The following is a 62926-nucleotide window of genomic DNA, read 5'->3' as shown; positions in this document are numbered from 1 at the left end:
AACTTGAGACAAGATGGGCCATAGGCATAGAGGAAAAGCTACTATTACTAGACTACTAAAGGAACATAGCAGCAAGATGATGCCTAATGACATATTGCTGTACCCACAGATCAGATCATCACTCAACCCTCCCCTGAGAAGCTGTTTCTTGCAGTAAAGCAGAGACTCACTACTGAACAACGTCCAAAGAGTGAGAGACTTCGGATCACTCAGCCCTACGTTGGATGTCTTCATCATATCTCTCCCTTCAGATCTCAAGAATCTGTTCAGAAGAGAAGGCTGAAAAAATTTAAGAGCCATAGATAATGAACGACTCCAGGAAACAGCATCTTCCAGACACAACAGGGCTGACGCACACTGGAATGCACAGAGACTGCTGACAGCGTGCACAAGCCCTACGCAGGTTCAAACCAGACAGAATCCCAGCACTGGGAAGCGGAGGTGGACAGGAAGCTCCACCTTAACCAAGAAGATATTTGAAATTGATATTTGCTGGGAAAGGGAAAATCAATTTTCTTCAATGGAGTGTCACCGGGTATATCAACCACAATCCAGAGCAGGCCTCGGGCCCAGGAGAAAGTGGCCTCCATAAAATGAACTACATGTATTTGGGGTGCCTTTTATTTAGTTTGGGTGTTGTTTGTTTGTTTTGGTTATTTGTTCGTTTGTTTTGATTTTTTTGAGAGAGAGAACAAGAAGTTGATAGGTTAGGGAGATGGGGAGGGATTTGAGGAAGGAGAAAGATTATGATGAAAATACATTGAACAAACATTTTTATAGCCAACAAGTACAAAAATTGTGTTTGAAAACAAATAAGAAATAAGTTAAGAAATTGCATAGATTAAATTTTTCATTGCTTATATTTAGATAAGAAATAAAATACACACAATTGAAGAAGTGGTTATATTTTAAGAAAAAAATTGATTGTATATAAAAGTCTAAACATATAGAGAAAAAATATACAGAGTGGTCCAAATGTAAAGAAAATTAGATTTCTTCAGTCTTTCTACAAAATATTAAAAATTATATGTATTTATAGATAATTATATATTTAATAAAACTTGGATCAGGCAATGGAAAGCATTTTTAAAATTAGAAAGACTCTTGTAATATTATTAGCATTTTAGATCTTAAACATAATCGTAGTAGCTTAGTAAATATTAAAATCTGAGAGTTGTTAAGGTAGGTGGGACAACTATCCATCTACAGAAGTTCATAGCTTTTACATACATCAACCAGTTCATTAAAATTAAATTTTATTAATTAAAATTAATTTATAACATAACAAAATCAATTTTTTTGAGGAAAAAAAAGACCTCAGGAGTCAACAGTGATTCATGGTAAGCAAAGGGTTACTTCTTTCACCATAAAAATTCCTACAGACTGACTAACAACAGAAGGGATCAAAAACACAAAATAAATCACTAAAACCACATAGTATACAGAAATGAAGACAAATGGTCAACCTGACTGCTTTCATTTGATTGACAGCACACTTCAAATGGTTTCGGGATGTGGGTCAGTGATCATGCTACCTTTCTGTTATTGAACTGTGTGCTCCCTACAGACTAAATTTCCCCCTGTAATCCCTCACATCATCACTTTCTCATTTTCATTTCCCATTCCTGTTATCTAGATCTAGATCCAATCCACCTTCTTTCTCAGCTGGTTATTTTAATAGCTCCTAATTCATAGCTACAGCTAGTCAATCCCAACTGACAGATAGAATAAAAACACTTGTCAAAAAGACAAAAAAAAAAGCAAGTGTTTAACTGAGTAACTATCACAAACCAAACTCTGTTGAAAGGCAGGATATAGCAAAAAAGGAAACATATTCCTGGTACTCACAGTTTCTGCTCTGGAGGAATGTGTTGGAAATCCTATAAACTTATAGAAGCAGGTGATGAGTGGCATAGGAATAATCAATGAACAGATGAACAGAGGCCTGCAAGCCTGAGGGAGCCATAGGTATCAAGTGCAGAACATAACTCCATCACTGAAGAAAGTAAATTCTAGGCATATTGATCACGAGATGACAGTGCTTAAGATTTTAAAAAGTTAACAGGCTTGTGCTTGCTAGTTTTCTCTCACAGGCTTGAGTCTTTTGGGAGAAGGAACCTCAATTGAGAATATAACCTTACCAGATTGGCCTGTGGGCAAGCCTGTAGTGTATTTTCTTGATGATTGATGTGGGAGGGCCCAGCTTACTGTGGCACTCCATCCCTTAACGGGGGTCTAGGAAGCAATGAACAAACCATGGGGTACAAGCCAGCAAGCAGCATTCCTCCATGGCTTTCGCTTCAGTTCTTGGCTCAAGGTTCTTGCCTTGACTTCTCTGGATGATGGTCTGCAAGCTGTAAGATGAAATACACCACACCCCAACCCCAACTTGTTTGGCCATGGTATTTTATCACAGCAATAGAAACCCCAAGACAGGACTTGATTACCTTTCCTTTATTATAGGTGGCATCTATGAAAAAATAAAAACAAACAAAAATATCAGCTGTACCCCCTTTACCTCACTCACACTTTGGAGGTGACCTAAGTTGGTTGTTTGCTAGCATGTGTGAGGACTGTGAACTTCTGTTCATAACAGAGGGAGCTAAATTCGCTGTGGAATATTCATACCATGTTTGGTTTAAAAATAAACACAAATAACCCGCATCCCTTCATTGACCCTCTAAGTTTTGGCTGTCTTCACTGAAAAACATCCTTTTAATTTTATTCTGAAAACAACATGGAGAATGACTTTCTTTCAAAACAAGTTTACTCATGAAGAGAAACACATGTTCCAAGGACAAACAACATTCCAGTGTCCAGCTTAAGGCTACTTGATTTCTGCAGGATGACATCATACTTCAGCTACTGAACGTGTCTTCGCTTCACTCATATTGTTTCTTCTCCAATTCTATATTTTTTCAAAGAAGACTTAGTTTTCATGCAATTAATTAGAGAACATATTTAAAATTCAGTTACTCCCCAGATCATTAATAATGTGTAAGAATAACTAAGAGTTATATACCAGTATAATTTTTAAAATAAAACTTGACTAGTAGATTTTAAAATTTACTCCTAAAGCATAACTACATAAAATGTGCATGTACAAAGACTTGTAGGTATGGCAGTTTAATTTTCTTTGCAAACTTGAATGGATTTAGAATCCCTATGAGAGCACATATGACTGTGTCCAGGATGGTATTTCCAGAGAGGTGTAAATGGGAAGGGAAGACCCACCCTGAATGTGGGCAGCTCTGCCCGTGGATGCAGCTGTGGATGAAATAAAAAGAGCAAAGTCAACGGAGGGCTGTGGACCACCTCTCTCCTGTCTGCAGACTGCAGAGCCACCAGCACCTCAGTTCCTGCTTCCATGGCTCCCCCTCCATGATGTTCCTGCAGTCCATGTACCACAATAAAACCTTTTTGAAGGTGCCTTTCTCAGACATTGCATCACAGCAACGAGTAACTAATGTGATGGCTAAGTCTGGATACAGGCTTTCTAAATAAAACATAAAACTGTGATTACCTCAGTGTCATATTTCATGGGATAAAGAGATGAGATCATGCGTGTGCACATGCACACACACACACATGCTCTCTCTCTCTCTCTCTCTCTCTCTCTCTCTCTCTCACACACACACACACACACACACACACACACACACAGACCAACTAGGAATATTACCACATATGTGATGACACTTCAAATTAGTAATGAAAGAATGACCCAGTTACTGAACAATAGCCTTAAAACAACAACATTCACATTTGAAAAAAGTCCTAACTCACAATGAACATGTATGTAACTACAGTGACAGATATTCCCAGTGACTTACCACCCACTTCTTTCTTGCTTATGTGAATCAAGTTCTGCAGGCAGCTGGATATGGCTAGATATAGTGGTGGTGGGGGAAGCTTTTCTATGTCACCATTGAGAGACCCTGATAAATACAATTTCACCACCTTTAAACTCTAGTTTGCAAGATTGCCCATGATAGCAGTATCTAATGGATACAGGGAAGATTTCCTCTAATGTTCTGTGAGACAGGTAAAAGAGACATAATCCTTTTTACCCATATGCCATTGGAATTCCATATTCTTTCAAGGAAGCTGGGCGGGGAAATGCAATTTAACCAGGTGCCAAAATGGGGTGAAAAGTCAATGAACATTTAATCAATGGACATTCATATTCTACTATATTATCTCTTGCTATTAAATACCCTACCATATCTTGAATATAATGAATCCTTCCTCATGAGAGCCAATTCCAAATCCCACCCTGTTACTGCACTTGCTCTAAGTGGGAGCTCTGTGAGTCATGAGTGATTCTACCAGCCCTAGAGATGGTTCCTTGAGGTACAGTGACCCTTGCCCAAAGAACACAACTTACAGAAACCTCTCTACTGCTACTAGCCCTAACATACTACAGTGACCACAGAGAGGTGTTTTAAAAAGCAAGAACTGCCGTCTAGTAGAGATAATAAGGGAGATGGAGAAGGCTCACATCTGAGGTAATCGTACCCCTTGAATGGGCATTTTGAAGTTCTCTGCTCTGAAAAGGGCATTTCTTTGACTTCAGTTTGCTTTTAGAAAAGAACTACCTCTCTGTTGCTCTTCTTGGGCTACTTTCTGCTATGCCATTCATGCTCTTGGGGGTTCTTCTTTGTTCACTACCATCATAGGTCACACATGAAATCTATGATGAGGACTGTACCCTTCCTTGGAGACTACACAATCTTTGGTCACATACTTCTTCATTCTTACAATTACAGTGGCACAGACATATTTATAATAGGCAATTCAAAAGCTGCTAAGGTTGACTCTTACAATGTTTCTGGAATTACAAACAATTCAGTACAAAGATAGGTGTTTGATTACCTATGCAAGTAGTATCCTCCCAAGGTTCTTTCCTAATTCCAGATCTCAAGTCTGCTATTTCCCCACTTTGTCTCCATATTTCAAGGCTGACCTATTTAGGAGGTAATACTATACCTTTCCTTGTATCTATACTGGAGCACAAAGTTTCAACTTAACTTAATGTTTGGAACTAAAAATATTGAGTTTTCCTTCCTTTTTGTGCCTGTTTTATCTGCAAACTAGCAAATCATTAATATAGCTCAGTTCTGTCTCTTTTAAAATACATTTCTTTGATAAAAAACAAAAACAACATTCACTGAACATCCTAAGTTCCTACCTTCACCCTGAGACAACTGGTTAGTAGCCATGCGGTCCAATGTCCCAGTAATCAAATATGACCTCTTTAATAATTGTCATATAACACGAATCTCCCATTCTTCATGCTTGAATAGTAAGTCTAATCTTGACTGTGCTATGTATTTGGAAGTCTCCTCATCCTCCTCACATGAATACCCTACTTCCAGCACCATATTCTGCATCAGAATAGGCTACATGCACTATCTTTTAATTGAATTTCTCTTTAGCTTAACACAATAGTATTTTAACACTCAAGTCTGGGCGACTTACTTAGAGAAAAGCCCCTCACAGTTCTTTCAAAGGACAGTTGTTCCTTAGAGATGGGGGGGCGGGGAATCCAACCATGGGATCAAAGAAAATAAAAAAGTTTTGTGGGCAAGAACTGAAGGTATTGACATGATTTTCCTCCTCAGTCCGTTTATGACATGTAATTAAGTTACATGACTCAAACCTAATAGGAGGCTGAGTTGCTATGCTTTTGAGGATAGTTTGGACTTCAGAGAAAGACCCAGTCTCAAACAAAACAAAACAAACACAACCCAATATACACAAATGAAATTCATTCTCTCTCTCTCTCTCTCTCTCTCTCTCTCTCTCTCTCTCTCTCTCTCTCTCTCTCTCTCCTCTCTCTCTCTCATCTATCTATCTTTTCCCACCACACACATACACACACATGCCCAACAAAGGCATGCACACACAGAGAATGAACTAAGAAATGTAGATTAGTTGAGTACTATTATAATTAGTTTGATTAAGTAGCTTGCTAACCTTCCAGAATGCAGAGGGATAAATTCCAGATGGATTAGGAATACACATTTCAACATGAGGCTATTAAAGTACTAGAGGAATAGCAGGGTTATTTGGGGATATCATAAACTTTACATGGCATGAGAATTTTCATGGCTGAGTGGAGGAATGAGATGCTGGAACAGAACCAAGTAATTCTTATTACTCACAGTAAAAACAAGACACTCAGCATGAATATGATGCCTATGCCAGCTCCCCAGAGGATTTCAGTCCTCAAGAGTACCCCGAGTCTCAATGTTTCACTAGAAAGACTCGAAGGACTCAGGAAAAGCTGTTGTAACTGTTGAATGTTTTGTGATTTATCACCACAACCACCACCACCATCATCATCATCATCACAATGATAGGATATGGATTAAAATTAGAACAGAGAAGAGGGGCATGGCTTGCCATTCAAAAGACAGGTGCAGGCTTCTAGGCATCCTTTCTCAGTGGAGCCATGGCCACACATTCCGTGTAATGACATCACAAGTATGAAATGTTAGTCTGAGAAGTTCATCTGATCCCACAGACTAGGGCTTTCTTTTTGCTTCCTTCCTTCCTTCCTTCCTCCCTCCCTCCTTTCCTTCCTCTTTCCATCCTCCCTCCTTCCCTGCTTCCTTTCTAAATTGGGACTCTGTCACATAGGTGCACACTGCCAGCCTGACTAACCTCAGCAATTCATGCTTCAGCCTTCTAGAGAAAAACATAAATCCTTTTTCTATCAGTAACTCATTGATCACATTATTAACTTGTAATACAAATTAATCTCCTAGGAAGCAGACAAGAGGTCCTAAATAGAGGTTGTTCTCAGGTTGTGCTTACTTCTCCTTACAATGATAGATTAAAATGAAAGCATGCTCACCTGACCCTTGGTGTCTTAGGTTTTTATTGGGTTAATTTTCCAACCCCCCCCCCCCCATACATTTTCATGTACCTTTGCTACTTAGCCTGTTTCTCCAAGGTACACAGATACTCATAAATCACTTTGCTAAACACACTATCTGATCAAGCAAGTATTAGATGGCCCAAGTTCTTACACATACAAACAATTCTTTTCAGGCAGGAATGTTAGTTCAGAACTTGCTTCCCAAAAGGACCAGTCTGGAAGATAGTCGAATCTTGGGAATGTGCAAAGTTTGGGTAACCCAAGCCTAATGGTGACCTTTCCTATACGCCTATATTGTCCAGTCCCACAGAGGAAACACAATGAACCATTGTAGACTCTTGGACATGCAGTGGATTGTACTAGAGGATGGGAACATTTTGTGCTAGGAAAATATTATCCACCCCTCAGGACTGGTCAGCATAAATACAGCTTGAGAAATGAACATGGTAAAAAGTTAACTGGTCCAGGCATTCTTAGAATGCTGAACAAGCTGGTAGGGATGCTCAAGGCTTATGACAGATTTCTTTTTTTTTTCCCACACTGGGTGGGTTCTCTTAAGCAGACAGGAAGGTTGTAGAGACTTAGTAACTTGTTTATATATAAAACAAGTTATGTCTATAACATAAATGAGGTGGTACCAATGAAACTGGGACATAGAACATAGGAAGCTGAGATTAGAAAAATATGAATGGATAAATTAAAAAATGAACTTTGCTTGACTTCATCAGAGAAGTGAGGTAGGTGGTGGGAGAAACAGATCTAGTGAAGTACAGCCATCTTCTAGGAGTCACAGGCTATGGTCTGGCTTGCTTCTAACAGTGTAGAAGATAAGGTTGCTCTAGAGCAGCGATAACCTGTGGGTCACGACCCCTTGGCAAACCTCTATCTCCAAAAATATTTACATTATGATTCATACCACTAGCAAAATTAGTTATTAAGAAATATTAGAGATAAGAGACAATCTCCAGACTGACTTTCAATTGAACAAATTTGTTCATGGATACTTACTTTACCTGGTGTTTGGACTAAGTAGGCCAAGAGGTGACACAAAATGGAAACTGGAGTATTTTGTGGCTAACCCAAGCATGTTGAAAACCAAGGAGGCTGGATGAACTATGCATCGCAAAACTGGTACCAAATGGTGGGTAGACTAGCTGCCCATCATTTCCAAAAAGCCAAGACTGGTTGGTGGTTATTATCTACTACACCAATGCACGGAATGTGACATACAGGGACAGATAACTGATCCAAGAGGAGGTTTCATTCAGTTAGCATGTACTCATGGTTCACCCAAGCTATGGTAAGAATACCTCATCTTTCTTTATGGCTGATTAATATCTCACTGCATGTGAGGATCATCTTTTATTTGTTTAGAAATTTTGGTTGTGTAGCTATTATTTGCACTATGAATGTTCACGTTGAAGTTTTGATGTGGATGTTTTCCTAGTCTTTGGGAAATATAGCTGTGAACTCCAGTTACATAAAAATCCCATTTTTTGTTTGTTTTTTTAATGTGTATACAAAGCATGAATGGGTGAAAAAGACTTGTATGTCCAGTGAGATCAGAAATGGGTGTCAAAGCCCTTGGAGCTGGAGTTACAGGTCTTTGGCAGGATGCCAAACTTCTCTTGGGTGCTGGGATTTCTGGTCCCCATAATCACATAGCAAGTGCTCTTAACCTTTGAGCCATCTCTCAAGCTCAAGTTTTATTTCCTATTCTCCAAACTGCATAATCTCAACTGACATAGGAGCCCTTCTCAATTTAACTTGGTAATTGCACTTTCTAACTTCAGAATTTTCTCTTGAGTTAGCCCAACCTCATTTTCAATCTTCCTACTTCAGTGTTGAGTGCCACAACACAGGCAGGTACATAATACCTTTCTTCATAATTCCTAATTCATTATCTGTGGTTTTAGGCTAGACTATGTTTTCTCGTCTTTTTAATGTCCTGTAGGTAGGAATATATTTAATTTAGCTTACTCAGGGTCTTTGTTAAGTTTAACATCTGCCCTTCAATTTCTACTTATTGCCACTTTCTGCCTCCTTGTGCATTGGGCCACACTTTGTATATATCTCATTTTATTGAAAACTTGACACAATAAAATACTTGTAAAATCAGTCCCCAATGCCTGTTTAAGGCTGGTGATAGTTTCTGAATTATTCTTGTGAAGTTGAGTTCTTTAGCTGTATAAGGCCATTGCAGTCTGCTTCATGTAGCTTAGTGTTGTGCTAACTTGATATATTCCCTTAAACGCCTGAAGCAGTATTTGTTGAGCATCTGCCCAGACATGCTTTCATCACTTACCCACTGGGGTGTGATCTCCCCTGGTGAGAGTTGAGTGTTGCAGCTTGGTCCTGCGTCCCAATGTGCAGACATTACCTTCTTCAGATTTCCCTCTAGGCTTTGGTTAGTGTACTATTTACCTCAATAGATGTCTACTCTCTATGGCAGCCTTAATGTCAAATTGCCTGTTTCTGAAGAGCTAGCTTAGGGGAAAATGTTATCAAGCTAAGCAAGCTCTCACTTCCACCAAACAAAGGCAAGTGGGCGATTTCCAGTGAATAACCATCCAGTTAGGCAATTCTTAGGAATGTCCCTGTAGATGTGCAAGCTCATTTCCAGTGGCTGCCAGGCTGGTCTTCACTGTGATAATGGGTTTTGTCAAGGCTACCATGGGTCTATAGTAGGGGATAGGCAAATTAAGTTGTGACAACCATCACTGTTTTATCAAGAATTGGTATTTCTGACACAAACAATCCCCAGATTACTGCAAGCCTGATTAACTCCAGAGTTCAGAGAAAGTTGGTTGCAGGAACTTGGACAGGGGCTTTAAGTTTAAAGACCACATGCCTGCATGTTAGAGAAAAAGAGCCACACCAGCACTAAGTGGCTGACTTTGCTGTCTGCAGAGGGGTCAGCTAACACTGAGACCACTCTTGGGCCAAGATATTACAGAATATAGGTATGTCTCCCCCCAGAACAGTCCGAGGTATGATAATGTCAAGAGAACTTGTGAGGCTAATATTGACGAGGAAGGATCTAGAAAGATCTGCAGATGGGTTCCCTCAAAAACCTGGTAGGCGAGTCTATGCAATGTGAAGGAGCTCACACAGGCCCAGGCAGTTTGTGATCCTAACAACAGGAAGACTTGAAATCAGGTTGTGGTACTAGAACAATATTATAGTAAGGTGATAAGAGCCATAAACCACGGTTTTTCAACTTTTGAATCATAACATTTCAGGCTCAAAAAACAGAAATTTTACCGCTAGACAAGAGTTCAGTATAATGTCTAGACTATACCTGATAGCTGTAGTACCTTTCATGTAATAACCTCAACATCTCCAGACAGTAAGAGCAGTCATCAGTAACTGAGAAGTCCTACCCTATACCAGCAGCTGGTCTATCTGGAGTCACCGCAGCAAAGCAGGAGGAAACCAGGGTCTAACATAAGTTCACTGCTGTAAAGTCTGCATGTAACAAACTAGCAGTAGCTGTAAAAGTTGGCTTCTAACTCTTCGGTGGACCATCTCTCACTCCTAGCTGAAGACACACACTCTTAGGCAGACTTGCAAATCTGTTAAGAGCACTCTCAACTTTAGTTTGGGTAAGTCTGAGGTACAAACATTTTTCTTTGTGTGTGTGTGTGCGCGCGCGCGCGCACGCGTGTATGGAATGATGTACAGACTGAAGAAAAAAAACCCCACAGCTACAACACAATTTGAATTCCATTGTTCTAGCTACTCATATTCCTAAGCTTGTAAAATAGAACCTGGACTTGGACTTGGTAGCTCATGCTTGCAGGCTAAGTGCAAGGCCTTACCTTCTTCTCATAGCTCTAACATGAAGGCAACATGGAATTCAGTAAGCCTTCTTTAACCAATGACCTTCCATGTCTTCCACAGCAGTAATAGGGCAAATGATTAAAGACCTTACAAAATGTCCTCTTCCTTTAGAGGACTGTATGAAGTAGACAGACAGTTCTTTAGAAGTCACAGCTCCTCTACTCAGCCAGTTCAATCCCTCCTCCTTCTAGAATTTGTCCTTCCAGTTAACCACTGAGGACTCTTTACAAACATTTCAATGCAAGGTGTGGTAGAACACCTGCCTTCCCAGCACTGGGGAAAGTAAAATCCAAAGCTAGCCTGAGCCACACAACAAGCTCCTCAGTGATAGCACATGCAGAGGACCTAGGATGCATAGGTTCAATTCTCAGTACTGTGCCCCCCAAAAGCAGTATGTGGCTAAAAGAACTAGGTATCATGCATTTCTTTCCTGTAGCACCAACATTTTGTATCCAGTACCTGCTCCATTAACACAAAGTGGACAGAAGAAACTAGGATTCTAGATAACCAATGATTATTCTTCATTTAACGGAAATACTTACTGCAGAGGTATACAGAACTCAATTTTTGGTTACTATACATATACAACTTGCTTAAATGCTACACAGATAAGATCATAAGTAACTACAAGTATGAAAAATTAGTATTTAATTTATATTATCACTATATCTACAATGAAAATTACCATGTTTTGCTTATAAAAATAACTTCTAACAAATATATTTTTGAGTAGTCATGATTCATTTTTCCACTATTATTTTAAGTATCTTTACATTTTTTGACATTATTGTGTGTGAGTATGTGTATACACACGCATGTGCCACACTGTGCACGTGCAAAGAACAAGTTTTGTGAGCTGGTTCTGTCTTTCCACCATGGGAATCTCAGGGGTCAAACTCAGGTCATGAGGCAGGAAGTGAACCATCTCTTCAGCCCTGTTTTCGCCTTATTTTCAAGGCAAAAGGCAAAGTTGAACTAGTGAAATATATTTCATAATCATGGATGATAAATACCTAAGATTCTGTAATTGCTAAATTATCTTATATAAGAAATAATTTGGGGCAAACACTCTTATGAAACAAATTCAGAGATCTGTAAATTATGTAAACATATCCCAAACTCACACAAAAAAGGAAAAACAAGCAATATATTTTATAACTCTTTTAAAGAGACTTATTTAAATAATAGGTTAAAAAATAAAAATAACAAAACTTTTGACAGAAAGCTCAGAAAGGCAGTAAGCAATCAATCATCAAATGTGATTTTCTTCCCCTGAAAGACAGTGATTTTGGACTGCTGCTCTTTCCGCCTCCTGCTAGCTTCCCATGAAGGATGCAGAGGAGCAGGCTCATGCTGCTTCCCACTCTCAAACCGTCTTCCTGCACTCTTTGTAAACTGACTCCTGATTGGAGGTTCATCTTCTGGAAAATCTGGGAAGAGAAAGCAAAAATTACAACTACATATTCCCGAACAGGACAGATCTCATCTCTTTACACTAATTACTAAAGAAGAATCTCATTTTACTTAGACAAAACATGCCATAATTTAAAGCTGATACTCAACAGAAAACAGCTTCATGGTAAAAACTTCCACAAGGAGTTATTTTGGAGCTAATCCTGAAAGCAGATTCTTACTGAGTGAGTCTATCTTTCTTACAGTAACATCAAGAGAGTAAGCAGTTCTGCTAACAGGAGACAAAACAAGCCAAAAGGAACCCATTAAGAAAATGGATTACTATAATTTAACCACTTAAAAAAAAAAAAAAAGTAAAGAAAGAAATGATCTTGATAATGATATGGCACTGCATTTCCACGGTGTGGGTACACTTCAGTAATATTATTAGGAGATGACAATTTCCATCCTCTCATTGTGGCAAAGGATTGCTTGTTAGTCTGAGCAGTCATTAGTACACACCTGGAGCTTTATTCTTCAGGGCCTGTTCTCTGGAATCCCTAAAAAGAAAAACAGAAAAAGACAATAGCATTAGGAGCTACAAGACAAACAAAACATTCTGATGACAGAGTGGATGATAAAGCTCACCTTTAGGATGCATTGCATCCACTTGCTCACTCCACCAACAGCCAAAAACACCCCCCCCCCCACACACACATACTCCCCCCCCCCCACATATACACACCTCCCTTTCCACTCACACAGAGACTTCTGCTAAAATAGAAATCAATCCATTTTCACTGTCTTGTACTTGGACACCGTCTACATAAAAAACTTCAAACATTTTCTCAAGGGGAGAATGATTTACACATAATGAAAATTAATGCTGGGGGTTGTTTATTTAGCTCAGTGGTAGATCGCTTGCCTTGCAAACGCAAGGCCCTGGGTTTGGTCCTCAGCTCTGGGGGAAAAAAAAAAATTAATGCCTACATTTTTGGTGCAGAAACACGAAAAAAATCTAGAAACCTTTTGGGTACACTAAGTTAGATAGGTAAATATTTTAATTACTCTCAAGGTTTTAAAGTTGTTTGAAGTTCTTTTCTATGCCAGGTTTAGAAAAAATATTTACATTGTATTATTTTATTAAAGAGTATCTTTAACCAATAAATTCACAGAAAAAAAAGGGTCATTATTGATGGTCACAGCCTCTACATAAAAATGCATCAGTATTCTCAATCAGCTAAAAATGATAAATGAAATGAAACTTTATAGCAGACCAGCTGTGAAAAGTGGCTATCAGCAGAGACAAAGAGCAGTATTCCAATAAATCAGTCTGGAGAAAGGCAGCCTCGTGCACTGAAACATGGAAGGAAGCATGTTTGGAATGGTAGTAGGTTATCACACATGTATCAGAAAATTCTGTTTATCAAGACAGACATGAAACTTTTTAAAGCTTTTCATAAAAACGATCTCTATTTTAGAACCCTGATAATGGAAAGAACAAAACCTAAATTACCCCAATGTATCACTTGGCTGGAATGGATTTCTCGTGAAGCTGGGCAGTGTGTCACTACTGTGTGTATATTCCACTTGCTACCCATTATGAAGACGGAGAGAGAGCACCAGGCCAAAACCCAGTGTGGCTGACACAAAGCAGGTTTATGAGGAGTTTCTCTCATACTGTGAAGATAGGCAACCACTTCATACAGTAAACAAATGAACTCAATCACTTCAGAATAAAACACGCCCTTACCTTCTGGAGCTTTTAAGTCCAGACAAAGAGTGAAAAAACACAGATTCTAACTTCCTGGCCTCTGGAGTCAGCTTGTGTTTATCATTTCTTACACCCCAACTGTTTTCAAGTGTATTTGTTTTAGGTGACATCTTTGGGAGGGGCTTCTGGTCCTTGGCCGAGGACCGGAAACTAGGATCCTTCTTTCGTGTCCGTTTCACTTTCCCAATGAAGAAGTCGTCAGCACTGTCGCTGTCCTGCTCGGACACGGACGACTGTTTGTAGAACCTCTCCTCGGTGCTATCGTCGAAGTACTCCTTTTCCTCCTCACTTAACTCCTCCTCACTGCCACTGTCCCCGCCAAGTGTGCTCTCACGCTCTCCTCTCTTTGTGCTTTTGGCTGAGGCTTTCTGGTTTGAGCCAGCAGGTGCCTTCTGGTGTTCAGAGGTAACCACAGCATCCTCTCCTGAAGGCCTCCCAGGAGAACATGGAGTGGCCACTGCTTTGGGTCCATCTTCTACCTTGGCCACTTTTTCTTTTGAATCACTGACTGCTTTCTTTGCTGCTGTTTTGGCATCTTTTTCTCTTTGCTCACTGACAACAGTTCTCTCATGATGCTGTAACTGCCTTGCATCATCTTTTGAACCCAGAGTATCCTTACACTGGCTTTCTTCTGAAGTATCCTTTGATGACTCAGCCTCAGGAGCATTCTGCCTTGCATCTTTGAAGGCTTGCACAGCAGCTGCAAGGAAGATAGCACAAGACTTGTTTCAGCATTGGTACATACAAAGTGTCATTGTCCCCACACAGTACTGCTTCAGCTATGTGGAAACATTTAAGAGGACAACTGGAATCTACAGTATGTTTGTAACAGGAGTCTGAGGTCACAAAGAAAGCTTTTCATTACTTAAACACCAAATTCATAAGGCCCATTAGGAGACAGCCATCTTAAACTGCAAGATGAAAAGAAAATTATTTTTTTCATATCTTTGAATTACGAAGAATAATAAAAATGTCATTGAAAACAATAAAATGACAACATTAATTTTTGTGTTAATGCCACTCAATTAGTTTTTAGGCATAAAAGTAAGTGGCATTTAGTCTTTGACAAAGTACTTAATTTCATAAATATTATTTTATAAAAGATATATAAAATTATGTGACATAGTATGAGCTGTATTAATATTTAAAACATCAAATATTCAACATAATTATGTATATATTTTATATAATTTTTACATATAATACACATTAAAATTTATAAAAAAATACCAATTTAATCTTTTTATATCAAACATCTTTCATACTTGCAGACACAAGCCCACAGTTATATAAAGATATTTAAAATAAATGAAACCATTCTCCAAAATCATATACCTAAATGCATTTAGTTAGCATACTGACTACTTGTCATTTAACTCATACCTTTTAGCACATCTATTTTTTTCTTCAGAAGAGGGTGACCTGCTAACCTGGCAATTGCTCTTTCAGTTGCGGTTGAATTTGGCTGCAATTTGAAAGCAATAAATATAGAGCATCAGTATTAACCTGGCACTATTAGAAACGATTAAATTGAAATCTATCAATCTTTCGTATTTATTAGTTAGGTCACAGAATTTGCAAATATTCTCCCTTGATAGGTCACTTATGTAATCTAAAGACAAAGATCACACTGATAAAAACATAACTGATCTTGAGTAATTAAAATAATGTTACCATTTAAGTCTATAAAAACTCAGAACTGTGCTAGATATCAGAGGTTATAAATTTAAAAAAAGAACCATAGCTTCTACTATCAAAGAGCTTAAGTGTCTAAGAAAATGAAGTTAATAAAAAAGACTCAATTATTGTATTAGTGTTAAGCTAAGTTATGATGACAGTAATGTTTAAAGTCTCATTTAATGAAGATATGGAATAATGTTCTCTCTTCTTATTTTGAATGTCTTCTATCTTTGGTGTATGCTCAGAATGTAAGAAGTACCTAGCTCATTCCCAACACTTCACAAATACTTGATGACTAGACAGGAACATAGAATTCTGCAGCACTTACTGTGTTTACAAATGAAGACATGCACAACACAAGCTACTTTTTTGCACACCCATGGGGCCAACCTCCTTCATACAGGGCTCTAGCTCCACCCGGGATCGGACTGATCTGCACCGGCACATTTAACAGAGACTTTATAGTGCCTCTCAAGCCCGTTTTCTCCTACAGCCATTTCCATGTCCTCATGTCTAGTTCCCTTCTAGGTGCTCAAAGACTCTGCAGCTTTTTTTTTCTGTCACACACTTCAGGACACCTTACAGTTTAATTTGAATAAAAATAGTGCCAGGACAGATTATTCCTAAGAAGGTAAAATTTAACAATTCAAACATTAATTTTATTCCCAAGAAAGCAAACTTAACATCTCAAACTTCTAAAACATTTATTAAGATTTTCCTTAGACAATGCTTCACTTAAATTTTAAAATTCAAATTCAAATATTAACAAAAGGCTATAGGCCAAGAGCTTTTTTCTACAATCTACACTCAATTTCAAGATCATTTAATTTAGCTATGTAGGAACAAACTGGAACTCAAACTGAATTTGGTCTACTATGTCCCCACAAGTTTTTCTCTAATTCACACATCATTTGTGACTTAACCGCAAATTATTTCTGCACTAAATTGTTTGAAGTCTACTTTAAATCTTTTTAGAAGGAAAAGAAATAAAAACGTTAGTAAAACAATCAAATCCGGGGCAAAGACTTGTGAGCAGTGGCAGGCACAGGCTCATTCTCGCGGCTGCTCTGCCTTTGTACCGGCGGCATGTGTTCAGTGCAGGAACTCAAAGAACGAACACCCCTGCAGGCCTGCCCTCCTCTCTACTGCCTGTCTACATTTACTGACTGACTGTTGTGACTCTAGTTTACAAATAACTAGTCCAAAGCTGAAGTGATAAACTTCATCTGAGAGACAATGTCACAGGACACACAAAAGGAGCAGACCCCGGGATGCATCTACTGAGCAGAGACTCAGGGTTCTACCATCTCGGCAGTGTGGAGAGCTGCATGCAAAGCCTTCCCAGGGCTGGGCTGGATGAAGGAAACCACAGCTTTCCTCACTGAAAACGGACACAATGTTTGCCAGGGAAAATGCTCAGGAAACTGTGGTTTTTCACACACCTCCAGTTTCTTCCATTTCAAATAAATTAAACAAAAAGTGGAAAACACCCTGATCTTTTAATGGAACAATTTTATTTTGGCATTTAGGTATTTATTATCAACACAAAGGCATTTGTTATTCAATTTTCAAAAGAATTCTTTAAATATACTCTGGATGAAAATAAATGTCTAAAAGAGAAAGCTTCCTTATGCACAGAACAACTTCTTTGAAATGTTAGTTAAACAAGTCATAAACCCACTGAGAGAGCAAGAATCTGAGTATTAATACTTGTAATAATAAATTGGGCTTAAGTTCAACTCTATATTTTATCTAAAGAAATAAACCAACAAGTTACTATTGTCAATGCTCAGCTCTCACCTAAAGAGAGTAAGAGAGTTTATTCTAGATTTAACTGACCATGGCCCAAGAACACAGATTTAGGTTACTCCAAATTCCATATTCCAATATGGAAGCAGTTTCATGACATTTTATAGTTTTACAGAACAAAGAAAGTCATAAATCAAGGCAGGTTTAAAATACAACGGTGGGAACATCAGAAATGTGGTTACAGCACGAGAGGGGAAGCTTTCCTATAGGCCTAAGAAGCTATCCAATCACAGTCTCAGCTTTTGGTTTGTGGAAATTAGCGGTGAGCTAAGTTAATGGGTTCCAAAGTTTTGTATCTATTAGTCCCAGGATGTTAGTTCTGACACAGAGAAGGGAAAGCAATTATTCATTCAGGGGGCTATGGAGCTTGCGAGATAAGGTAATTAGTCTCTGGGTCTGTGACATTCCAAGCTCTCCAAACCACTCTAGTTTTATTCCATCACTTTCTGAAGACACAGCTTATTTCCTGGAATTCTCCTTTAAATTAATGTAAAACTTTATAGAAGATTAAGCAAAATAGTTCATTTGGCTGATCAAATGACCTGTGGTAAAAGCCTATATAACTGGGAGATAACAAAACATTTTAAAGTATCTGAAATAGTTTTTTTGGCTGATGAAATGAACTGTGGTAGAACCCTGCACAATACTTTGGATATAAGAAAACATTTTAAATATCAATTACATTACATCTGAACACAACTATGATTGCTAATTTAAATCCTGAAAATAGACAAATGAAGTGTTTCCACTGGAGAGAAAAATAGCAGAATTAATTTTACACACTTTGGGTGTATATAGAGTTGTGTAGAAATAAGGGCTGGCGGTTGTGGCGCACGCCTTTAATCCCAGCACTTGGGAGGCAGAGCCAGGAGGATCTCTTTGAGTTCGAGGCCAGCTTGACCTACAGAGTGAGACCCAGGACAGGCACCAAAACTACACAGAGAAACCCTGTCTCGAAAAAAACCAACCAACCAACCAACCAAACAGAAATGAAATAAGGCTTACCACAAACTACTTGACAGCACAGGTAAATGTGATAGATGGTTGGGACTACATGGTAATTTTAACCATTCATGCTACTCTTCAAAAATTGTTAAAAGTGGTAGTTTAGTTTTTAGCCAGGGACATTTTTTTCTGCTTGAAAGGGGGGAGCTCATCAATACTCAACCTGTCAGATCTGCATTGAGGGGCTAGTGTTTATCTTCAGTTAGCTAACATTAAACCTAAGTTATATAGTCCTTAGGTCCTAATTTCAGAAGTGGACTAACCTCTAAACGTACTTACTACTCCTGATATATCTCAAATATGAAATTTCTTCCTGTATCAGGTGCTTGCCTGGTCCCTGTTAGTAGCTGTTTCAGGAGGCTAAGGATCCTTTGGGAAGTAAGGCATATTGGCCCCATCAAGGGAGGGCTTGCAGTTACAGTTCTGCCCGCGTCCACATTGTTTCTGCTTCTGCATCCATCAGAACGAAAGCAAGCCTCGCAGGAAGCCATTGCCATGGATGAAGTAACCCTTGCTCCCATGCCGCCTACATCATGAACACAGACGTTATAATGGAATGCTGGAGTCTGGCGGAGGCAGTGGCAGCGGCCTTCTCCCTTTCAGACACTACGATGCTACTGAGGCCCTGTGTGAGGCCCTGGCTAACAGACTCCTGTGTCCAGATCTCTAACAGTGGAATGTGCAACAAAGGAGGCGTTAGTGACCGACCAGACAGCTCCTCACACCTGCCCGATTCTGGCCTGGGAAACATCTAAGAACCTGGCTCTAGGCTTGTGCTGTGAAATCACTCCATCCTCAGAAAATGAGACTCCTCCTCCTGACACATGGGTCCTGAATTCTCATAAGAGACCCTGCCATGCTACCTATCTGATGCCAGGGTCTGCACTCTCCTCAGAGACTGCATCATGTTGTTGTATATCTGCCTATCTATGCTATTATACTCTCGTAATAAACTCTATACCTCCAACAATCCATCTCAGTGTACAATAGCGCCTTAATTTGTGAGCCCAAATAAATTCTGATTCTGTAAGTATGTTCTTCAATAGACATGCAAAAAGAAATAAATACATTCCAAACATAGATTGTTTTTATGTCCTTAGTGAACATACAATATAGCATATGAAAAACAATTATAAAAAAGAAATGAATGGAGGGGCTGGAGAGATGGCTCAGCTGTTAAGAACATTGGCTGTTCTTCTAGAGGACCTGGGTTCAATTCCTAGCACCCACATGGCAGGCAGCTCACAACTGTCTGTGATTCTAATTCTGGGGACATGCAGGCAAAAGCAATAAAGCACATAAAAGTAAGTAAATAAAAAAAGTCTCTTAAAAATTAAATAATGGAAAGACAAGAAGTAGAAATTGATGTTTAACATTAGATACTTAACATGCATTTCAAGTAGGCAGAGGAGAAGACAAATCTTTCAACAAAAGAACAACAACAACAAAATGCTCCTGTTAACACTGCAAAGCTACTGGGCATTAATGACAGGAAGAGATGAATTCTGGGTTACCCTGAGTACCAAAAAGTAAAAGAAAAACAAACAAAAAAACCCAAAACCTACACTTTTAGTAGTGATGTAAGTTAGTTTCTTAACATACTTTCCACTGCTTCATGTATTTAGCTATTAAAATTTGGTAGTAGAGATGGAAAAGAGGGAGCAGGCCAAAAGACTTTGGAGGTGAATGCCAGGAGATAACTACAGAATATTAAGAGGCAAGGTAAGGTGTTCCATATTGGTACCTCATCTTTACCACAGACATACCTTTTTGCAAGTTTTTTCAAAGTTGATATCATCATCAAGAGCGGATTTAGTTATGACATCAGGTTTCAATTCCTGTAAAAGAAAACATCAATTCTAGTTAATCTATGAACATTGTGATTTAAATTCCTTTTGTGTCTTGATTTAAGTAACTTGATATTTAAAATGTTAACTTCTAGATGAGAAGAAATATCTACCAGCTAAGAAATTACCATATACTAGAAAAGCTACAACCAATGCCTTTAAGTGTCGTGTCCATTCCCCTTACAACAACACACAATACCAGTTTAGTACATTTTCAAGGACTATAATCTGTAACCCAAAGATTCTCATGTAGTCAGAAAGTCTTTAAATAGCAAGTCTACAAAAGTAAATACAATCAAAAATAAATAAACAGTTTTGAACTTGCAGAAATCCAAGGAATACTGTATACGTGACCCACTGTAGAAGGGTATTCTAAACTTCAGCCTGGGAGGATTAACTTTACTACCATTACTTGTGGGTAAAAGTATGAATCTGCAGTTAGGAATAACTGCAGGAATACAGAAGTAAAGCATAGCAGATAAACCTTATTATTTTGACTACAAAGAAAAATTGCAACTGGGAAAAGAGAGAATAGTTGTAGAGATCATTATTTTATACATAAGGTAAAGCGGCAGAAGCCCAAAGGATGCCATTAAAATGGATAGACTATAAAAAGAGAGATTATCCAGAGGACCTAGGTTCAATTGCCAGCATCCCATGGCAGCTCACAAGCTTCCAGTTCCAGGGACACAGTGCCCTCTTCTGTCCTTCAAAGGTACCAGGACAGTAGTGCACACATGCACACACACTTGTATCCAAAACACTCATATTCATCGGGGATGGCTTAGTGGTTAAGAGCACATATTCTTTTCCCTGAAGACCAGAGTTTGATTCCCAACACCCCTAATCAGATCTGCCTGTACCTCCGGCTCCGGGGGATCTGACTGATCTCTCTGGCCTCTTCAGGAAACCAAACTCACATGCACATACCACCCCCATGACTAAAATGAGTAAACCACGAGGCAGGAATCAGAGTACCCAAGGAGAGATCAGCAGAGGCTACTGGGCAAAGTGCAGCCCAGTTGCAGCAGGAGACTCCAGCAGTGTAGGGACGCCAGTGTCACGGGACAAGTGCCAAGAATAGCAGCACGAACCTGGTGCCCTAGGTTCCTGCCTTTGAAATAAGAAAGTATTTATACTTACTTTTTATTTTTACAGGAGCCCACAGAGTCTGGAATTTCAGAGATAGAATTTTAGAGAGACTTTGGGTGTTTTAAAGACTTTTGAAGACCATGGGACTTTATAAGTTATTTGAGTTTTATATCAACTTTATATTTACCTTCTTAGGGATAAATGAGAAAGGAAAGGTTGTGCTTAAATAGTGATGTGTTTGTGTGTGAAGATGACAGGGGCCAATTGTACTGACTAGTTTTATGTCAACTCCACACAGCTACCATCATTTGAAAGGAATAATCTCAATTGATAAAATGCTCCCAGAGTGGCCTGTGGGCAATACCATACTTAGGCTGGTGGTCCTAGGTGCAATGAGAAGGCAGGCTGAGCAATCCACAGGAACACGCAGTAAACAATGATCCTCTATGGCCTCTTCATCAGTTCCTTCCTATCTCCAGGCTCCTACCCTGACTTCCTCTGATGATAGATTGTGATGTGGCAGTGAAATAACCTTTCTTCCAAAGATGCTTTTGGTCATAGTGTTTTACTACAGCAACAGAAACCTTACTAAGCCAGTAGATCCCTGAAGCAGTCATGGACCATACATGGAAAAACAAGGCTTAATAAATATCTGTTTTACATAGGTATGATAGATCCATTAATCACTGTCTCTTTACACAATATTAATCCAATCTACTCTCTTCTAGCCAGTCACTCCTCTACCCTGCTTTCAGTTCCATCATTTTAAAAAACACAATTGCTCGAAAAAACTTTGATGTGTTTATATTTTTAAAAAGGAATGCCACCTGCAATTTTAGTCGCTACTTTGACCTTTACATCTCCATCCATTCCAGATCCAGCAATGAGATACTTTACTACAGAGACACATTAACCGTCTGCACTATGCTACACTCAAGGAACTGAGATGGAAACTAAATGCTGAAACACAATGACAGTATCAATTCTGAAGGAAACCAAGACAAGCAAATGATAAAAACGATGATTGCGGGGAGGCGCTTAGAGCAGCTTGGGAAGAGGGTGCGCGCAAGTCTCTCCTAAACGCTCTCCAGGTGTTTGCAGAAACATCTGTTCGTTTCCTGCACAGCAACCCAGCTGTAAGAAACACACCATGTCTATTCTCAAGATCTATGCCCGAGAGATCTTTGACTCCCGTGGGAACCCCACTGTTGAGGTTGACCTCTGCACCTCAAAAGGTCTCTTCCGAGCTGCCGTGCCCAGTGGTGCCTCCACAGGCATCTATGAGGCCCTAGAACTTTGTGACAATGATAAGATTTGCTACATGGGGAAGGGTGTCTCAAAGGCTGTTGAGCACATCAACAAAATTATCGCACCTGCTCTGGTTAGCAAGAAACTGAGTATTGTGGAACAAGAGAAGATGGACAAACTGATGATTGAGATGGATGGCACTGAAAATAAATCTGAATTTGGTGCAAACGCCATCCTGGGAGTGTCCCTGGCTGTCTGCAAAGCTGGTGCCACAGAAAAGGGAGTGCCCCTTTACTGTCACATCGCTGACTTGGCTGGCAACCCTGAAGTCGCCCTGCCAGTTCCAGCTTTCAATGTGATCAATGGCAGTTCTCATGCTGGCAACAAGCTGGGCATACAGGAGTTCATGATCCTCCCTGTGGGGGCATCCAGTTTCCCGGAAGCCATGCGCATCGATCGAGGCAGAGGTTTATCACAACCTGAAGAATGTCATCAAGGAGAAATACGGGAAGGATGCCACCAACGTGGGTGATGAGGGTGGGTTTGTGCCTAACAACATGGAGAGCAAAGAAGCCCTGGAGCTGCCAAAGAATGAAATTGGGAAGGCCGGCTACACCGACCAGGTTGTCATCATCATGGACGTGGCTGCCTCTGAGTTCTTCATGTCTGGCAAGTATGACCTGGACTTCAAATCTCCTGATGATGCCAGCAGGTACATCACGCCTGACCAGCTGGCTGACCTGTATAAGTCCTTCATCCAGGACTATCCAGTGGTGTCCATCGAAGACCCTTTGACCAGGACGACTGGAAGGCCTGGAAGAAGTTCACAGCTAGTGCAGGCATCCAGGTGGTTGGGGATGATCTCACAGTAACCAACCCTAAGAGCATTGCCAAGGCTGTGAGTGAGAAGACCTGCAACTGCCTCCTGCTGAAAGTGAACCAGATCGGCTCTGTGACCGAGTCCCTGCAGGCGTGTAAGCTGGCCCAGTCCAATGGTTGGGGCGTCATGGTGTCCCATCGCTCTGGAGAGACTGAGGAAACTTTCATCACTGACCTGGTAGTGGGACTCTGCATCGGGCAGATCAAGACCCATGCTGATCTGAGCGCCTGGCCAAGTGCAATCAGATCCTTAGAATCGAGGAAGAGCTGGGCTGTAAGGCCAGGAACCCCCTGGCCAAGTAAAGTGTGTGGAGATCCCTGGAGCCACTGGCTGCTTCGACCCTGTCCCTGATGTCAATGAGGTAGCTCAAAGCTGGCCCAGCCCTTGTCTCCCCCATGCCACTGCTTCCTTAGATGTCCTTGGACAGCCACACCTGACCACCTTGAGCCTGCTGGAAACCCCTGGCTTTGAAATCACGTGATTGGTCTGAATCATTGTTTCTGTCACCTCACTTCCAAGCTAAGTGTCTGAAGCCCAGTGTAATCTTTAGGGTGGCTGCAGGTAAGATCCCTGCCCTAGCAGTTCTACATGCAAAATAAAAGCCTCAGTGACCCATAAAAAAACAACAACTCCCCCCCCACCATCATGATCACACAGTGCGGCGTAAGGTTCAGTGCGCCAGAACTAGTACTGAAAAACCCATGCCCACCACGCATTTATTATCTGTCTGCTTGGTCTGCAGTGCATCCCACTCACAGATGACACAGATTTCCAATAGTCCATATTTATCTTCCTAGTTCTAAGTTAGTGTCGTCACTCTTCAGCGTCTTCCTAAAATCATGTCAGACACTAAACTAACCAACTGTTTTCTTAGATGAGTGCACCTCTTAATTATGTTTGTTTCCAACAGAATAGTATAATATGACAGTAAAGTTAGAAATCTACTACACACACACACAGAGTTTTAAACTAAAATGTACAAAACCTGAACATATAACATGTAATTTAAAGAACTTTCCTAGAAACACCAACTTTCTTTCATTTTACTTTAAAGTTATCAATTTTATGACTAATCAGACATATGATCATTAAAAAATAGGATGCTTTCTTAGACTGTGATGAGCAGAAGAGCAAATGTTTCCCAAACCTGCAAATTCTATCATAACGTACTTCAACAGTTTTGAGGATTTAAGAAAGCCAGTTTTGCTCCCTAATTCACCCCATATAAAAATGATAGATGAAATAGAGTTTGGCTGCTTTAGAAAAGGGGAGCATATAAAGGAGATATCTACTACTTTACTAGAAACTGCCAAGAAGAATTAAAAATTGGAGCAATTTCCCCCAAATTTTTATTTTATTCTTTTAAAGATTACTTATTTTTATGTGCATGGGTGTTTTGCCTGCAGGCAAAATTTTTACATTAACAGTTGAAAGTGCTTTGGATACTTTCATGGTTATTAGGAAACATACCAACAGAGTGAAAAGTTCACATTTCCAGAATTACAAAATTTGAAATCATGTGCATGCAGTGCCCATTGTGGCCAGCAGAGGGTGCCAGAGGCCCTAGAATTGGAGTTCCAGATGGCTGTATGTTAGTCACAGCAGCCATATGGGTGCTGGGAATTGAACCTGTAAGTTTTCATATTCAAGGAAAACATACATTAATGAGCTTCTCTTGCTTTCATAAAATATTAATTTCATGTGTAAAGTACTGATGTGTTCTAACATACAGAAAAATCAGAAGTACATGGTTTTCATTATAAAAATTCAACAGTTATATGTTCAAGTTGATGCATGTAAATATTTGAAACTAATTCGTCTCAATATTACACGTTTTTTCTTACTTGTGAATCCTAAAATTTAGAGATACATAAAGTCACATATGTATTGACGACACTTGAGAGCAGAAGCAGAATTATCTGGGGAACAAAGGTGATTAATGGAAGGGGGAAGAGATGAAAAATGATTTTAAGAGACTCACAGGGAATAATATGTACACATTGTGTACTTTCCTGAAACAAAGTCTTATGCTACAATATAGAATTTAAAAGATCAGTTTAGGGGAACGGAGAGAGGGCTCAGTGGTCAGCAGCACTTCCTGCTCTTGCAGAGGACATGGGGTTGAGTCCCACCACACATCTGATAGCTCACAAATCAAGTCCCTGGGGCTTTGCTGCCATGTCCGAGCAGTGAGTACTAGGCACACTTACATGCAGGCAAAACACCCCCACACAGGAAAAATCAAAGTAAACAAAACTTTAAAAAAAAAAAAATTAAGCTTCATCCACAAACTGAGTTCATACCCATTTACCGGAGCTGAACTTATTGCTGCTTTCTTGAGGGCCCTTTGTATTCTACTGCTTTTTCCTACAAAATCTGCTGGTGATCTTTTCTTCTTTTTCAAGTACCCGTCATATCTTCCTAGAGTCATGATAGCATTGCTTGTTCAGATTTTTACATTAACGGTTGAAAGTGCTTTGGATGCTTTCATGGTTATTAGGAAATATCCTGACAGGGTGAAAAGTTCATGTTTCCAGAATTACAAAACTTGAAAAATCAAATAAAAACAACACCCTCCCCCATCACCCCAAACCCAGCACTTTCTACTCCTAAATCTTTTGTACCTACTAAGTTGAGAGGAAGGTTTATTTGGATGGGTCAATTCCAGAATAAGTTCTTTACTCAAAAAACCTTGGTGTGCACCGTAACCTAAGAGCATTTAATGTTTAGTAACTCATCCTGCAGCCTGGTCTGCTTGCCACCCTAGGTAGGAAGTTTCAGAAGGCAGACACCACTTACATTTGAAACATCTGCTTGTATTTAGAAGAGTAAGGTAAGGCCACCATATGCTTGACATAATGTTTACAATACAGGACCTACAATGAAACAATATTAAGGAGTCAGGAATATGGCCTATTCAAAGCTCAGACTTTTAGCTAAAGAAATTACATTCCAGAAAGCAAACTGGGTACTTAAAAACTAGTTTTTAAATGGTGTTTCCTGAGTACGAGAGGGGCGGTATATACTGATCTCTGCACACACTACCAAGATTTCTTGTTCATCATTTCAAAGGTCACAAGACCTTGGGGATCTTGTTCCACTTTAGGAAGAAAAGTTCTGTATTTGAACAAATGCAATAGGGCCTAGTGAGATGGGTCAGCAGGTAAGGACACCACCAACTCTGAAGACGTTAGTTCCACCCCCTAGACCTACATTACGGAAAAACATGAGATTAAGTTGTTTCTGACCTCCACGTATCTGCCATGTATTCACACACGCAAAAACACACAAATAATATTGCAAAAACACAGTTATATGGCCTTAGGGCGCTGACTAAGGTGACTTAATACAATGAAGAGCTAGCTTTTTTTTTTTTTAATCTTTATGTTTCTGACACTTAACACTAATAAATAATAAAACAAAACTCAATGTCATAATCCTTTTAGTAATAGTTTAGCATCATTTTACTTATGTCTAGGGATTCAGAATAATCCCAGCACTATAAATATAGTAAGAAATGCTGTACTAAGTCACTCGCTAACCATATCACTACATGTTTGGAAACTAGCTGAGTAAGCTGACTCAGTAGCCTAAGACACCTCCCTAATTATTAGTAGGAATGCTATGAAACAGACCACAGTGGAAATACAATGAGCTGTACTGAGAAGATGATCAGTTCTGGAATGAAAATGGTAGTATCAGAAAAGGTTCTTAGTAAGTGTCAGGGACTGGCGAGACGGTCTAGTAGGTGATGTTGCTGGCTGAGTATGAAGATCTGAGTTCAATCCCCAGAACTGAACTCCACATAAAAAGTCAAGTCTGTTGTACTTGCTTCAGTTTTCTTTTTTTAGCCTCCAGATAAGTAACCTGGGGATCTGTAGTGGGAAGCCATTCCAGTTTTGACCTGGAGGTTCCAACCCCCATTGAGGCTTCGGTAATGGTCACGCCTACAAGGCGGGATGGAGAGAGGACGCTGAAGACCCAGGATCCAGATGCGGGGCCTCTCTTGGTTCCTGGATCCTGGACACTGGAGGTAGACAGAGCAGAGTTCTCCAGAGAACACTGCCGGACTGCGCCACGCCTTTCCCAGACCCTGTTACCTATCCCTTCACTTGTAAGTTATGCCACAAAATAAACCTCCCTTTTAACCACGTGGAGTGGCCTTAATAATTTCACCAATAGGGATCTTTAAGTTGATAAGCTGCCTCTCAATGAGAAAGAACTTGTTTCAGAAGCCAGTATGTACAGTAACACTTTAAGAGCCTGAATACCATTAGAAACAGCACCAGACATGGGGCTCATGCTTACAGTATATAAAATTAGAACCTATCATTTTATAGAATCATAAAGATCTGATCCCTGTACCCTCCTTCATGGCCAAAAAGAAACTACTCCCATTTCTAAAAATATATGGGGTTTTCTTCATGAGGATGACATCTTGCAACAAAATACCCTATTATCATACCAAGCAAGTAAAGAAGAGTATGTCATGAGCACAATTATAAAAGTCTAGTGGTATATGAGCCAAAGGAAAAAACCTGTCTGGCAAAATAATAAGTAGAGGTTCTCCTCCAAATTTAATTGTGACTGTCAATCTACTGTTTTGTGGCTATTTCTTTGATACTCCCATATGTATGAAAAATATTTCCTTACAAAATTATGAAAGATCTTTCAATTGAAAAATGCTAAGTATATTTACTTCTTTCAGAAAAGGATGATTCTGTAAAAGTACCATGGATCAGAAATGAAACTAAATACTTTAGCTAAGTAAACATGTAGTTAATCTAGTATTCCTATTCTAAATTTTTATGTTTAACTATATTGTCACGTTAAAGTCAATACAGAAAGAGATTAAAAACAAAAGAAACAAGGTAAAAGTCAGACTAGCCAACCCAGAATACCCTAATGCCCACCAGGAATTCACATATGTATACTATAAAGTGTGTGAATTCAACACGCAGCCAGTAAACTGTGGCTCTCTGGACTAACAGTAAGTGTTCTCATACAGTGGGAAGACAGAGGCAGTAACCTTGTAAAGGTCTCTAGCAACAGGTCTGACTTTCTGCTGACGAAACGAAAGAAGAGAAAATGAGCTTTACCTATAGAACAGAGACAACTTGCTCACTAACAAAAGCTTATTATCGAGAGTTACAAGATGAAGGAGTCGATTGTTATCAAACTCCAAATCAGCAGCTATCTAGTGGATCAAACTACAAAGATTGATCCTTAGAAGAAATCACAGGAAAAGATCTATCAAATAGATATGATGTATCTGACAGTACTATAGGAGTCACAAATACAAATAAATATGCTTCATACCAAAGATCATTTTCCACACCTGTGTTTTTATTAACTTGAATAACTGTATCCTACTCAACACCTTTCTATTCCTTAAAAAGGAAGAGTGAAAAGCACTGATAATTTAACTCAATTAAAATATTGTTAAATAATTTTTTTACTCTTTTATCTAACTCAAACTTGGAAGTCATACCAAATTATAAAAAGTTAAATATACACACAAAATTACCCTGCAATTAAGATAATTACTGGTACCAAATGTTGTTTTTAAGTTCAGCAATGAAAGTCTTCCAGACATTTAATGGTATGTCATTTCGTAAATGAAAGTTTCCACAAAGAAAGGGCAGTGAAAAGACCTAAAAATTATGTTAGTGAAGAGTCTGGCTTAAAAGACAACACTACGGACCATGTTGGTCCAACACGACATTTATTTTAAGTTCTACAGAACCTAATAAGCTGCTGACACCACTACATAAAAATTTATTGAGTTGGCTGCAGGAGAAGCATGATGTCAACCACCAGCATCACCACCCCCATTTCCAAATAGTACAAACCCTTTAACTAATGACCTTAGTTTAGAATACATGCCTAAGTAACAGTAAAAATAAAAGCCGTAGACATGAGGCACTATAAAACACAAATGAGTTTAGCTTGGCAGTTTCAACTCGAATTAATCTAGTACTTAAAAAACAGGGAAATATGCATGCTTATACATATTGCAGTTTTGCAAACGTGCCATTCATCACCAGGCTCAGCCACACAAATAAGCCTTGAGCAACCCGGGAATCCTTAAAGAGGCACCATGCACACAAGATACGAGCTGCCAGGAGAAAACAGCACACAGTGCACACTCACATGCCTTACCTTCATGGCGTGGATTTCTTCAAGCAACCTTTGGGCTCGTCTTTGGTTTTTCAAGAGTGCGTCTTCAGTGCCCCTGTAAAAAGACAGTTATTACCAAGGAGAACATTAGTTTTAGAGCCATGTCATGATGAGCAGCATTTTAAGTTCTGAGATGACGTATGTGACAAGCACTCCAGCCTGTCCTGCTGTTCCCACGCACTGCCACACACCTGCTGTCACTGGGCTGGAAACTGGACAAGATGCACTGGTAGGCAGCTTTTCTTTATTTAGTCTTTCAATGGCAAGGTCAGTTATACTCCTTAATCAAAAACTACTACCGTAATAAAAGCCTCCTAGGACACAGTTGAAGCCTGGAGGCACTTTTATTAACTGAAAAATTGTTCTCTGGAATTAAAGAAAAAGATATTCAATATCTAATTAGAAGGGAGGTTATCTTATCTTCTGTGATATTTATGAACAAATAGAAAGCCACAAACCACACATTTCTAAATCCTTGTGTTTAAACCCTAAGAACTGTAAATTGTTCTTCATTAACACTACTGATGCTGGAAATACAAAATTTTCTTTTACTCGAAAATATCACACAGCATCTAATAAACTGACAAATACTCCCACGAGATACTGGAAATTTCAAACTACTAAGACAGAGAAAGGCTGATGAAGTAAAGTCATAACTGACTCAAGGTAGGCATCTCAGACTTACTAACACCTTGAAATGACTTCTAGTTACAGAAAACACATAAGGAACCCTGAAGGCAACTTCATTTTGGAAAGTGGAAAGGGAGAACTTGCTTAAAAAAATGGAGAAGAAATCATTCTGCATCTTAAGTAAAAAAAAGACTCAAATCATACAAGGGCATGCTGACACAGCATTCTCTCCCACTTAGATCCTACCTATAGAGAAAACTTCAGTTCTGAACGCATCCTCATCCCTCTAGCTTATAAACATGCAAACATTCCCGACATTTAATTAGCTGTAGGATTACCACTTCCCACGACTAACTTTTTGGACTTGAGTCTGCCAACACTCCTTACAAGTTTCCGGATAACCAGCACTCGGACTCGCTTCACCTCTTTTCTCATCTTCACAACCTTTGAGGAAAAGACAAAAGGAGAAAGGTTCTTAATGGAAACACAGACCCTCTGAATGTTAGTTCACACTTAAGTCTACAGTTCAGCCAAAGCTGTGCTTAACACGCTCAGATTGATGCAATCAAACTTCCTCCACAAACAGTGTAGGAATACAAGGCTGAAAATGTGTGTGCCAGGGATTGAAGGAACCATGAGGATTCCATTTTAAAAGCCACAGCATTTCCAGCAATGAGCATTTTCCTGTTATACCTGCTGGGGTTGGAGCACACTAAACTACGGTTTTCTGAGATCAAAGGTCATCTTTACCATTTTGACATCACACCTCTACATTCCTTCAACAGTTTCAGGGCACTGTTTGGATGCTCCATGCTTTCTTAGTCTTTAGCCTTAGCATGTTCTCATTTACCGTTACAGCTTTTACTTGATAGGAAGGTGTCTTCCCATAAACTTGTTAGTATTTATTCTTCCTAATTTGCTCAACACCATTGCTGAAGGTCACAAATTTCCTATTATTTCAATTAAAGGGTATCTCTACAATGTACCACAAGAACCTGAATATTTTATTTTTAATCCAATTATGTTTAATGTGTCTTCTCCCAGATAAAGTCCATGAAAGTCAAGAATCTACTTTACTCAACATTAGTTCTAAACATTTAAAATAGTACATGGCATATAGAACATGTTCAATAGATACTTCCACAACCAAAAACACAGCACATCTTTTGCTCACTCACTACTTTAGAAGCATACTATATTAAAAGAACACAATCACATTCTTTGCCATTAGAATGTAGCAACATCTTTGAAATTTTCTTGTTTTTCTATAAAGTTTTTCTTTGAGAAACACACACACACCCACCCCCATCAAGTCTTTTATTGCTCTGTCTCAGGAGCAGAAGGTAGGCATTATGGCTTACATCTGCAATCCCAATGCTTGGGATGCAGTGAATGGAAAACCACCACAAATCTGAGGACAGCCTGTACTACATGCTTAGTCTGAAGCAAGCCTGGGCTACAGAATGAGACAATTTCAAAAAACAAAAAATTGAGAAACAAAATCATAATAGGAGGTTATATTATAAAATTAAGTCATTTATCAAAAAAGTACTACCACGTGGCAATTTATACATTAAAACATTAACAGATATTCCTAGGTGCTTAACCTTGCAGGCTTACGAAATGATAATATACCACTTACTATTAATAGCAAACAACTAATAAATGACAGCAGGCAGACCTGGCCCCTAGTTATATTCTAATATGGGAATGCTAGCCTCCAACTTTAAAACTCTGATTTCAGAAGGTTCAGAAGGGGTATGCTCGAAATACTTGATAAATTCTAAAAGCAAAGGGAATGTTAAATATTCTCAGTTTTACACTGATACCAAGCATGGTTTTCTTGTTTAACTTTCTTGGTATCTGGGTACAAGCAACAGACAAATTTGAGTATTGCATATAATAAATATTCACTATATATAAAAAATAAATTTTTATTTTTCTTACAACTGCTTATTCTAAATACTTAGCTTAGTTTTTGCAAAACATTACTAGTGGCCTTTTTGTGAGGCCATTAAAGGTTATCAATTCCTTTGTTATCCAGAAATTATGGTACTAGTTGGCAAACAGCCAGAAGTAGGCAAATACTGCACATATGTGGCAGAAGGATATCACATCAGTAATTTCTAACCAAAAGCAAGCAGAACTAGCTGGGTATGGTGGCACATACCTATGACCCCAGCACTTAGAGACCAAGGCTGCAAAATTTGGACTTTGAGGGCTAGACCTGACTACCCAGCAAGACCTCTTCTCAAAACTAAAGAATGAGTACACACACACACACACGTGCACACACACACACACACGTGCACACACACACACACACACACACAGAGAGAGAGAGAGAGAGAGAGAGAGAGAGAGAGAGAGCGCGAGCATGCCCTGCTCCTCCTGTTCCAGAGATAGCCACATCTTCTCATGCGGTGCCAGACTTGTCCCTGAGACACGATGGTGAAGGTTTGAGGTTTGAGTGAACAGATTTGGCCATGTTGGGGGCCTAGTTACCAGGGCTTCCTTCATGTTTGGAAAAGGGGATACTACTGCTATAAAAGACCCTTTCATTGATCTCAACTACATGGTCTACATGTTCCAGTATAACTCCACCCATGACAAGTTCAACAGCTTAGTCAAAACTCAGGACAGGAAGCTTGTCATCAACAGAATGGCCATGGCCATCTTCAGGGAGCAAGATCCTGCCAACATCAAATGGGGTGATGCTGGTGCCAACTATGTTGTGGAGTCTACTGGTGTCTTCACTACCATAAAGAAGGCCAGAGCCCACTTGAAGGGTAGGGACAAAGGGTCATCATCTCTGCCCCTTCTACTAATGCTCCTGTGTTTGTGATGGGTATGAACCATGAGAACTATGACAGCTCACTTAAAATTGTCAGCAATGCTTCTTGTACCAACTGCTTACCACCCCTGGCCAAGGTCATCCATAATAACTTTGGCATTGTGGAAGAACTCATGACCACAATCTATGCCATCACTGCCTCCCAGAAGGCTATGGATGACCCCTCTGGGAAGCTGTTGTGTGATGGCCGTAGGGCTGCCCAGAACATCACCCCTAAATCCATTGGTGCTGCCAAGGATGTGGACAGTCTTCCTAGAGCTCAATGGGAAGCTCGCTGGTATGGCCTTCTGTGTTCCTACCCTCAATGTGTCCATTGTGGATCTGACATGCAACCTGGAGAAAGCTGCCAAGTATGACATCAAGGCAGTGAAGCAGGCATATGTGGGTCCACTAGAGGGCATCCTGGGCTACAGTGAGGACTGAGTTGTCTCCTGTGACTTCAATATGACACCCACTCCTCCACCTTTGATGCTGGGGCTGGCACTGCTCTCAATGACAACTTTGTAAAGCTCAGTTCCTTGTATGACAATGAATATGGTTATAGAAACAGTGGTGGACCTCATGGCCTTCATGTCCTCCAAGGAGTAAGGAGCCCTTGATCACCTACCCTAGAAAGGACACAAGAGCAAGAGAGAAGCCTCCAGTTGTTGATAAGTCCGTGACCCAACTCAGCCCCTGACACTGAGCATTTCCCTCAGTTTCCATCCCAGACTCTTTTCAAAAGAAAGGGAGGGGCTTAGAGAGCTCCACTTTCTTGAATATCATCAATAAAGTTCACTGCATCCAACACACACACACACACACACACACACACACACACACACACACACACCATGAGTGAACAAACTACTCTAATCAACCCCCAATCCAAACTAAGATAGTTACACTAGAATGTTGTTTGGGTGTGAGAGAGATGTTAGGTAAAATAGGTAAGGAGATAATAGTGGAAACAAAATGAAAAACAAATATAAAAAACTTGAAGAGAGAAACTGAAGTAAAACACTCAAGTAACACATTGCCTTGTAATGTACTTGAACCAGACTAACCTTTAACAAACAGATGGTTATTAGGAAAAGATAAAAATTTTTTAGAACACATTACAACTTCTGCTTATTCACTCCTGGATATACAAAATCATAAAACATGGATCACAAGCATGCTCCTAAACTGCTGATAGAAAGGCAACTTCTATAGTCCTTATGGAGGAAATTTTGGTAATCTTTAATAAAAATCCTACATCCGAGAATCTTAGAAGGCACGTTTCAACAATAAAGGATCACACACACAACACTTTCTGTGCTCCATTCATTAGAAAATGTTTCATAAAAACACAGTATCTATAAAGAGTACACAAAAAGGACATACACATTTCTCAATGTAGTATCACATACACAAAGTTTAAAAATATTTATCAATACTATATACTAGGTATAGAGAGGGTACAAAAGAATGAGACATATAGGTGAGAAAAACTACACCAATAATAATCACTTCCAAGCTAGAAAAAAAAAAAAGAAAAAGAAAAAGCTGGTGTTTTTTTTAAGTATGATGCAGCAGAATACTAAGAAGTCTTAAAATAAAAGTAGGTTACAAGGACATATGTTCTATCACTTTCTAGGTAACTCAAGTATTTCATAGTTAGGAATCTTATTATGCCGTTCTAAGAAAACTCTAGGTGGGTCATTTAGATTATAGCTTACTGTTGAATTATACCGTTGAATTATTTTTAATCAACAAGAATTTCTAAAAACATCTAAAATAATGTGTGGCTGTCTGTAATTTAACCACTACCAAGCTTATGCTGCCACCTAGCAAAACTCATGGGAACAGTTAACAAGCAAACAAGCTGGTGGTCTCTTTAAGAAGAGCAGATTTATCACTTCAATAATTTTCAAATACAATGCAACTATGGTATAAAATTTTGTAACTTCATATACACATACAAACATATTTTTTGATATTCTTATCATTCATAATACATGGAAGAAAAAATTCATTGTTAGGCATTTAGCTTCTATCTTTACAACAGTCCCCTCTTTCAAGGGGAACATTTTCTGATACCCAAAGCAGATGTCTGAAACCACAGGTAGCTCAAAATCCTCTAGGTATGATATATGACACACACACACACACACACACACACACACACACACACACACACACGTTTTACTTGTAAAATAGATGCAAAAGTTAAAAAAATAATAACATGCCATAGTGAAAATTTCTATTTCATGGTCACTATCAAATATGGGTTACTTGCACTGTGGTACCCTGACAGCCAATCTGAAGACTGAGAGCTCAGGGACCAATGAGTGGTAGCATAGATAATGCAGGTACCCTAGAGTAAGGGGTAAGTTAAACGTGGACAGGATAGCACATGGTTTCGTATGTTGCTCCTAACAGCACATGTGAACTCAAAACTTACAAAGTACTTCTGAACATTTTCAACTGTATCTCTAACTGCAGTTATCTCAGATAATCAAAACAATAAAAATCAAAACCACAGATGGAGGAGCTCACTTTACAGTAGTAGCTTAAAAGAAATTTAATGGGTGCTCGCTTCGGCAGCACATATACTAAAAAAAAAAAAAAAAAAAAAAAAAAAAAAAAAAAAAAATTGGAAGAAATTTAATGGACTTATTGTAAAATCACATCACTTTTTTCTAGGGAGTTTCATGATGCTTCAATGGGAAGCAATGGGAAGTATTCCATCAGACCCCATACCCCAACCCCAATCATACACACACACACCCCTTCAGCTAAGGAAAGAGATGAACAGAATAGTTCTACAAATTCTTTATTCACTAAATGTCATAGCATAGATACTTTCAACTGTGCATCCCTGCTTCCCTAGTTCTAATGAGATGGGAGGCAAAAAAAAAAAGGTTAAAAATTTTGGAGATTTCTTTTTTCCTCTCATTTCAACACAATTTTTGGAAGGCTTCACTTTTCACAAGACATTATTGAATATATTGTAAAATGATATATTATAAAACTCATGAAATTAAATATATTAATTCAATACTAGACTTTATTAATTTATTTTGGCAGTACTGGGGATTGAACCCAGGGCCTTGTGCATGCTAGGCAAGCATTCTACCACTGAGCTATATACTCAGACCACCATATACCTTAAAAAAAAAAAAATCAAATTATAAAACAAGGGTTACTAATCAAACCACAGCTATGATTGTTATTATCTCAAAGACAAAACCAGAGGTTTATAATCTTTGCAAACTTGATAAAGTGTACCAAAAAAGCAATCACTTTACCCCAGAGTCTTTACCACAACAACACACACACCAAAATACAGAAAATCAAAACTATTCCCTGCACCAACATATTGAGAATCCAAGCCTGACAACTGAGTTCCACCCCTAGGACTACAATGGCCTGATTTCCACATGTGAACTGTGGCAGGAATGTGGCCTGGCCTCCCTCCTAAATAAAATGAACAAATCTTAAAAAAAGATGAGGGACATTTACAAAATACACACTGAAAGGATGATAAGCAAAAACATAAAGACAAGAGGAAGGGACATGGAATCTCTACATATACACTCCCATGTAAATGCTATTATAAACACGGACAAGAATTCAGCAGTGCTTTCTAGAACTTACACAAAAATAAAAGCTAGCACTGGGTTTCTTAAGAAAGTTGTAAGTAGGACTAAAGAGAGGAAATTCTAGATTAGGAGTAGCATGTACGAAGGACCTATAGCAAGGTTGAGTACATGGATTGCCAGGATAGGATAAAACAGAAGGGCGACAGGCTGCCCTCATGTTGCCCAATTTTATTCAAAAGAAAGTCCGAGGATTTAAAACAAGGAAATGGCTGGGCAGTGGTGGCGCACACCTTTAATCCCAGCACTCAGGAGGCAGAGCCAGGCGGATCTCTGTAAGTTTGAAGTCAGCCTGGTTTACCAAGTGAGTTCCAGGAAAGGCACAAAGCTACATAGAGAAACCCTGTCTCAAAAAACCAAAAAAAAAAAAAAAAAAAAAAAAAAAAAAGGGGGGGGGGATGACCTGATTAAATCTGTGAACAAAGAACTCAAGAACTCAACAGCAACAGTAAGATGATCAAACAAGAACAACAGTGTCCATATCAGTAACCAGGAGAGAGCAGACCCACTGTATCTGGACTGCTACAGCAGCAGTGACAAGCAGAACAGGTGTGACAGACAGGGAGTTTGAACCTTTCAGATATGCCTCCTCTTTGAGGAAGCTGTTACCAAGTTTCTAGGAAAAAATGTCATGTCCGACGAGCTTTTTCTAGGCAGTCATATTTATTTCTCCTTTTGTTATGCTTCTGGACTTTTATGTAGATTAATCTATATAGTCACGTGAAAAATAAATTTTGAAGGGACATACACAGGACAGTGGTCCCATAGTAATTCATCACCAAGTAATAGTGATGTCATAGTCATTTAGGTTTTTGTGGTTCAAGGAAAAAATTACCTAATGCCATGTATTTTAGAACCTGTTTCTATTAAGTGATTCATGACTGTATTTGCATTCTTATTTTGACCTTAATGATAACATCAACATGTCCACTATTTGCTGTCCTCTTTATCCTCCATCTGTAAGAACATATTAAATTTAAATTTGGGATATGTGTGATTTCTGATTTGACAAATTCATCCAGCCACCCAGAAAACATTTATAGAGCATATATGTTCCAGGGGACACTCCCACATGCACACATGACAGAAACAGGTGGTTACATCATGGAAAGCACTCTGGTTAAAGTCAATTAGTGAATTCTTTCTAAAGACCATATTTAGAAATTTTGAAAAAGCTTGATGTAGAAAAGCAACATGACGTGACTGATTCCCTGACATTATGACCCTTGAAATCAAAACTGTGAACTTCCAAGGACAATTAACTTAAGATCCTTCACAGTTCATACATACAATAAAAACACCGCACCAACAGTTTTCTTTCACAAAATAAAAATTTAAATGAGTGAAGAAAAAATCAGTAAATTAGAAATACCTTGTTTCTCCCTCTTTGATACCTTGCACCCCACTGCCTACTGAATGAAGATTTAATCTGGCGCAAGGCAGTGACATATCTGTTAATTCTCACTAGGGAACGTTTTCTAGCCCTTTATTATTCAGTTTCCCACCACCAACCCTCTTCTGCTTAGAAGACTCCCTATGCCTGCAGGGCCTTCAAATACATTACGGAATTACTTCCTCTATAGGATCCTCAAAGATTAAGGACTGTATCACACATCTGACTTTGCCTCCTTCAAAATTTCTTCACAATTATTGGGAGGGATCTTCGTTTATTTTCTACCATAGGTTACTGGAGGAGAGAAAACAAACAAACAAACAAACAAACAAACAAACAACCCACAAGAACATCCTACACAGCTGTGTAATCGGAAAACTGACCTGCATATACACGGCACGCAGGAGTAAGGAGCTCTTTTTCTATAGTAGCTGTGAGGTGTCCTTTGCTCTTCAAAGCTTATTTTTAGTTTGCCATATAACCGTGGGTAAAAGCGTACACTGAAAACTCAGGGTGGCCTGGCGTGGCTAACACACTACAGCAGAGGTGGATGTGTGGGACTGGCATTAAGCACGAAACCAGGGAGAGAAACTGGGGGCAGCGAGTAAATAGCTCTTGGCGTTCAGCGGTAATGGAAACGGACAAATGGGACCGGCAGTACCAGGAGACAGAAACCAGGTGTCGGGCGTGCGAACACGACCGTCCGAGATCTGTTAACTGGTAGGACAACAGGTGCTGCAGTTTCAAATCTCCTCCCTTCATTTCTGGCAATCCAGAAAAAGCAGGTTTTCCGAGCGCCTCCTCAGGGCCAGGCACTAAAGCTCAGTCAACTGAAATCTTACAACCTAACGAGGCAGGGACTATGGTTGAGTTCCATTGACAGAGAACAGTCAAAGGTGACCTTACACCGAGGGACCTCTCTACCGTCGCACGGACGGACGTGTGCGGAGCCCGAGACCAGGGACCCGCCCCGCCGCGCGTGGCTCCCGTCTCCGGCCGCGACGGGTCCTCGGCGGCCGCTCTCCACCTTCCCGGAGCCCCGCATCCCACCCGGAGGACCAGGCCGACGGCGCTCACCTCGTTATTGAGGTTCAGAGTTCCCGGCCGAGCCATTGCAGACGGAGGAAGAGGATCGGCCGCCATGTCCGGCACGTGAACGCCGGCGGTCACACCGCGGCTGCGTAGGCACGCCCCATGACGGAGGCCTCTTCCGCCCAAAACTCACCGCCCACCGCGCGGTCGCCTGAAAAAATGAGTCGGCCCCTTCCGGCAGTAGCGGAAACTTCCGGCGCGTGGGCTCCGGGGCGGAATTGAGCGTTTCCTTGGAAACCAGGGGCGTGAGCGCTCCATTGGGCGTTGTATTAGTTGATGTTTGCAGAATTATTTCCCTCATTTTGGTTACACTGGGCTCGGTTTTAGTTGGAAGGACCTGAGCGGGAGAGGCGAACGTTTTCCTGAACGGATCAAGTCCTTGAATTGCCTTAAAAAAAAAAAAAAATAGTTTTTTGAGACAGGGTTTCTCTGCGTCATTTTGGCGCCTTTCCTATATCACGCTCTGTAGACCAGGCTGGCCTCGAACTCAGAGAGATCCTCCTGGCTCTGCCTCTCGAGTGCTGGGATTAAAGGTGTGCGCCACCACTGCCCAGCTTGGTTTGAATTGCCGAATACGCCGAATTCTAACATATAGCGTTTGTAAAGATTTTTGCTCTTTCAAGGACATCTTTATAAAGCTCCTCAAAGCCTTTTGTTTCCTACTGGCAGAACCGTGACTCAATGGAAAGGCTGAGTTTTGGTAAATGAGATATTTGAAGTAAAAAGAGGAGCATTTGTTACTGCTTGTAAGAACTGTTTTTTGAAGAACTAGATCTGTAGGCATAAGAAATGTAAAACGAGAACTCTGATTTAGATCAACTATTAAGTACACATTCTAGTAGTGACCATTACAGTGGATGATGTCCTGGGCCAAACGATTTACATTAGCTCTAAAATCTTAACTTCATAAAAAACAGACATCGAAATAAACTGGCTTGTTCAAAGTCCCTAGCTGGGGCTGGTCACACACAAGATTTCAGAAAGCACTGCATAGATTATGGGGCCTATTGCAAAATAGAAATGCAAGACGACCTTATTTAAAAACCAGGAAAATGTTTATTGCATTGTCTCCACTTGTAATAATGATAACAACAACAACAACAATAATAGTAATACCCCATGAAACTACTGTGGTGCCTCCTCAGTTTTCTCAATTGCAAGGTTGCAGAGTTACCAGTATAGACCCCCAAAAGTGGCTGCAATTTCTGCTTGAGACTCAAGAGTATGTGTTTGACCAAGATGGCAACAGTTGCTGGGTAAGACTTTTGGAGGAGGTAGCTAGAGAACTCATCTGGTCAGATCTGATCTGGCAGGACAGCGTATGATCAAAGACTAGTGGAACCGAAGGTCCGTGAGCACACTCAACAGGGTCTCAGTTTTCCCTGTCTTAAGTTCTTTAAAGCCCCTGAACTCCCACTGTATTGCTGTGCTTGGGCTGATCTAACAAAACCCCATAGACTGGGAAGATTATGTGACAGAGGTCTATGTTCTCAGACTTTGCCATCAGGGTTAGTTTCCAGGCTCTCCAGTTGCACATGTCTGACTTGTAATTTTGGCCGTATTCTCATATAGCGTCTATTCTCAGCACATGTGGGGAGCTCTCTAGTGTCTCTCTCTTTTAATGGCCACAACCTTCTTAGATTAAGATCTCACAGTAATGATCTGATACAGCCTTAAAATTATTCCCAGAAATGTTTTATTCCTAAGTCACCTCACATTAGGGATTAGGAATTGAATATATGGACAGAGAGTAGATAAAACCAAGATTTAGTTCAGAAAGCATACTTCTGGATTGCCTCAAAGTAATCTTGACTTTAGGCCTTTTTGTTGTCAAGTCTATCATTTTCCTCAATTTGTAAATAGAAGTCGTGTTTGCAAATACATTTAAACCTAGATATTTAGCATCAGGAAAGAATCAAAAACTATACTCACACATATATAGACAATTTTTTTTTTTTTTTTTTTTACAAAATTGTGAAGGTAGTTAAGTGGGCAGAGTGACAGTCTTTTAAGCAATGTGTGAGTGAACAATTAAACATGAAACACTTGTATCACACCACTCTAAAACTAACTAAAGAAACTACAGATGCCAAATGTAAAAACTCAGACTTACAGAAAATAACCTTAGGTTACAAATCTCCTGACCTTGTATTAGGTAATGCTTTCTTAGATATATATACATATATATAAAAACCCACATGGAAATATATTGACGAAGGGCACCGAATCAATGACACTATGTTTGTTTCCCCAAGCACGCCATTGGAAGAAGGAAAGCACGTGTGGAGAGAAGACCTTTGTAGATTACATGATGACTTCATTCCTCATTCTCTTCCTTCTGCTGTAAGCACAAGTTTTGTGGTATAAACTCTTAGCCACTAGGACTCTTGGGAGAGATGACTTTGTGGGTCACTTTTAGACCCACCTGCTTTCACTTCATAACCACACATCTGAGTTGAAGGTAATATCTCAAAGTTAAAAACAAATTGAGGGCGGGGCGGTGGTGGCGCACACCATTAATCTCGGGAGGCAGAGCCAGGTGTGATAAGTTTTAGGCCTTCTGAAGGCCTCTCCACTGTGGCAACAAACCGAATCAGATCGAATCAGGAAAAGCCCAGGTTTATTGGGTAAACTGCTCCAGGGCAATTCCCTGGCCTGTAGAGAGCAGACCCAGGACTCTGTTTTCTGGCATGCTTATATCCCCTGTTGTCTTGAGCTTCTCTAGGGGAGGAGCTGTGTTTGGCAGGCTTTGAAGGCGTAGGTTTGGGGAAAGAGATGGGGAAGGGAGCCGAGGTGGATCTTCCACCAGACTCCTTCCAAACAAGTCGGATCTCTGTGAATTTGAGGCCAGCCTGGTCTACAGAGTGAGATCCAGGACAGGCACCAAAACAACACAGAGCAACCCTGTCTCCAAACAAACAAACAAACAAACAAAACCCCCAAAACAACAATCACCCCCCCCCCCCCCCCCGAGGCCATCAGGGCCTGATTTAGAGGAGGACACAGATGGCGCCATCCCAGATTTTTGTCTGTGTGTGTGTGTCAGGAGCATAACCAGCAGCCACCTGGCCCCACCTGAGGTGGGGTGGGCAAATCAGCCAGGAGTCTGCCTGACACCTGAGGGTACCATCATACCAGGCACTGCCCTAGGTTTCTAGGTCTGGGCTGGGAAGAGAGGAAAGACAACATCTCTGAGCCATTCCTTAGCTGGGGTGGTGGATAGCATTCAAAAAAGAGCTACTTGTGACCCAACGAAGAGCCCTGGTGCTACCACTGTAGTGAGAGAGTACAAGGTGGGGAGGTGGAAGAGAGAGAGACAGGGAGAGGCAGAATGGTTGGTGGGCTGGGGAGAGAGACAGATCTGGAGAGGTGAGGGTGGTGAGGAACAGGCTGATGTAAATGGCCAACGGTCCACCCAAGTCCAAGGAAATGTCTGGGCCAGGTCTTGGTCTGGGACCTTGGAGCAGCAGAGGGGGGCCTGTTTTGATGTCTGTGGCTCCTTTTTGCCACTGGGAGTTGTGTAGGAGCCTCTGGTCTAAGTCATCACTGGGGCCATGTTGGTGTCTGAGGGACATGCTGCTGCAGGGGCCATGATGTCTTTGTGGCCCACACTGCCACCTGGGACCATGGTGACATCCAGGCCCCAGGCTGCTTCCTAGGACCATGTCTGGGTCTGTGGTCCTACCACAGCTAGGGTCTGTATTGATTTCTATGGTCCATGTTGCCACAAAAGACCACATAGATGCCTGGGCTCTGAGCTGCAACCTGTGGCCATGAGGGTGTCCCAAGGGCTGTGCTGCACCTGGGGCTATGCTGATATGGGTGGCCAAGGCTACCACCTGGAGCCGTACAGACATCCGGGCATTGGCCGATGGCTAGGGCCCCTTTAGGTCTGTGGTGATGTTCATGGCCTGTGTTAGCATGAGAGTCATTGAAACAATGCTGTGCTGAGCCAACCCCTCCCTTCACTGGCCCTCAGGGGAAAGATGGCCCACCCCTCACCATAGGCATGCACCTCACCTGGACACCACACTAGAGCTGACCCTGGGGTTGGGGACACATGTGGGAGAACTGGCCAAGGAATCACAAGAATGGGAGAGCTAACCCTGCCCCATACTAGTTGTAACACACAGGAGAGCAGGCATGGTACCTTCCCTGGGCAAAACTGTAGAGCTGGCCCTCTACAGTGATATGAATGTGGGGACACGATCTGAGGACCTGAGAACAGGAGAACTGGTCCCATTCCTTGCTGTAGGCTGCTGCATTGGGTGAGCTAGCTGAGGCAATGCTGGAGAGCTCACCCAGGTAGTGAAGATGAGGGAAAGCTGGCAGGCTGCTCAACCCAGCTACCACCCAGGCCCAGAACCTGGCTTGATTTAAGATATAAGAACAGTTAACAAGAAGTCTGCCACAGCCATACAGTTTATAAGTAATGTAAGTCTCTGTGTGTTTACTTGGTTGGGTCTGAGCAGCTGCAGGACTGGCAGGTGAGAGAGATTGTTCTGACTGTGGGCCAGGCAGGACCAAAAAAACTCTAGCTATACTTGGGCTAGGAGTTGGCCCACCCCAACATCTACCAAATCTATGAACATGTTGGAGCATGAGCCTACAGAACCAAAACAGTAGGGTCTCCATGATACAGGACAACAGGATATCCAAGAGTGCTGTGGGATGTTCTGTGTGTCAAATGTGTTGCTCTGATTGGTTAATAAATAAAACACTGATTGGCCAGTAGCCAGGCAGGAAGTATAGGTGGGACAAGCAGAGAGGAAAAGTCTGGGAAGTGGAAGGCTAAGACAGAGAGACACTCCAGCCACCACCATGACAAGCGAGATGTAAGGTACCGGTAAGCCACGAGCCACATGGCAACTTATAGACTAATAGAAATGGGTTAATTTAAGATAGAAGAACTAGATAACAAGAAGCCTGCCACAGCCATACAGTTTGTAAGCAATATAAGTCTCTGTATGTTTACTTGGTTGGATCTGAGTGGCTGTGGGACTGGCAGGTAAGAGAGATTTGTCCTGACTGTGGGCCAGGCAGGAAAATTCTAACTACAAAGAGAAAACTCTAGCTACACAAGAGGACCCCTAATGAGAGCCTGTAATGGAGACCTTGAGTCAGACCAATGACTTGTGGCAATAACAATTGCAAGTAAAGATGGATGGACTAAAGGATCAACTGTGTGAGTCAATGGGCCACCCTACAGCTTTCTCTTTTTGTTTTGTTTTGTTTGATCTTTGGTTTTCCCTTTACATTTGGTTTTGATTTGGGGGTGGGCAGATGTGAGGAGACAGAGAGATAAGTAGGATCAGAATGCATGATGTGAAATCAGCAAAGAATCAATAAAAGTTAAAAACAATACAAATAAAAAACCAAATTGTGAGGAAGAGGTCAAACCAACATGTTTCAACAACTATAAACTGGAACTATAATGGTATTTTAGTAAACTCTAATTTATAGTGTCACTAATTAGACAATCTGAAGATAAATCCTTCAAGTACTGTTACATAGTTTACACTCATGAAAGGAAAGATGACCATCACATGTATGAACCACCAGCTCATGAATCCCTGTATCCAAGACTCCCCAAAAGACTCCTTCCTTGTTAAATTCTTCAAACTTCAGTTGAACTTAAAACTTTCACTTGAACTTTCAATTTACATCTAAAAAATTCAACTTTCACTTGAACTTATTGAGGTCCCTTGACAGGTTTCCACAATATGCTCACTGATTCATATTTTAATTGCATACATAAGAGTAAAGAAATCCTGCCAGTTAGAAAGACCTATCTCATTCAGTGACTAGAGTGTCTGGGCAAACTCAGAAAGAGATTCCACACACAAGGAATTACTGTACCAATTGTTCAACAGACAGAAAAGAATTGGATACAGTTGCTGTGGAGATGAGGAAATTTGTTATGAAACCTCCGTAAGTCATTCTAGTGAGAACCAAGAAACTTTCTTTTGTTGGTTTTACAGTATCTGTAAACTACTACATCATCAGCCCAAACATCCCTTTGCATGTTTTTATTGGCAGAATTTGCTACAAGTGGTTCTATAGACGGCAATAACCAACTTGTAGTCAAAGGGTGATTCCCACAGAAACAGAAATAATATGTCTTAAGAAGATATAGCAAGGAATTCTTGTTAAACATGCCAACCACCAGATCCAATCCTGCAGATTCTCAATGCTTTGTTGCTGGTATAAAACTGGCTTTCCAGGCTGTCACAGGCAAGCGAACTCAGTTCCCTGCCAAAGTTAACTAGTTTGCTAATCCCCACTGATTTTCCCCAGTGTGTGGGCTGGATGGGTTTACCATCAGAGTGGACATACCATTGCATTAAAAATAAGGCAGAAGAGCTGCCAAGTTCTCTGACATTGACCTGAAATCCTTGCAAGATGACAGTAATCAAGTTGTTGACATACTCATTACTTACTTTAACAATTGCCAGAGAAATATGACGGGGGACCGGGGTTGCTTTCTAAAATTGTTCTTTACATTTCTGTAAAATGCAAGATAAATAAGTTATTATGGAGTGGTAAAACATAAGTAGAGACCCCAGGTAAGTTTTGTTGGGTCAGCAATGGGCAGAACATCTTTCTTCTGTAAGTCACTGATTTCATATTCATTCTTACTATAATGTTCCATTGTTTCACCGTTAATGAAGTGTATTATTCTCCTTGGGACTTTCTTCTCTTTAAACCTCTGGGTCCCAGTTCTACATTTCTCTCTTTCATTACACATCACTGTGCCTACCAGACCACATTTACAGCAAGGAGCCTCCCCCAGTTTAAGTATTTTACTGAGAATTTTTCATCCATGCTCATCATTATTATTTTTTTTCTGCTAGGTCTTTGACTTTTAATATCAAGGTAATAATGGCTTTGTGAAAATTACTTGGAAATATTCGTTCATTTTCTATTTCTAGTCTACTCCCAGTTATCTTTCTCTGCCTAGTGCTTGTGGATCAAGATGTAAGCTCTCCTCTGCTGAGTTTCCTGCCTGTGGGCCATGCTCTGTACCATGATAGTTATAAACTTTAATTCTGGAACTGTAAGACCAAAACAAACTCTTTCTTTATAAGTTGTCTTAATAATGATGTCATATTAGGGCAATAGAAAAAGAAATAAGACAGTTTGTAAGACCGCCTATAGTCCTAGAACACAGCTTGTGGAGATTGCAAGCTCTGGATTCAGGGAGAGACCCTGTCTCATAATACAAGGTAGAGAGAGCAATGGAAGAAGAAACCTGGCATTGACCTTGGGAGTCCACATGCTCACATGTGCACATACACCTGCATAAGAAACCTGACATTGACTTTGGGAGTCCACATGCTCACATGTGCACATACACCTGCATATGAAACCTGACATTGACTTTGGGAGTCCACATGCACACATGTGCACACACACCTGCATACAAATGTGTAATCTCCCAAAATTTTTTAGAGAGCTATATTTTACCATTCCTTGGGTCCTCTGCTGCAATACTAAAATCAGGTTTCAATGCCTTTTAAATTGTATCCCCTAGAATTTTAGGTGTAGGGACATCTGTATCATACCTGTGTGAATGTAAACTATCTTGAACCTGGCTATGGTTTGTCATTCTGATCATACTTGATCAGGAATTGTAGAATCTAGGAAATATACATACTGGCACATGCTACATTCATTATTTGCTCCTTAGAGAAGAAATCAATGTTAGAGCACCATGTAAAATCTTTGTACAATGTTTCCTTGTACACTTTAAAATTTTCTTCTAAGAGTGTTAACCCTTAAAATAGAATTTACAGTATTCTTTTGGTTTTGTTCCAATGTGACTAGACTCTGTTCTCACATTCCTGTTACTGAATTAATTCACATTAAAATCAAGAACAGGGTAGGCATACCCACTATCACTGTTATTACTTAATACTGTCTTGGGAGTTCTCAGGAAAATAGCAATATAGTAGTTTAAAATGCCATAAAGACTGAAAAAAATAAGTAATTATCTTCCTGGTAATATGCTTGCCTATGTAGAAAATTCTTCTCTCTGGAAAATACTTATAATAATACCTGGAAAATAAATATACCAAAATGTATTGTTTGTATCTACATTAGCAATATAACTAGATAAAATACCAGCACTTGATGTTTCTCAAAATTTATAAATTAGCCAAATTGACAGTTCATTTTCTAGAAGGTTTTTTTTTTTTTTTGTTGTTGTTGCTGTTTGTTTTTTTATGTATGAGTGTTTGTTTTGTCTGCATGTATGTATGTGCACTACAGAGGCCGGAAGAGGGCACTGGGCTCCTGCAACTGGAGATACAGACAGTTGTGAACCACCATGTGGGTGCTGGGAACTGAATCCATGTCCTCTGCCAGAGCAGCCTGTGCTCTTAATCACTAAGCCATTTCTGCAGTCTTTGCTTTGTTTTAGGTGAGGCTAGAACTGGTTGTTGGACATTCTCATTGTTCTTTTCAGACTGCTTTAGCCAAACTTTTCTATCTAGAATATTTTCTGTGTACTTTAGAATCCCACTGTAGATGTTAGAAAGTTAATAGACTTTTTCCAGGAAGATGGTTATATTTGTACAACTTTGTTTTACCTGAATCAAGAGTGAAAACATAAGATATCAAGAGTCGAATCATTTTTCTTACACATGCAAATTATAGCCTTTAGTATTTGACTATTTCAGTAATTCCATAAGTCATAGATCATAACACAACTGTTTCTGCAATCCGGAACCAAGCCAAGTGACTTTTTCCTCCTTTTGACTGTGCATTTCAACCCTTCATCCTCTGGGTGGCAGTATTGTTTTCTAAATTGCACACAGAAGCTGAAGTTGGAAAGCTGAGGAATGCTATTTGAATGATTAAAAAGGAACTTGATGGGTCTTCTGAATCTATATTTGGTAAAAGATGAAGACTTTGGTTTTTATTTTAAATGAGTCACAAACTACAGTAAACTGTCTAGATTTATTGAAGATTCTATTAATAAGTATACTAACGAATACACTAATGGTAGGAGACAAGAAATATTCAAGTTACAAATTTAACATTTTCGAAAAGCTGGCATTTTTGCTTAGGTTTCATTTGAATTTTAATGGAATAATTGGCTTTTCGAGACAGGGTTTCTCTGTGTAGCTTTGTGCCTTTCCTGGAACTCACTCTACTCCAGGCTGGCCTTGAACTCATGGAAATCCACCTGCCTCTGCCTCCCGAGTGCTGGGATTAAAGGCGTGTGCCACCACCGCCCGGTTGCTAATTAATATTTTACAAAATTTAGTTTTACAAGATATAAAGTGAGGGTGCCAGTACTTACTTAGCAACTTTTAGTTGTAGCTAAGGGCTTTAGCTCTGGAATCAGATTGTAAAATGCCAATCTCCAATCTCCAGTTTTACCTATTAACAGCTATGGTATCTCTGCTTCAGAAATCATGTATTGTAAACCGAGGCTTTTTTGTCCTGCCCGATCGATCCCACAGACACTTTTAAAATAATCACTCAGAGGCTTTATATTAATTACAAACTGTTTGGCCTGTTGCTCAGGCCTGTTACTAACTAGCTGTTACAATTTAAATTAACCCATTTCTGTTCATCTATATTTGGTTGGCCTTGTGGCTTTGTGGCGTTAACTGTTCTCCAGTACATGTTGTTGCTCCAGCAGCTTTCTGGCATCTGCTCCTGACTCCACCCTTCTTTTCCTAGTATCTCTGTTTGGATTTCCTGTGTGGCTCTATCTTGCCTTGCTATAGGCCAAAGCAGCTTCTTTATTAACCAATGGTAATAAAAACATACTCACAGCAATGTATGCCAAGATTTCTACTGGCAAAACATGGAAATAATAATCTGCCATGTTGTGATGATTAAGTGGAAACCCAACATACATTTGAAGACTACGTGCTTCTCTATAGCTTAAATGGATATTTTCATCATTACATTTGATCTTAACATTCCATATGAAGGGAATGTCATTCCATATGAATGACAAATATGCCCAAGGTCATAGTGGTGACAGGACGGTTCAAGCCTCCTCACCTGCATTTATTGGTAACAGTTTTGTAACAGCCATGCAAGGTGAATATAAAGCATTGTAATAATTTGTGAACACACAAATTTGCCGTTCCTTCTCATTCACCTAATTACCAATTATCCAACAAGTAATGATATAATGCATTTAATAACTGTAACTCCCTTCATATATTTGACATGCAGTATTTATTATTTACACATTTGTTCACTATAAAGCTGAAGATTACTGAACCAAATCCTATAAAACATTTAAACCTGGTTTCAATACATTTTCAATAGAGTAGTAGGCTTTGATTCAACTTAATAAACATTTTAAGCATTTATTTGCAAAACAATTTGTTCTATTCAGTAGAACAGAAATTGACAAATATATTGTTTAATAATTGTGGTAGGAAGGCAGATGTTATCATGTGTAAAAGTAGTATAAATGTCTAGAAGAGTCGTATCGTGAAGCTGCTTATTGCCTGTTGAAACAAAGCAGTTGCGGTCACCCAAAGGGGACCTTGTAGAAACCAGTTCTGTTAACATTCTCTCATCTGGAGGGAAGAGGCTCCAGTGACTCAGAAGGCCTCTGATAGCCTCACAAGGCCCTTCTCCTTCCTGATATTATGTGATGTAAACAACTGACTGGAGTGATGCTCTTCAGGGATGCCATTGCCTGAGGGTTCCCACTCGCTGGGGGCGGGCCTCTTGTAGTGATGTAATTGCCTTCGAGTTTCTCATGCTTCGGTAAGTAAACCCAATGAGCCGAGCTGGACTTGGAAGGCTTTCTTTGGTCTGTCTGTGCTGGTTCTGTTTGGAGTGAATAGAATACACAATTACATTGCCCCAGGAAAAGTCATGCAAAGAACATGATAGGGGGACCAAAGTAATTTGAATTGAAGGTTTCTGGAGTAGGTTGTGTTTAAGTTCAGATTTGAAAAAAAGGGCTTGTATTTCTATAAAAAGCCTAAATAACAAAATCAGAAGAAATTAGTTAAATAAAGCAAGTAATAAAAGACACAGTCACATCATTAGAACAGATTTTACAAAGTGTCTCCTCCCCACTTCCCCCCCGGAGCTGAGGACCAATCCCAGGGCCCTGCGCTTGCTAGGCAAGCGCTCTACCACTGAGCTAAATCCCCAACCCCAAAGAATTTTTTAATGAGTTCTTAAAGGTTCCCCAAACATTGTTAGATGTAGAAATTTAAAAAGTGAAAATTTCTTAAATATATTTCTCACATTCCTACTGAAAATAAAAGCAGCTTTTTAAAATTTTGAATTCAAAACAAAGCAAGTATTTTTGAGATAAAACAACTTATGAATCTTACTAAACTGGTAGAAGCATGTTTTAAAATATCTGTGAATATGGACGTGTAAATTAATAGCCAGTTTTTAATTTTTTTGATGCATTCTATCAATCATAAAGATAGAAGTTTGGGAGACACTAAATTGAATGATGTTAAAAGCCTATTCAGAGAAAATATTTTAAATTTGTTATCATTAAAAAGAAAAGAATTTTGTTGTAGACATGTTGGGTCACTTGTCCATCAAAACCAGGATAGACCCCCCCTCCCCCACCCCAGTTAGAACGTCTGTCATCAAGTAAGTAACAATAAATGTGGTGAGGATGTTGAGTTTAGGAAAAGGAGCACTTGAGCAATTTTGATGTGTTATACATTAATCTGGATACTATGGAAATAAGTATGGAGGTTTAAAAAACCCACAAAACAAACCTTAAAAATATGGTTAATATATGAACCCATGATACTACTTCTTGTATATCCCCAAAGTAGTCAAAGTTGGCATGGAGTAGAGATGCTTGCACATTCATGTTCATTATGAAACTAATCATAACAAAGTATTGACTCAGCCTAGGTACCTGCCAGTGAATGAATATCTCAAGAACCTGAAGTTATATATTCACAACTGAGTTTCATTTTATCATAAACAAGAGTGGAGCTGTATTACTTTTAGGAAAATAGATGGATCCAGAGATAATTTTATGAAATAAGATAGAAAGACAAACTATTACATTTTTCTCATGTACAGGAAAGAAAGGGAGATACAGAGAGAGACTTTTGAGAAGCAAAAATAGTATACTATTCTTTAAAAAAAATACTTCAGTACAGAAGTATTTTTAAAATACTGTATTTGTACCTAACCATAGTGGGTACAAAAAAGAGTAGTATAGCGAATATGACACTTTATATATGTATGAAAATGTAATGGTTAAGCTTACTATGTTCTACAGTTAATATGAACTCATTAAAATAATCTTATTATTAAGAAAGATAGAGTAACATAAAACCAAATTGTGAATAAAATGGATGGACTCATGATGGCTAGCTGGGGGAGTTAGTGCAATTGTCACTTACCTTCCTCTGAGGGGTTAAAACCCTCTCTACCTACTAAGGGGTAGACACAAAGAGAATTGATCGTTATTGATTCATTTTGTGAAGTCAAGTACTATTTCTGTTTCATCTCTTTGGAAATCATCACTGCATGAATTACTTCCTGTGTTAATGCCATGCTAACACCCTCTAGTCATGATCACCAGTGACCTAGATACTAAACTGTGATACAGTGGTCTAGGTAAAGATTGCCAGTCCAGTTATCCAGTTATTTGCAAGGTTAAGTCATTTTGAAAATGTGGGATGAGCCAATGACTCCTATTTACTTACTTACTTACTTACTTACTTACTTACTTATCTATCTATCTATCTATCTATCTATCTATCTATTTTTTAAACCACAGCTTCTCTTCCTGCCTCTCATCCTGCCCCCTCCCCCTGTTTCTCATTAACCCCCTCTCCCCACTCCCTCCTCCTCCATCTTCATTCAGAAAGGTGCAGGCCTCCCATGGGCTCGAACAAAGCATGTCACAACAAGTTGAGGCAGGAGTAAACTCCTTTTCTTGCATCAAGGCTGAGCTAAGTAATCCAGAATGGGGAATGGGTTCCCAAAAGCCAGCCAAGCACCAGAACAGGTCTTGCTCTCACTGCTAAGAGCCTTACAAAGAGACCAAGCTACACAACTGTCACATACATGCAGAGAGTCTAGGTCGGTCCCATGGAGGCTCCCTAAAATTTGGTCCAGAGGACATGAGCTCCTGCAAGCTCAAGTCACCTATCTCTGTGGGTTCCTCATCATAACTTCCCTGGCTTGTATAGTCCCTCCTTCCTTTGTTCAGCAAGTCTTCTGGAGCTCACCCAGTGCTTGGCTGTGGATCTCTGCACCTGCTTCTATCATTTACTGAATAGAGTATCTCTGATGACAATTAGGGTAGGCACCAATCTGATTACAGTAGATGGCTAGTTCAGTCATCCTCTCCACTATAGCAAGGAATCCTAGCTGGAGTTATCTTTGTGGATTCCTGGGTGTTTTCCTGGCTCCAGTTTTCTCTCTAACCCTGAAGTGCACCTCCATCATGATGTCTCTTTCTTACTCTTCCCCTCTGTCCCTCCCCCAGCCTGCCTCCCAAACCCAACTCCCACCCCACCCACTCTCTCAGGTTCTCATTCCTCCATTCCCCCTTCCCCTGTCCCCAGTTTACCTGAGATATCTCTTCTATTTCCCCTTCCCAGGGAAATCCATGCATCCGTCTTTGGGCTCTCTTTGTTATCTAGCTTTTCTGAGACTGCGGATTGTAGGTTGGTTATCCTATACTTTACTCCTAATATCCACTTATAAGTACATACCATGTTTGTCTTTCTGAGGCTGGGTTATCTCACTCAGAAGGATTTTTTTTCTAGTTCTATCCAATTGCCTGCAAACGAAGTATTCAAGAAATTAGACTTCAAAATAATCCAATTAAAAAATGAGGTACAGATCTAAATAGAATTCTCAATAGAAGAATCTCAAATGGCTGACAGACATTTAAGGAATTGCCCAACATCCTCAGTCATCAGGGAAATGCAAATCAAAATGAATTTGAGATATCATCTTACATCTGACAGAATGGCTAAGATCAAAAACACTGATGTTGGAGAGGATGTGGAGTAAGGAGAACACTCCCCCACTGCTGGTGGGAGTGCAAACTTGTACAGACACTTTGGAAACCAATATGGTGGTTTCTCAGAAAACTGGGAATCAATCTACCTCAAGATCCAGCTATACCACTCTTGGGTATATACCCAAAGGATTCTCAATCACACCACAAAGATACTTGCTCAACTATGTTCATAGCAGCATTATTCATAATAGCCAGAACCTGGAAACATCTCACATGCCCCTCAACTGAAGAATGGATAAAGAAAATGTGGAACATTTACACAATGGAGTATTTCTTAGCTGTAAAAAACAAGGACTAGGTGGCTTTCTTTCTTGTCTTTTATGTGTATCATTGTCTAATTTAGAATCATTGCTGAATAGTAGAATTTTCTACAGCAGATTTTTCACATCCTTTCTTAACTACATGATTGTTATTGATTCCACAAAGAGTTACATAGCCCAACTGTCAATAGTGCTGAAGTTAAAACTTATTCATTGATCATGTCTTAAGCAACAAACTGCATAGTGTAACAAAGAACCAAAGACTGGGTTATGCAGAGACTAGCTCCAGATGTGGGAACAAAGAAGGGGAAAGGCTTCTGTGGAGAATATAAAATCAATAATAGTACTAAATATCAATCTGATTTTATTATAAATAAGCATTATAAGCTTCTGATGAAGGTCATTGATGAAATTCTCCTTCCTTAAACACTATAAAGATTGTAATAGTTTGCAAAGCCAACAGATACTTGGTAGGCTATGCTCTAAATGGTCACTTCAGTTTTTCTGCTTATTTTTAGTAATACATTTGTACACTTTAAAATTATCAGCTCTTGTCTTTTTTTTTTTGGAGCTGAGGATCGAACCCAGGGCTTTGCGATTGCTAGGCAAGCACTCTACCACTGAGCTAAATCCCCAGCCCCCCAGCTCTTGTCTTTGATAAACAATCTTTCTATGGAAGAAAATTCAGAGAAATGCTCACAATCAATTGACTGCTGTCTCTTATGCACTTGGCTGCACCTGTTCAGTGGTAAATTTGTCATGGCTTGTGAATGAGCTCACTTCATTTCCAGTACCTGTGATGAGGCAACCTATCTTATGTTGGCTGCCTTAAAAAAGAAATGAAATGTCTTTCAAATCCATTCCTTCTCTCTGTGTTATTATCTATACTCATATCTTGCCTGCATGGTAGAAATTGCTTAGAAAAATGATGGTCTTCCTAATTCTAGTTTTATATGCTGCTAGACCATTCAGTACATTTTAGTATTACCATATTATAGCTTTTCAATCCCATTGGTCCCCATGTAGGACCTAAAATATTTGTTAACAGTCTTTATTAGATCATGTTATTTTTCTTAGGTTTTAAAATTTTACAGCATTAATATCCATATTAAATGCTTTTACTCCCCATTAAACTCTTAGGTTCATTGTCAGCATAAATTATGTCTGATTTTATCATTTTATTGTTGGCATCTAGCAGAATATCTTGGATATTAACAAAGACTACTGTGTGAATTTTGCTTCCTAAAGTAATATAATAGAAAGTGAGACTGAGTACCGGTTAAATTGAGACTATCATGAATAGGAAATAACAAAGTCAGAATTCAATATTCAGGACTGTAAAAGTTGAAAGATGAATAAAATTTATACCACTGTGATCACAAAGACAGGCTAAGCAATAGGTTAGATGAACCTGTATTAAAACTCAGAAATTAGTTAATTATAAAACTTGGCCTTTTGACTTCCATGTTACCTAAACCTGAAAATAAGAATTTCAAATTTATGTACTGATAACTTTCCCAAATTGAAAAAGCTAAAATTTGATGAACAGTTAGATCCTGCCAAGAGAATTGCCATCAAAATTTAAGAGCCATATATTATGGGTCATAATACTTCAATATTTATCAAAAATATTAAAAGTTATTAACCCTGAATCTCTGGGAAAGTCACTTTATCATATAGGGCCTCAGTATTGTCAACAGTCAAAAGAGGCTGGTGCATGATTGTTATATACTGTCTTAATTCTGCAAGATAAAGGGAGCAACAGCTCCTCCCCACTCCAGTCACTTGAGATTTCTCTTCCACAAACCAGAGACAGTAGTCATGCAGCCTCTCTTCTTATATGAAGTAGTAGATTTCCACAGTATCATTATTTTCCACCTTATCTAAAAGAAACACTGGTCTGCTTAATTAAGGCATCTCCTATCTTTGAATTCTGCCCATCTTTTCATCTTGTTTGAAAGACCAAATCTGGTTCGATATTGTAGGTCCTAGATGGTTCAACATCATGAAATTAGCTACTGAGACACCAAAGTCTTCTTATGTATCAAAATCTTCCTCCATACAAGATTTCCACTGGTTTCATTTTTTTGAACCTTCCAAATAGAATTTTCTCAGGCTACAATATTCTAGAAAGATGATTCTTTAATAACTGAAGAATTGAGAGTTTCCTTCCTCACTTATTTTTGTGAGACATTTAAACATATCATTGATTTTTTTTAAGCTTATGTAATGGCTTTCTTGGTTGTCAACTTGACTACATCTGGTATTAACTAAAACCTAAGGGACTGGTTACACTTGTGATGGACTTTTCTTAATTAAATCATTTGAAGTGGGACAATCTACCTTTAATCTGGTCACACCTTCTGGTGACAGGATATATAAATGATATGGAAGAAGGAAGCTTTTGCTCTTTGCCTGCTTGTCCTTTTTCTCATTAGAAAGTTTATTTCTGTCCTGGTCCCAGAGCCTACTTGTTCAGGATTCCAGGGTATACTGAAGACCAGCTGTGATATTTAGCCTTGTGGACCAAACAACTACTGGATCCTAGACTTTCCATGGGTACATAGCCATTGTTGGACTAGCTTGAGCACAGCCTGTAAACTACTGTAATAAAATCCTGTATATATTCATTATATCTGTTCTGTTCTTCTAGAGGACCCTGACAAATACATTTGGGACAGCTAAAAATATATGCAGCTTCTCAAAGTGAAGACTTCTTCTTATAGGGTAGCCTGCCATACAGAAAGCTTGGCTTCCTTACTATTTAGGGAGAAGCTTCTCTAGCAGTAGGTTTCCAGTTTTTGGTGTTATTAATCCATTCATCCACTACTCTACTCTCTGCTCCCTCACCCCAGTTCAATCCTTCCTGTTGCCTTTTAACCCTTTATATCTTTTATTCTATCTCCCTTCCCTTGAATCTACCTCCCCATGCCCTTTAATAATTTCCTGACCTTTATGGATATGGACACAAAACACACATATCTGGAGATTTAGTGCCAACATCCAGAGATGAGAGAAAATGAATTTATTTTTTCTTAATAGATGAAAGAAGTATCCTTATTTTTACATGATATGATTCTATAAATAAGAGAGACTGTGAAGACTCTACCAGAAAACTGAAAAAAACATTTTCAGCAAAGTGACAGTTTATAAAATTAGCATACAAAAGTCAACAACTTTCACATATACATCAACAGAATAGGAAAAATACCTAGATATAAACTCACACAATGATAGACACCTGATTTTTGACAAATATGCCAAAAATGCACTTAGAGAAAAGGCAACTTCTTCAACAATGGTTCTGGTAAAACTGAGTGTCCAAATATAGCACAATGAAATGAGAGCCCTATTTCTCACACTGCACAACAATCAACTCTAAATTTATCAAAGATTTTAATGAAGGTCAAACTAACTAGAAAAGAAATTATAGAAAACATGTCAAGCAACAACCATAAGATTTGGGTTGCTTAAGAAATAATGCCAATAATAGACAAACAGGACATCATGAAATGAAAAGACTTTTGTACAACCAGCGAAACAGGTTAATAGAGTGAAAAGACAGCTGAAAGAATGAGAGAAAACCTTTTTAGTTGTACATCTGATGGGAGAGTAATCTCTAAAATATGTAGAAACTCAAAGACCAAGCAATAAAAAAACACCCAAACTAAACAACTGAACTAAAACAACCCAACTAAAACAAAGAGCTAAGGAATTGAATAGTCACTTTTCAAAAGGTGAAATATAAACAAACAACAAATATATGAAAAACTATACAACTTTATTAGTCAACAGGGAATGCAAATCCATCTTACCCCGATCAGAATGGCAGTCATTAAGAAAATGACGACTGTTGATGAAGATGTGGACCAAACTGAACCCGATACTCTGCTGGTGAGAATATAAATTAGTCCAGTCACTGTGAAAGTTTCTCAAAAACTGAAAATCAGTTGGCAATATGGTCCAGTTATACTACTGTATTTTTACCCTGGAGAATTCCAAGTTCATCTGTCTCAGGGATACTTGTACACCATGGTTATTCCAACATTATTCACAATTGTTAAGTTATGGAACGACCTCAAGTGTCCAGCAGCAAAGGATTGTGTGCAAAAAAAGCCATATACCTGTACAGTAGAATTTTTCACCATAAAAAGAACAGTGTTACATTGTTTGCAGAAAAGTGGATTTGACTGGAGATAGTTATAGCATACTAATAAAAGCAGTATAAAGACACATACTGGGTTTCTCACGTTTACGGTTCCTAGATTTTATAGATACACATAAAATCATGTATTTATAACATGTCATGATATGAGAGTAGAAATGAAGCTGTCTGGGGAAAAATAGAATTAGTTATATGAGGAAAAAAGGAAGTAAGGGAGAGAAGAAGGAAGTAATGTCTGACTCTTTTTCTCATGTATATGTGTGGTGTGTGTGCATCCACATTTTTTAAAAAAGAAAAAAAAAGGCAATAAAAAGACTTAAAAGGAAGAAATTATAAAACTGTGTTCTTAATTTATTCCTTGGTGACCTAATTTATTTTAGATTTTGGATGTGGTGTCTGATTATATATGTTTGATCATACACTGATTTGAATGTTTTATATGTCTTTATCAGAATAAAAATCAGTTTTAAGTAAGATTGGTACAGTTTTTGCTATTAGAATGAAACCAGAGATGAAGGTTTTTTTTTTTTTTTTTTTTCTTTTTTTTTTGAGACAAAGTTTCTTTATATAACAGTCCTACCTGTCCTGGAACTTGCTCTGTAGACCAGGCTGGCCTCGAACTCACAGAGATCCGCCTGGCTCTGCCTCTCAAGTGCTGGGATTAAAGATGTGTGCCACCACTGCCCGGCTCAGAGATATATTTTAATGGTTCTGTAATTATGTAGTCATGATTTTCTTGTCTTTATCTTGGAAGGAGAAGCACTGCTTTATAGCAACATAGACTCTCATGCTAGAGGGCCTCCATTGCCTTCACTATTGAGATACAAGGAGAGATGGCTCAGTGGTTAAGAGCACTGGCTGTTCTTCCAGAGGTCCTGAGTTCAATTCCCAGCACTCACATGGTGGCTCACAACCATCTGTAATGAGATCTGGTGCCCTCTTCTGGTCTACAGGCATACATGCAGGCAGAATATTGTATACAAAATAAATCTTAAAAAAAAAAAAGAACCTCAGGGCATGGTTACAAATGGAGGGTAAGCGAAAGAAGCTGATGGATTCTGGGCTACAGGTGCTTTTTAATTCATTATTTTGTATGTGGCCAAACATAATTATGTTTTGCTTAGCATACACCCAGTCGATGATATGAAAAACACTAATAACTAATTAAAACCCAAACGATAATAAAACTCCTCAATATTCTGTAGAGGCCAAAGGATGATTAATATTGTAAGTGAATACTCTGGTGAAATAAAACTTACCTGACACTGTGAAAATGTTTCATGGAATGCTAGCCAGATACCAACAGAAGTAGTTTGACAAATGCCAGTCTGGGTTATGAATTTAGCAGTATTTTAATATTAAGTGATTTTGTGTGCGTTCAGTATAGATTTCTGTATCTAAACAGAAATGAGAAAAAAATGGACCCAGAAATTAGCAGAGTAATAAACAATGGAAGCTAAAAGCTACAGTTTTATATTTTAGTATTACTTTGCACTCAAGATTCTTAGTATCTTAAGCAACAGTGTGAAATTAAAGGTCCATGCACAGAAATGAATGTGACATTATTTTCTAATTTTCAAGCAGTATGCTTTTTAATTTCCATATTGTGTTTAACACAAGAAAGCTTCATAAGGTTAATACTTTTAATGTAGTTAATAGGATAATAGCAGTAGTATATCACTGCATATACTCAGCCTCTGTACAGAAGAGTTTAATGACATAGGAGTGTATGAATATAATACCAAATATAAATGTCCATTTATGAAACAGTTCTTTGTTATATAAAAGAATTCCCCAGTTATGATGTATACCTTTTCTTGTACATGAGAACAAGCAGCGGTGCAACCAGAGAGCAACAGAATGGAGGGATAATTCCATCAAGTCTCACTTTGTGAAACAATGAGGTTATTGGGGTTACCCACAGGAGAGTGACCCAGGCAGCCCATAAAAATGCAGCCCATTCTCTGCAGTACCATCCATTCCCAACTTGACATTTTTAATGTGCTTTCAAAATATACATAAAACACAACAATGAACATTAATGGAACACCATGTAATGCTTATGTTCTAGTTAGGGTTACTATTGTTGTGAGGAAACACTATGACCAAAAGCAACTTGGAGAGGAAAAGGTTTGTTTTACTCACAGTTCCATATAACACTCCATCATCAAAAGCAGAGAGGGCAAGAACTCAGGGTGGGAACCTGGAGGCAGGAGTTGATGCAGAGGCTGCTCACTGGCTTGCTTTCTATAGTTTGTTCAGTCTGCTTTCTTGTAGAGCCCAGAAACACCACCAGCCCGGGATGGCACCACCCACAATGGGCTGTAACCTTCCATACCAATCACTAATTAAGAAAATGCCCTACAGGATTTACTATAGCCTGGTCTTGTGGAAGCATTTCTCAGTTGAGACTCTCTCCTCTCTGATGACTCTAGCTCAGAGGTTCTCAACCTTCCTAATGCTGCAACCCTTTAAAACTATTCCTCATGCTATGGTGCCCCCCCATCATAAAATTATTTTCATTGCTACTTCATAACTGTAATTTTGTTACTCTTATGAATTGTAATTTAGATATCTGTGTTTTCAATGGTCTTAGGCAACCCCTGTGAAAGGGTCTTTTGACCCCCAAAGGGGTTGTCACCTACAGGCTGAGAACCACTGCCTTGTTTCAAGCTGACATAAAACTAGCCAGCACGGTCTGATACAGATATATGTGCACAGTGTTTAAATCAGTTTCCGTGTATTTACCTCCTCCCTCATCATTGCTGTGAGCTAAGAATTTCAATATCCCTTTTTGTTGTTGAGGTTGTGTAATAAGATGTCTTACATGGGACATTTTGACCCACACATGTCTCTATAATAGCTTATGTCCACTGCAAAGAGAAGCTTCTCTGATGAAGTGTGAGAGCTACCTTTACGTGTGCTTATCAGGATCAGTACTTAAAAGGCAGTTGGAAACTAGCAACTTAACAACATGGCAGTAGTTAATTCTCTTTATGAATGGGGGAAAATCCCATAGGTTCTGGAAGCCTTGCTCCAGACAGGTTCGATGACCTGGGACAGATGTGTGAATTCGGCACCAAGAAAAGATTGTGACCATCTGTTGTTCAAACAAGTGGCCTTGGATAGCCTGGGCTGTCTTCATTTAAACAGTTTCAATGGTTTGCATGAACAATTTTACAATCGGTTTTACTTCCTAGGTTTCTAAAAACATTTACAATAATTACCTGTTTGTTCCTTTCCTCTTTCCTTTTCCATCTCCCAGCTTTCCCAATGGTATCCATTACCTTTTTGATCTATATCTCTTCTGTTAGAAGCATAAGCAATTTTGCAAGCTACAAAGGAACTTTTCTGACTAGGCACATGTGGGAGCCCAAATTACTCAGGGTCAGAGAATCTGAGCTTGCTTTACCCAGCAGGGCGCATAAGGAGATGATTTTGCCATGGGCGTATTTACCAGGTGTTTGGAAGGGTCTACACTTTGCAGGACTTTGATCTTGCAAGGGGGAGAGGTCTTTCGCCTCTCCACTTGGCATGTTTTAAAAAGCCATTTTGAATAAATTTTGAGGCTGTTGGATATTGACCCAGGCCCTCTCAAAGCGATCTTGTGTCTCTGTCTTTCTTCTTGTTGTCCAGGTCTATCTTTCTATCTGATATTTTCTCATTTCTCTCTCCTTCACCCAAGAACTCTTCGACAGGTGGGAACAGGTCAGAGCTGGTCTCCCACAGACTCCCACAGGCACCCCTACAGGTAGAACAGGGTGCCCAGTTGGCAGCATTTGCAGTTACAGCATCCTGCAGAGTGAGGGACAGTTTTGTCTATTTATTTATTCATTCATTCATTATGTATACAGAAGAGGGCAGCAGATCTCATTGCAGGTGGTTGTGAGCCACCATGTGGGTGCTGGGAATTGAACTCAGGACCTCTGGACGAGCAGTCAGTGCTCTCAACCTCTGGGCCATCTCTCCAGCCCAGTTTTGTCTCTTATGGTTAATATTTATATTTGATAAGGTCTGGGTTATCACAATCAACTCACCAGCCAAAGCTGCATCAATCCATTCTACATTCTGTAATATTCTGTCTTCTCTTGGGGCTTACCAGGTTTTCCCACTTATCCTATAGGCAACATAACTGGGAGCCTTACTCTTAAGAGTCGGCACTGTCTATCCCTTGTCCTTATGTCTATTTCTCTTAATGTCTCAGGGTATTGGCACAGCTATTAGAGATGAGGGGACTATGGGTTTCTATGATTCTGCTTCATTCCCTGTTCCTAGTCTGTTCCCATTTATTCTTGATATCATCTATTCAATAACATTTCTTTAAAACTCTTATTGTTAAAGTCATTCTTTCCAGAACAGTTATGCAAATATGTAATATTAAACTTCATGACCTACTGTGACTCATCTGCTCTAGCGGTACGCCCAGCATAGTGAAAGCAAGGAGAGTGCATAGCACACATGCTCTTGGGGTCATGCCCGGATTTAAGCAGCAAACTGCCCACAGGGTCTTGCTATAAGAAGAGCCATTGTGCTGTTTTCAGGCCTTGTTCCCCAAAGAAGTCACATGGCTCCTGCCACATTGTCCCAACCCTAAATAAAAAACTATAGGTAGTCAGTGACTGAGAGGAAGGGAGAATGCTTCTTCATGGACAAGTTCTAAATACATGTAGATTTGGGCAATACTAATATGAATTCAAGAGAGCCTGGTAGTGGAGACACAAGGGGACTTAGAGGAGGGTGGGGGAAGGGTGTCTAAAATACATTGTGCCCATGTATTCTAGTGGGGAGAAAAATAAACACAAGAAAGTGGTCATTGGTAGAGTTGCTGAAAGATAATATTTAGATAGTAAAGCTAAGTATATAGAGAAAAATTTCCCATTTCGGGTATGGGTTAGTAAAAAAAAAAAAAAAAATGAGTTATTTTGTAGCTGTAAAAGCTCCAAGCCACAGATGCTAAGTTATCTGTGGAAAACTTGTAACTAACTTTGCTATTTTTATTAAACTATGTAATTGTCATTCTTTAGTTTGATGAGGGTGGAGGGGCGGGGGTGTTAAGTTCAAGCTGTTGACTGGACTTTATGATGCTGCTGAGTTTTTGTGTTGCCAAAAGGAGACATGATCGACAAGGAAAGGACACTCTTATCTACATGGAATTAAATATTTTCCTTTGGCCCCCAACAAACAAGCAAAAAGAAAACCCCCTTTCTTCTGGCTTTAAACAAATGTACATTGCCTCATTATTGAAGGCAAGTATAAGGATCC

At 39.5% G+C, this 62926-nt stretch overlaps 1 protein-coding gene and 1 pseudogene across 1 annotated transcript; one reads left to right on the top strand and one right to left on the bottom strand.

The window, feature by feature from the left end:
• Positions 1-11226: 11226 nt before the first annotated feature.
• Positions 11227-39317, bottom strand: Srfbp1 (serum response factor binding protein 1). Its single transcript, XM_036204858.1, has 8 exons — positions 39214-39317; positions 30622-30710; positions 29619-29691; positions 20156-20227; positions 15279-15360; positions 13875-14595; positions 12644-12681; positions 11227-12159 (listed from the first exon to the last, which is right to left on the bottom strand). The coding sequence occupies exons 1-8, from the start codon at positions 39277-39279 to the stop codon at positions 11975-11977; spliced, it is 1326 nt and encodes a 441-aa protein (XP_036060751.1). The 5' UTR covers positions 39280-39317; the 3' UTR covers positions 11227-11974.
• Positions 22461-23758, top strand: LOC118594924 (annotated as a pseudogene).
• Positions 39318-62926: the final 23609 nt, after the last annotated feature.

Source organism: Onychomys torridus, chromosome 13 (assembly GCF_903995425.1).
Source record: "Onychomys torridus chromosome 13, mOncTor1.1, whole genome shotgun sequence".
Lineage (NCBI taxonomy): Eukaryota > Metazoa > Chordata > Mammalia > Rodentia > Cricetidae > Onychomys > Onychomys torridus.
This window is presented reverse-complemented; position numbering and strand designations above follow the sequence as displayed.

What these genes read in the sequence shown, in the direction of transcription:
- Srfbp1 (XM_036204858.1), bottom strand. Translation starts at nt 39,279, where the DNA reads ATGGCGGCCGATCCTCTTCCTCCGTCTGCAATGGCTCGGCCGGGAACT. An exon ending in CTCTGAACCTCAATAACGAG is followed by an intron (nt 30,711 to 39,213) that starts GTGAGCGCCGTC and finishes TTTTCCTCAAAG; the next exon opens with GTTGTGAAGATGAGAAAAGA. An exon ending in GGCAGACTCAAGTCCAAAAA is followed by an intron (nt 29,692 to 30,621) that starts GTTAGTCGTGGG and finishes GTCTTTTTACAG; the next exon opens with GGGCACTGAAGACGCACTCT.